Source organism: Eleginops maclovinus, chromosome 16 (genome assembly GCF_036324505.1).
Source record: "Eleginops maclovinus isolate JMC-PN-2008 ecotype Puerto Natales chromosome 16, JC_Emac_rtc_rv5, whole genome shotgun sequence".
In the NCBI taxonomy this organism is placed as follows: Eukaryota; Metazoa; Chordata; class Actinopteri; order Perciformes; family Eleginopidae; genus Eleginops; species Eleginops maclovinus.
Window position 1 is genome coordinate 117,410 of NC_086364.1, and position 72,089 is coordinate 189,498.

The 72,089-nt window shown below is 43.7% G+C and overlaps 3 protein-coding genes across 4 annotated transcripts in view; all 3 read right to left on the reverse strand.

Moving 5' to 3' along the window:
- Positions 1 to 1,169: 1,169 nt before the first annotated feature.
- On the reverse strand, positions 1,170 to 16,068 carry lin7b (lin-7 homolog B (C. elegans)). Of its 2 annotated transcripts, XM_063904155.1 has the most exons (7): positions 15,810 to 16,064; positions 14,662 to 14,752; positions 11,640 to 11,758; positions 10,564 to 10,635; positions 3,888 to 4,097; positions 2,593 to 2,756; positions 1,170 to 1,775 (listed from the first exon to the last, which is right to left on the reverse strand). In XM_063904155.1, the coding sequence occupies exons 2-7, from the start codon at positions 14,717 to 14,719 to the stop codon at positions 1,754 to 1,756; spliced, it is 645 nt and encodes a 214-aa protein (XP_063760225.1). In that variant the 5' UTR covers positions 14,720 to 14,752; positions 15,810 to 16,064; the 3' UTR covers positions 1,170 to 1,753. The 2 variants fall into 2 exon arrangements, with proteins under 2 accessions (XP_063760225.1, XP_063760224.1); XM_063904154.1 differs by lacking the exon at positions 14,662 to 14,752 and having other exon boundaries at positions 15,810 to 16,068.
- Positions 16,069 to 17,192: 1,124 nt separating this feature from the next.
- Positions 17,193 to 26,714, reverse strand: snrnp70 (small nuclear ribonucleoprotein 70 (U1)). Its single transcript, XM_063904153.1, has 10 exons — positions 26,478 to 26,714; positions 25,970 to 26,123; positions 25,798 to 25,860; positions 24,077 to 24,131; positions 23,918 to 23,982; positions 23,742 to 23,804; positions 22,469 to 22,550; positions 19,275 to 19,376; positions 18,501 to 18,600; positions 17,193 to 18,416 (listed from the first exon to the last, which is right to left on the reverse strand). Exons 2-10 carry the CDS (start codon positions 26,114 to 26,116, stop codon positions 17,699 to 17,701), a joined length of 1,395 nt encoding a protein of 464 aa, XP_063760223.1. The 5' UTR covers positions 26,117 to 26,123; positions 26,478 to 26,714; the 3' UTR covers positions 17,193 to 17,698.
- A 41,705-nt stretch (positions 26,715 to 68,419) lies between these two features.
- scaf1 (SR-related CTD-associated factor 1) overlaps positions 68,420 to 72,089 on the reverse strand; it is an 11,922-nt gene continuing 8,252 nt past the window's right edge. Inside the window, 3 exon segments of the mRNA XM_063904782.1 lie at positions 68,420 to 68,798; positions 69,692 to 69,820; positions 71,205 to 71,507. Coding sequence (XP_063760852.1) covers positions 68,640 to 68,798; positions 69,692 to 69,820; positions 71,205 to 71,507 — 591 coding nt within the window. The 3' untranslated portion in view covers positions 68,420 to 68,639.

The window sequence follows — 72,089 nt, forward strand, 5'->3', positions numbered from 1 at the left end:
TTCCAGTTTGGTATCTAATTAAGTTCAGTTCAGTTCAGTTCAGAAAATCCACACACTCCTACCGCTCTGGCAGCGAGTTATCAATAGTCAAACCGTACGCAGTAGATCCCCTAACAGGCACGGTGAAGAAGAAGTCTGTCCTTAGAAACATAGTCCGTGGGGTTATCTCGCCATCTAGTGTCCTGATGTACACCACGGAGGAATCTTCACTCGTACACAAAACTTCAATCCGAAACAAAAAACCTGACCTGCATAAGAGTTCATATAATAAACAAATAAGACTATCAAATGAAATAAATATGGCTTCACAATTACTATGGGTCAAGATGTTACTGCTACGTTGTTTATGTCTATAGACAGAGCTAAAATGGCGTGTCCCGGTAGCTTTTATCCCACATATCTGTCTTTTACATGTAATCAAACTCAATAAAACAAAACATTTTTCATCAAATGCAATGTACATTCATGTTTGGTTTCCTTAATAAGCCGTAAAATATCACCCGGGGAGCAACGGAGGTGTCCAGTGCCTTGCTCAAGGGCACCACAGCAGGGCATAGGAGGTGAACTGGGACCTCTCCAAGTAGCAGTCCACTTTCCATATTTTTTCAAGTCTATTCGGGGACTTGAACCGGCGACCCTACGATTCCCAGTCCAAGCCCCTACTTACTGAGCCACTGCTGGACACTTACTGAGCCACTGCTGGAAGTTTCACATTTCTTGTCAGCATACTTGTTCCCAGTAAATTATTGTCAAAACCGTTTTTAAATTACTCTTAATCAAATGAATTTATGCATTTTTACTTTTTAAACATATCTATGCATTTCAATAAATTATGTATATTTATTAATGTTATATTTTAATGTGAGTTACAAGTAGACGGTGAATAGACATGTTGACAGTGGGTTGACATGAAATTAATAACTTTGGCTGTCTTATCACTAAAGAGACGGTGACACCATCTGACATGCCCCCTCTTACTGGATCTCAGTGGTTGATCGCTGTTGATCAGATAAATGTCACCATCACTGCAACTGGTACTACATTATTTCATCTTTAAATATGTTTTAACTTGCTTTTATGTTATCATGTGCCCTTATTACTGTCAAAACGCCAACTTTGAGTACTGGAGGAGGATTTCAAACATTATGCAGTAGCAAAAAATGACAGCATTTACTTTACACAGACTTTATTTCATTGATAATTATGAAAATCAATGAATACACAAATAAATTATTATAAAATAAATCTCAAAACTTTGATTTAGTGACACTTTACAGTGATTCCAGGGTTGTTGTTCTTCATGATTATAATGGGACAGGATAAATGGAAGTGAAGGCTGTGTGTCGGCTTCCACCATTTCCTCTGCTACTGAGCTCTAACTGCACACTGCTTAGAGTGCTGGGCTTCGTATTGTACATGACAAACAAAAAAAGGGGGGGGAATTTAGAACACAAGGTTGTAGTATGCCACACACTTATGAAAATGTATTATATGTAATATCATGCTGTGGTAATTTTACACTGGAAAAAATACAATTCTAGGCATGGGTTGACAACAAGCTCATTCAGCATTTCTCTTATGAGTAGGCAGAGAAGGAGAGAAGAAAATCCTAAACTGCAGCGTTGGCTTCATAAAGAAGGTACCAGGTGTTAGTAGGCTATTTTTGTATTTGCTTCTCATCTACAGTCTTGCCTCCCACTAAAACAGAAGAGTCAGGGGGTAGGACGATGAAGACGATGGAGGACTGAGTTTTCTAACCCCTGGACTCCAGAGATCTGCAGGGAGATAGAGAATAACACAGCATATTGGTAAACTACACACCAAAAAAGGACAGAAATATGACCACAACAACATTCGTTTTACTCTGAATTAGAATGTAAATGTATTGCCTGCTTGGAAGTGAGTTTGATATTGACTCATGATAATTAATTAGTACCAGGTTATTTGTCAACCTTTACCACATACTCCTTCTGCCCATCCATCGAGGGCCTGGTGCCTAATCCAGAGGGCTCTCATAAAGTTAACACACATTCCCTGCTACTTTCCACCTTAAATTCATAATCATCATCTTATGTGCAGGAAGCATTGAACACATTGTTAAGGATCTCAATGACATTTTTGACTGACATCATCACAGATCCATTTCCCATATACAGTACGTTTAAAATATATCTAGGTTGTATTTTTTGATTGTGTTTAATCAAATGTCATCATGTTGGTCTGATTTATACACAGAAAATATTTGGCATGTTTGTCTGTCCTCGCAGAGTTGCTCTCCTTGAGGTTTCCTATAAATTTCCTCATGTGCAGCAGAGTCTAAAAACAGAGAGTGTTTCATGCTTGACGGATTGAAAAACCCTTTAGACACATTTGTGACATGATCGTGGAGTATATGAATAAAAGTCACTTAATTTTCAACTAGCTGTGTAATACATGGTATAATTTGCAGGGAGCTGGTCAAAATGACAAACCTCAACCTGTATGCAACTGTGTATGTGCATCCTGTTTGTGCATGTGTTAGATGTAATGTAAAATAAACTGGATTATTAAAATATGTCTCCATCTGAAAAAATGGCGGTTGAACGGCCTCACGAGTAGCTAGTGTGCTGCTGTCGTCTGCGTGCGCTTCTCATCTTCTCAAAGCGAGCCTCCATTTCCTCCAGGACCTTGGGGGTGTAGCGGACAACCAGCTTCACTGAGCCCTGCGCCGCCTTCAGCAGCTCCACAGCCTTCTCATGGTGCTCCCCTTCAACACTCTGTAGAACACCATAACACAAGAGTCTTAGACCACATGCTGTAAGGGGTTCCAACCAGTCACCACAATGGATCCTTTGACTGATTAACAAACACTTGGAAATTTGTGTCATTGACCTAAGCTTTAGTAGACTCTTACAAGCGCAGATTTAATTATTTAGTTTGAAGCGTTGGAAACTGAACTATGGTTCAATGTTTTTATTTTGAGAACTCAAGACGTTAACTTTATGACAGGATGCGGCTTCAGCGCCTTTCTTAAGAAATCACTTTTCGAGCCACTTTACCAAGAAGAAGAGTGACAACTTATTTCAAATAAAGGTTAGCACTGGCCTGATCATCAAGGTCACAAAGGACATTTTGAAATGTGGACAGGTAGGAATCCCTAGCCATATGATCATGCCACAGCTACAAAGAGCTGTGTAACAGTGGATTTTATTTTATACACTCCCAACCTAGTGATGGACAGCTCAGATTAAACTCAGAATTAAAGATGGGTTTCAAGAAGTTTAGAGTGGGCCTGAGCTTCTTTATGTCTATATCAGGATCCCTTTATTTGGAAAGCAATAGCATGAGCATTGGCTATTCGTCCTGGGGTCCACACAGTCCAACAAACATTGTACACACTATCCACATAAACACAACAAACATAAACGCACACAACAACTAATTTCATGTAATTAATAATCAAAGTAAAGAAGTGACCACAACAGTATCATCCTTTCAACTGTCATTAGGCCAAAAAGACAGTTTAATTTTCCTTTCTGAAATAAAGGTATTGCTTTAGCAAAAGTTTGAACTGACTGTGTACCCTCTTGCACAATATGCACCATCAATGAATTCCAATGGCCATGGCTCTGTACAAAACCGTTCTCTGTATCATATTCGGTTCGGCTTTAGGAAAAACATGAACCTTGTTTTTGTTGCCAATTGCGTTTGAACTCTTTCATATCTCTCATTGAAGTACTGGACCGAATTACAAAACAGAAATCAACCTCAGGCAGAAGAATGCATTAAAACACATCTAGGGACATCTGGTGGTGTAACTTTTTCAGCTCCTCACTTAGTTTGGACAGTGTTTATTTATGATCACAGTTATAACTTGCAGTTTGGCCTAATGTACTTGTTGTTCTTACCACTCCGTTGACGGACAGTAGCTGGTCTCCTCTCTTAAGCCCTCCCTGGCGATCGGCCACCCCCCCAGGGATCACTCTGGAGATGTAGATGGGGGAGTTCTGCTCTTTGCCCCCCATGATGTTAAAGCCCAGACCTTCTTCTGTCTTGGGCAGCTCAACCACCCTTGGGTGGGCGTGGCCCTCACTGGCTGCAAAAGCTGCCACTGTGGCCTGTTCAGGAAGGCAACAATATGATATTATTGCATATTAAATATCTGTTTCATATTATAACAAATTAAATAGAGGCAGTTATGGTACCTTTATTCTCCAGTTATGTTGCAGAATGTGTCACACAAACCTGTGTCAAATGAAGATAAAGATTGCCAGCAGCACTCTGACTGGTATTTTCCTAATCTTAAATTCAGTTTTCTGTATTTTGGTGTACAGGGGGCACGGTTCACCATCAAATGAGGCGCTGCAAAGTGGGCTGTTGGTTTTCTACTGAACACAAATACAACACCACATTCTTGTTTTTGCTTCCATTTTTCATGAGCTGAAATCAAACATTCAAGACCTATTCCTCTCAAATATTCTTCACAAATTTGTCTAAATCTGTATGAGCACTTCTCCTTTGCTGAGATAATCCCTCCACCTCACAGGTGTGGCATATTTAGATGCTGATTAGACAGCCTGATTATTGTACAGCTGTGCCTTAAGGCTGTTCACCAAAAAAGGCCACTCTAAATTGTCCAGTTTTATTTTGAAAATAGACATGTATTACTGTAGGAACAGGGGGGTCAGAAAACCAGTCAGTATCTGGTGACCACCATTTGCCTCACATAGTGCAACACATCTCCTTCACACATAGTTGATCAGGTTGTGGATTGTGGCCAGTGTTGGGAAGGACCCTTTCAAAACGTATTCCATTACAGAATACAGAATACATGCCCGAAAATGTAATCTGTAACGTATTCCGTTACATTACCCAATCTGAGTAACGTATTCTGAGTACTTGGATTACTTCCACATCGAATTGCATTTTATAAGTGTAGGAATGCGACCACCAAATCTTGCTTACTAAACAGACCTATTCTGGTGTGTTCTTCTATTTCAATTGGCTAAATATGTTAGGCCCAAGTCTGCATAATACAAAAATCTAATCGCAGTCTAAGCTAACACAAGCTAATTTTAGCTAACGTTAGCTAGCAGGTCAAACAAGGCTAGTCAGAGTCTTTCAACGGCTCCGAGGCTAGTAAATCAGCACATAGGATACAGATACTGATACAACTATAAAATAGCAAGGTGAATGTGGCAGCGGGGTGTGGTAAGGGCGCCGGCTGCTGGAGTGGTAGGAGTGGCTCAGCCGGAGGCCAGACAGCTGATCGGGATCAGGTAATCAGGCACTGATTAAAGTCATGGTCGTAACCTGGTTCTGTTCTGTTGCAGTAGACGGGGGCCTGAGTGAGGACTGTTTCCCCTCGCCCACAGGAAGAGAGCCACTAACCGCCAGTACCATTGCGAAAGTACTGTTCCGTAATAAAGATTTCATTGTGTTTCAAAGTACCGTGTGGTCCTTCCATCATTGGGAACGTAGATGTGAGCCCGAACGCTTACAGTGGCGCCTGAACAGGGACCTGATGGAAGGCCAGAACCCCCCAAACCCGCTGGGGCAGGCTCTCCAGAGCCTCGCGGCACTGCAGGAGAGCCTCACTGTGCTGTCGCTGGAGACGGCTGGTGCTCTCCTGCAGTGCCGCGAGGCTCTGGAGAGCGGCGACCCAGCGTGCTTTCCTGCGGTAGCGGCAGCAGTGTCCTTCCGGGACCAACCCCACCCGGCCGCCGGTGATTGGCCTAAAAAAGATGACGGCAGACGACAACCCGTAGGCTTACCTGGGTATCTTTGAGGGCACCGCCGCGACGTGTGGGTGGCCGGAGGACGAGTGGGCCGTGAGGCTGCTCCCAATGCTCTCCGGGGGAGCACAGCTAGCTGCGCACAGCCTGCCGGCGACCTCTCGCTACAACTATGGCCAGCTAAGGAGGGCAATCATGGACCGTATGGGCAGTACGCCAGAGGGGCAACGCCGCCGGTTCCGAGCCCTTCCCTTGGAGGATGGCGGCCGGCCCTTTGCCTACGCACAGCAGCTCGTTGATGCGGCGAGGCGATGGCTCAGACCAGAAGAACATTCCGTGGAGGAGGTCTTGGGGCAGGTGGCGCTGGAGCAATTTGTCGCCGGCCTGCCATCCTCTACCGCGAACTGGGTCCAGTGCCACCAACCCGCCAGCCTGGAAGCAGCCGTGGTCCTGGAGGAGGAGCACCTCTCGCTGCCCCGACGAAGCCTGAAGGAGGAGCCCGATCCCCGACCGGCCCAGCGTGCCGACCCAATCCGGCCCCGAGGAGGAAGTTTCCCCTCATCAACAGACCCGGATTAACGCCTCTCCTCTTCCCATCTGTCCTCAGGGTCCAGTCTACACGTCTGGTCATCCAGCACCACAGGGGGCTCCTCAAACGCCAGGGCAGCATCGCTGGCAGTGCGGGCAGCCCGGCCACTTCCGACGCGAGTGCCCACTCATGGAGGTCGGACAGCTGGTTCGGGGTTGCAGGATCGCCAGTGTCCTCCCCCGGGCCCAAGGGGACGTACTGTATACCGGTATGTATACAGGGGGGTACACACCAGGCTCTGATGGACACGGGCTGTAATCAGACGATGATCCACCAGCGCTTGGTTCGGCCTGGGGCATTGATTGAAGCATCGTGGGTGAAGGTGAGGTGTGTGCATGGGGATATTCACCAGTACCCGGAGGTGACACTGGAAATTTCCTTTGAGGGCAAAAAGCATAGAGTCAGGGCTGGAGTTAGTACTCGCCTTACGCCCTGATTTTGGGAACGGATTGGCCGGGGTTTGCTAAACTGGCGGGAGCTATGGGGGTGCATTCATGGACGGCAGGGAAATGTGAGTTGTGTGCTGTATTTAGTGGAGAGTCGGAGGCTGCTGCTGACGACGTCGAGGGGGAATCTAACACAAAGGGGGCCGGGGAGGGCTCTCTGGTTCCGCCGGTGGGTCCAGTGGAGGATTTCCCACTCGAGCAGTCAAGGGATGAGACCCTCCGGCACGACCAGGTGATGAGTATTGATGGCTCCCAGCTACACCCAAATGCAGCACTCACACACCCACACTTTACTGTGATTAGGGACAGGCTGTACCGTGTGAGCCGTTACACACCCAATTGTTGGTGCCAAGAAGCCGCCGGGAAATGGTTTTCCAGGCGGCTCATTACAACCCCATGTCAGGTCATCTAGGGTACGACAAAACACTACACCGGATCATGGCCCGATTTTATTGGCCGGGCATTCGCGCGAATGTGAAGCGGTGGTGTGCATCCTGCCGCGGATATCAGCTGGTTAACCCGCCAGCCACCCCAAAAGCGCTGTTGCGCCCACTGCCATTAATGTAGGTGCCGTTTGAGAGAGTTGGTATGGACCTCATCGGTCTATTATACCGGAGTGCACGGGGATATGGCTTTGTATTAGTCCTGGTGGATTATGCAACACGATATCCCGAGGCAGTGCCATTGCACATTATCTCTGCAAAGAGCGCAAGCACTGTTTCATATAATCTCCCGAGTCGGGATCCCGAAAGAGATCCTGACTGACCAAGGCACATCGTTTATCTCACGTACACTACGCAAGCTCTATGAACTGTTGGGCGTCCATTAGTGTTTACCATCCCCAGACTGACGGTCTGGTGGAGCGGTTTAACAAAACACTAAAGAACAGGGTTCGTAAGTTCGTTCACGAGGATAGTCGCAATTGGGATAAGTGGTTAGACCCTCTGTTGTTTGCAGTGCGGGAGGTGCCCCAGTCCTCCACGGGATTTTCTCCCTTTGAACTATTATTTGGCAGGAAGCCCAGGGGTGTCTTGGACCTTGTTAAGGAAAACTGGGAGGAGGGTCCAAGCACCAGTAAAAACAAAATTCAGTACGTCATGGACCTGCGAGCAAAACTCCATTCACTGGGGCAGATATCACGGGGGAATTTGCTCCAGGCTCAGGAACATCAGCAGCGCCTGTACAACAGAGGGTCGAGACTGAGACAATTCTCACCGGGAGATAAAGTGCTTATGTTACTCCCATCATCCAGCTCAAAACTACTCGCCAACTGGCAAGGGCCCTTCGGGGTCACACGACGTGTAGGGGACATAGATTGTGAGGTGGTGCGCCCTGACAGGGGTGGAGCAACACAGATTTACCACCTTAACCTCCTTAAAGCGTGGAGGGAGGTGGCGTCTGCTTCTCTGGCCACCACGGTGATCGAGAGAGATGAGTTGGGACCGGAGGTAATCACGAACAACAGATTGGCCCCGGTCTGTTGTGATGACCATCTCTCACCGGGTCAGAGAGCAGACGTTGCATCGTTGCATAGGCAGTTTGCCAATGTGTTCTCCCCTCTGCCAGGACGCACCTCCCTCATTCAACACCACATAGAAACGCCCTCGGGCGTGACTGTTTGCTCACGACCCTATCGGCTGCCTGAACACAAAAGGAAAATTGTTCAGGCGGAGCTTCAGGCCATGCTCGAAATGGGAGTAATAGAAGAGTCCACCAGTGACTGGTGTTGCCCCGTCTTGCTGGTACGGAAGTCCGACAGGTCAATCCGCTTCTGTGTGGACTACTGCAGGGTTAACTAGGTGTCCAAATTCGATGCTTATCCAATGCCCCGGGTCGACCAACTCCTGGATTTGCTGGGCACGGCTCGCTTTTTCACGACACTGGATTTAACCAAGGGCTATTGGCAGATTCCCCTGTTGCAAGAGTCTAAGAAAAATACGGCCTTCTCCACTCCATGTGGTTTGTACCAATTTGTCACGCTTCCTTTCGGGTTGTTCGGGGCCCCAGCCACCTTTCAGCGGCTCATGGACCGGGTCCTGCGTCCCCACTCTGCATATGCTGCTGCCTACTTGGACGATGTTATCATTCACAGTGAGATGTGGGAGCAACATATGCAGCAGGTGGGGGCAGTGCTCGAGTCCCTGAGGCAGGCCGGGCTCACGGCCAACCCGAAGAAGTGTGCGGTTGGGCGGAGGGAGGTACAGTATCTGGGGTACCACTTGGGCGGCGGGCAGGTGCGGCCAAAGGTAGAAAAAAACGCCGCCATTTCCGCCTGACCGGTGCCCAATACGAACAAAGAGGTCAGGAGGTTCATGGGGCTGGCCGGCTACTACAGGCGGTTCATTCCGTCCGTTTCTGAGCTGACCAGTCCCCTGACCGACCTGACCCGAAGGGGTGCTTCAGATCCGGTCCAGTGGATGGAGCGGTGCCAGCTGGCGTTTGAGAGGGTGAAGAAAGCCCTCTGTGGAAAGCCACTGCTGTACACACCTAACTTCTCTCTCCCCTTTGTTGTGCAGACCGACGCCTCGAACAGTGGGGTGGGGGTCGTTTTGTCCCAGGAGGTGGAGGGGGTCGACCGTCCTGTACTGTATATCAACCATAAGCTCGCTCAGCGGGAGGTGGAGTACAGTACGGTGGAAAAGGAGTGCCTCGCCATACGGTGGGCAGTCGGCGCCTACGAGGCAAAGGGCCGCGTTCCTCCTGCTGGTCTCAGGGCGCACTCCACCAGGGGCATTTCGGCCTCAATAGCGCTTCTGAGGGGCGTTTCAGTGGAGGACATCTGTCTAGCTGCGTCTTGGTCTTCCACTTCGACCTTTGTGCAGTCCTACCTCAGGGATATGACTGCTGATTCTGTGTCTCATTCGGTGCTTTGGGCACCGTTTGGGGGGGCCTCCTCTGGAGCAGACTGAGGTTCGTTTTTTTGGTGCCGTCAGAGCTTCTGACGTGGTTGCAATTTAGGTGTGAGACCCCCAGGCAGGTGGTGCTCGACCGGTGCATTGCTGTGGAATTTTTTTCTTATTCCTGGTTGGGTTCAGGGTTGTTTCGAGCTCAGCTGGGAGTACATCTCATCCTTACGACCTTCACTTCAGGTTTTAACCAATAGCAAAGCCCGTTAGAGGGCGGACCACATACGAAATAGAAATAGTAGTTACCTGGATGTAACTCCAGTTCTATGAGTATGTGCGGAGTCCTCTAACTACAAACCCAGCTGATCCCGGTTGTTGTTGCTGAGTGTCAAGGGAAACGAGCAACGCAGTTACCGGGGTTTTATAGGGGTGGATGATTGGGCGGCGAGTACAGTCAATCTTTCTCAGGTGCCGAGGTGGAGCCTCGAGAGGGTAAACCAATACCAAAACCCGTTAGAAGGTTCCGCACATACTCATAGAACTGGAGTTACATCCAGGTAACTACTATATTCCATAGCACCCCCAAAGGTGTTATACCTCCCTGGTTAAACAGCACCACCAAGAAATAAAGCAACAATGCAGAAAAGCAGAACCAAAATGGGAGAAAGACCGCATTACAGTATCATTTGAAATTTTGAAACAACAAATGGCAATTTATCTCAAAGCTGTAAAACAACTTTTGATTCCATAATGAAACCTCCCTCAAACCTACAGGTTGAACCCTCTGCCAGTAATTGTGAACAATTTGTACCTTTTTTTTACTCACCATTTTGGCCTTTGTGCTATCTAGACAACCAAAATACCGGTGCGCTATGAGACTCTGTGAGGCCTTATGTGTCTATGATGTTATATTTTGTGTAATATTGAAGTTATTCATAACTAAGAGGTTATTGGTTTGAATGTAATACCTTGGCAGTTGCCTGTGCTCGCACCTCTGGTCCTCCAACAATGTCCAGAGTGTCATAGAGCTGCTCATATACCTATATAGAGGGGCAACAAGCAGATTACAGAGGAGTCAGACCAACATATGAATTTAGTAAAGAGAAATACACCGGATAAACAGGTGGCAAACATCCAAGACCAAAAAGTTGGCAGATTTCCCAGAATTCCTTAAATGCATCCGAAGGAGCGAGGAGCGATTGCTTGTGTGTGTGTGTGTGTGTGTGTGTGTGTGTGTGTGTGTGTGTGTGTGTGTGTGTGTGTGTGTGTCCATTTTTATGGATGTAAATAGAACTTTCTGCCCATATTCCACTTCACTTTGTAGCAACACACAGGCAGTAAGGAAATCCTAAGAATATTGAGTCTTAAAAGTATTGTTTGATTCTGAAACAGCAAGGCCAGATTTCCCCCTCAGTCACATCAACGTGCACCTGGCTGCTTTTGTAGACTGCATTATTGTCATATTAAGCCATGTTGTGAATTCAATTCAAAGTAAATATATCAATTGTCATAAACATCATTATGCTCTGGCAGAGATAATAAAATACAGCTGTATAACAATACCAAGTCAACTGATGCTGATGCCACTGTGCCTCCTGTCATATTTAATTGATTGAAAAGTGACGGCTCAGAGGAAACTTTTCATTAAATGCATGTTGCCTTGACTCCTCTCTCCTTAAGTCACTTCATCTCTTCTTGTGCTCATATCTCTCCTGAGATGGACACAGAGGAGAGGGGTGCTGTTGAATAGTGAAAAGAACGCTACTCATGTCTTTTCCTAAAAACTTTTGCTTACCATCACTGAAGCAATGGGGTTCACAAAAGATGTGAACGGTTCATCGGGACTAAGGAAAACAAAGCGTGCTGCCAAGAATCCAACTGTACCTACACTGGGCCACGTGATGACACACTGTAGATATGCATATTGCCTAGTGTCAATTCATCAGGAAGGAAATACTACGTGTAAGATATGTAAAGAAATGGGTTGGACCAGTCCAATATTTTGGCCCCAGAATTCGCCTCACTAACCGCTGTACATCCTCACCTCTCTGATGGCTGCACAGAATTTGCTCTGCAGGACTCTCTGGAGGGCCTGCAGTTTGGGAGGAGGCAGTTCTCCACTCCGCTGCAGACGGTCCAGCAGCTCGATCACCCTGCACACATCTAACAGACAAAACACACAAGCTTATATTAACTACACCTGCAGCGATATTACAGGTTTCTCTGTCCAGTGGTCCTGGCTAAATTTTGCTAAAGCTATTATCTCTCTCTGCTCAGTATATATCCTCAAACACTGTGAAACATAAGTGTATTGTATGTAATTTAGTAATAATAATAATAAATCACATTTAAATAGAGCTTTTTACGGTACTCAAAGACGCTTTACATATTGCCAGAACTATTCAAACAGATAATTTATTAATTTATACTAGGGTTCAAAACAAAAACAGAGGTTAAAACAAGAAGAAGATGGTAGGAGTTAGGTGGTGAAGGCTAGTGCAAAAAGGTGTGTTTTTAGTGCAGATTTGAAAGAAGAGAGGGTTGGGGAGACTTTGAGGTGGGAGGGAAGCGAATTCCATAGGGAGGGGGCAGCAACTGAGAAGGCCTGATCACCCCAGGTCCGGCGCTTTGTCCGGGGGACTTGCAGTAGGTTGGCAGAGACGGACCTGAGGGATCAGGAGGGGACATGGTGATGGAAGAGGTCAGCAAGGTAGGGGGGCTAAGTTGTTGAGGGCCTTGTAGGTGGTGAGTAAGATTTTGAAGTTGATTCGGTGTTTCATTGGAAGCCAATGAAGTTCACGGAGGACAGGTGTGATGTGTTCTCTGGAGCGAGTAGCGGTGAAGAGGCGTGCAGCAGAGTTTTCGACATATTGGAGTTTATTGTAAGTAAGAAACCGAAGTTAAACAGAAGCATACCGATTACTGTAAATTTAGCAACATGTTGGAACAGTCTTTATTATTTATGGCAGCAGATCTTATTTACAACGTCTGAATAACAAAAGTACCAGCTGCTGGAAGACTGTCTCCATGTTTCACAGACTTTTAGATCTTTTACTTTCACAGTTTTTGCCAAATTTGTGTAGATTTTTTTTTAACCAAGCTGCATATTATCTGTTTGAAAACTTTTTGAAATGCTGCAGGCAGCATTGAATAATTCATGCTGATCCTGTTAACACTGTTATAAAGTTTGACTGTGAGCCAGATACACGTGTCACGCTTAAATTATTATTTACTACCTGTAACTAGGGAATACAGTTAGTACATTCAGTCAGGATGTTAAACAGAACAGGAGTCTATTAATCCATTACATAAGCATTACCTGTTAAAAAAAATGTCATCATGAAAAGTATCTAGGAAAGAAATTGTTATACAGTGGGGCAAAAAGTATTTAGTCAGCCAGCAATTGTGCAAGTTCTTCCATTTAAAAAGATGAGAGAGGCCTGTAATTTTTATCATAGGTATACCTCAACTATGAGAGACAAAATGAGAAAAAAAAAATCCAGAAAATCACATTGTAGGATTTTTAAAGAATTTATTTTCTAATGATTGTGGAAAATAAGTATTTGGTCAATAACAAAAGTTCATCTCAATACTTTGTTATATACCCTTTGTTGGCAATGACAGAGGTCAAACGTTTTCTGTAAGTCTTCACAAGGTTTTCACACACTGTTGCTGGTATTTTGGCCCATTCCTCCATGCAGATCTCCTCTAAAGCAGTGATGTTTTGGGGCTGTCGCTGGGCAACACGGACTTTCAACTCCCTCCAAAGATTTTCTATGGGGTTGAGATCTGCAGACAGGCTAGGCCACTCCAGGACCTTGAAATGCTTCTTACGAAGCCACTCCTTCGTTGCCCTGGCGGTGTGTTTGGGATCATTGTCATGCTGAAAGACCCAGCCACGCTTCATCTTCAGTGCCCTTGCTGATGGAAGGAGGTTTTCACTCAAAATCTCACGATACATGGCCCCATTCATTCTTTCCTTTACACGGATCAGTCGTCCTGGTCCCTTTGCAGAAAAACAGCCCCAAAGCATGATGTTTCCACCCCCATGCTTCACAGTAGGTATGGTGTTCTTTGGAGGCAACTCTGCATTCTTTCTCCTCCAAACACGACAAGTTGAGTTTTTACCAAAAAGTTCTATTTTGGTTTCATCTGACCATATGACATTCTACCAATCCTCTTCTGGATCATCCAAATGCCCTCTAGCAAACTTCAGATGGGCCTGGACATGTACTGGCTTAAGCAGGGGGACCTCTGTTACTTTGGTCCCAGTTCTCTGCAGGTCATTCACTAGGTCCCCCCGTGTGGTTCTGGGATTTTTGTTCACTGTTCTTGTGATCATTTTGACCCCACAGGGTGAGATCTTGCGTGGAGCCCCAGATCGAGGGAGACTAGCAGTGGTCTTGTATGTCTTCCATTTTCTAATAATTGCTCCCACAGTTGATTTCTTCACACCAAGCTGCTTACCTATTGCAGATTCAGTTTTCCCAGCCTGGTTTAGGTCTACAACTTTGTCTCTGGTCTCCTTTGACAGCTCTTTGGTCTTGGCCATAGTGGAGTTTGGAGTATGACTGTTTGAGGTTGTGGACAGGTGTCTTTTATACTGATAGCGAGTTCAAAAAGGTGCCATTAATACAGGTAACGAGTGGAGGACAGAGGAGCCTCTTAAAGAAGAAGTTACAGGTCTGTGAGAGCCAGAAATCTTGCTTGTTTGTAGGTGACCAAATACTTATTTTACCGAGGAATTTACCAATTAATTCATTAAAAATCCTACAATGTGATTTCCTGGATTGTTTCCCCCATTCTGTCTCTCATAGTTGAAGTGTACCTATGATGAAAATTACAGGCATCTCTCATCTTTTTAAATGGGAGAACTTGCACAATTGGTGGCTGACTAAATATTTTTTTGCCCCACTGTATTAACGGAACAACAATACATTCTAAAGGTTTGTTACCAAAAATTACCAAAAATGTTAAAATGCTAAGGATTCATTCATTCGCCACTATTCTCAACAGGGACACTATTTTTATTTGCAGAGCTGGCTGATCAGACGATCCAGCTGTACCAGCATCATCAAAAACGGACGTCGCTTCACGTGACTCTCCGAGGAAGGGACGTCCCATTGCTATTTCCTTGCTTCCTCTTTCTTCGCGTTCCTGCAGACAGATATTAAATCCGCCACTTTTAATTGTATTGTGTTCATAATCAAAATGAATTGGAGATCATCATCAAAATGTTTCCAATAAATTAATAAACACATTCTTTTTCCCTTTGTTGTTCAGATATGATACATTGATTGAAACAATATATATAAACTATAAACTGAGGAGTGATTCCCTTGAGTTTAATGTCTTCACTCCGCTGTTAAACTGCTCTCAGGTTAAGAGGTATCAGATCAGAGCGTGCGCTGCAGCGTCCAATCAGTGAGCGATACACAGTAAGGGAGCGGGGCGAGTGGCTGAGGATTTCACCGGAGGATGGTCTGGTGGTTCCTCGGTTATCGCTCCTCGCTCCTCGATCCTCTGTCCTCCGGCACAAATAAACGCCATGGGACGCTCCTTAAAATGGCGCAGAAATCAACTTCCGGTGAGGCCGAGGAGCGAGGAAATGACAAATAAGAGAAGTGAGGTCTACCCTTTGTGTCCCTGATCAAGACACTTCACCCCAAATTGCTCCGAGGGGATTGTCCACAGTAATGCGTAAATCGCTTTGGATAAAAGCGTCTCACAAGTAACATGTAATGTTATTCTGTTGACCACACCTTAATCTGGCTGCATCTGCGTCATGGCTCCAAATGTGCACGCACTACCAAGCATGATACAGTCAAGGCAATTCAACACCGTGCTGACTATAACAGTTAGCCTCGGCCTACTGTCAGAAACAAGCACGATCTTACTTCGTCAAACGATAGCAAACTGGGCTATGAAGCATGGTTGGTTGTCATTAATGAACTGGCAGTCTGAACGGATATTGCAGTTCATTACAAGAAAAAGTGCGAGTGCCCGAGATATGATGGTGCTTCAAACCTGTGTAGGAATAAACGCGACATATACACTCATGTGAAATACTTGATAACAAGGAAATAACGCATTCATGTGTGTTATATTCATTTTAGTCCAAGAACTAACTGCACCACTGCCATCTTTTGAATAGGCTGCGGTGTTGTTATTATATACAGTTCTGTTAGATAGCCCAATGTAGAATGCACTTTACCTCTCTCCAGGCAAAGCGGCTCTGTCATGGCCGCCATGTCTGCTTCCTTAGCAGGGTGATAGTAAGAGGACATCATTCTGGTCTCCTCCGCTCCAGGCTACCTGTGTAACACTCCGTAATTAAGCAGAAACTGGTTCTCAGCTATGCGTGTTCCATCTTTGACGAAAGCCTGTGAGGGTCAGTGTCTAGGTGAGGCTCGGCGGTCCTGATGCAGCAGCTCCCCCACCGCTGTGCTCACTGCGGGCTGTATAATGAGCGCCTCAGCATCTTCCTGAAGAACCAGAGGCGCGCTTCAACAGCGCGCATTCAAATCCGAGGCAATACATCTATTTTATCTACACATCTCCACACATCATGTCAAATAATACATTTAAAAAAGATTAATCCTCAGGATGCTTTATCTATGTGATATTGCATTTTACAAGCGTCTCATGTAGACTATTTTTGAATATCTGAACATTTTCATTATAAAGTGCAGTATTCAGACCTGTTTTGTGTACAACACAGTCAATCATTTCCATGAACACAAAATGAGGACTTGATGTATTTATGTACAAGCTGCAGCTCTCGGGGGTGGATCACCACTTCACCTCCTGGATCCTGGACTACCTCACCAACCGTTACGGCTGCTGACAGGAAGCGACTGAACAGACTGATAAGGAAGGCCAGCTCTATCCTGGGGAGTCCTCGGGACACTGTGGAGGTGGTGGGAGACAGGAGAATGGCAGCCAAGCTGTTCTCCCTGCTTGACAATGTGTCCCACCCCTTCCAGGACACCCTGTCCGCACTGTGCAGCTCCTTCAGACAGGCTGCTGCACCCGCGGTGTCTCACGGAGAGATACCACAGGTCCTTCCTTCCTGCAGCCGTCAGACTTCACAACCAGCATGGCCCCTGGTAGACCCCCCATTCATACAACAAAAAACTGACTAGTTGTGCATAACAATTTATGTGCAATTAATAAACATAAATATGTCATTATTTGCAATATTTACCTGGCTGCTGTATCTCCGTCAGAATGTGTATTTTGTAAATTGTGTTTTTCTTTATCTTAATATTTTTTTAATGCATATTTTCTTTTGTAAAGCTGTCTTTGGCTCTGTTGCTGCTGTAACAAATTTAAATTTCCCCTATGTGGGACGAAAAAAGGGATTCGGATTTGGAATAGTGGACTCCATATGCGGAAGCAACATTATTGATGCTGGTAAAATCAATTGTGAACATGTTATTCTATGTCCAGCTTTCTTTTATACGGCATTTAGATAATTGAAATGGTTACCTTAAAGATTGAAAAAAGCAGTTAACTCACAGTAAGGAGGAGTTCTGGCTTTAAGCCACACCTTTATTAAAATGACTATGCAAATCTAACATACAAGCAACAGACATAATTTAAAAAAAACTTTATTCCAGAATGAATAAACAGAACAGCCCTCAATTGTCACAGCGTACTACATTTCCTTCAATATCACAAACATTGAGGAGACATGCGTCACTTCATTTCAAATGAGCATACAATCTACCTGCTTAATGATTCAGAAATAAAAGACAACACAATCTACCCACCTAAAAAGAATAGCTTGTGTTTTTACATTTTATCCCAAGCCAAGTGAAAAGAAAAAACTTACCAGCTTGCAGCCAAGGCAATCTGATAACATTAAGTGGCACGGATTAGTTGAGCAAAGCAGGAGAGCTGCAACCACAGTGAGATCACTCAGTGAAGTGATTAAACTGTGCATGCAACAACAGGAACATTTCAACAGATTCTGAATGATGGGAGGGGAGGTGGCTAGATGCCTTGATCTGAATTGGCCCTGACATCCTTTAGGGTTATGGCCAATTTAGAGTATATTATGAGAAAACTTATGAGGGGGAGCCTGCTGGAAGGGCCATCTCAGTACTCCTCTCCTTGGGCCTCCATCTTGTAGCCATTCTCACTGGAACCATAGCCATCTCCGGACGGCACTGACTGCTGGTCAATCATCCCGTCCTGACTGTACTCATCCATGTGTGGAGGCGCTCCTGCCTCATCCTCATTGCCCATTTCATCCTGGGGTAGCACATCGTCTCGTAGGGTGCCGTGGCGCTCCTCTCTGCGTTCCCCTCTATCTCTCTCCCCACGCTCCCTCTTGTGCTCCCTGTCTTTGTCGCGGTCTCCCCTACGTCTGTCTCTGTCTCTGTGGCTGCGCCTGCGGTCTCTTTCCCTTTCTTTACGCTCCTCCGTGCCCTCCCCCACTTCACCTTCATGTTCCTCCAACATCCGCTCCCCACCCTCAGGAGCCCCGTCCGCTTGGCTGACCTCCTCCCCTTCCAGCCCTTTTCCCCTCTCCCTGTCTCTCTTACGATCTCGGCTCCTGCTCCTTCTCTTCCGTTCTCGACTCCTCTCCCTACTCCTGCTGTCTGCCCCCCCTGCTGCGCCACGTTCCTTCTCTCGCTCTCGACGCCGGCCACTACCAATGCTTTCCTCCCCTGCTCCAACTGGTCTTTCTCTCTCTCTTTCTCGAGAACGCGTACGCCGACGGCGTTCGCGGGAACGTGAGCGTCTACGTTCTCTGTCCTTGTCTCGGTCACGCTCCCGGCTGCGCTCCCTCCGCTCCCCACGGTCCCGATCACTAAGAGCAGGTGAAATCAAAGACGGTTTTACAAAACAGCGATCAATTTTATACTACAAACAGATCTTTCCTGATAGTACTTACCCGCCAATAGGGCGATCATCATAACGTGATGCATCATCTCGGCCAGAGTGCTTGATGTTGACATCGGCTCCACCTCTCCTAGTGCCACCCAACCCACCACCTAGTTACAGGAAGAAAAGGAAGAAATATAGTCAACATGGACCATAGCATCAAGCATCACACTGGGCTTTGACAGTATGAAAACACCCAATGTGTGCCATACAACATTTGAAACATCCTAGTGGAGGAGCTGACTTGCCATTAGATTTGACAAACCTAAATCTCAAAATTAACAAACTAATCAAAATGGGCATGTCCATCAAAGCGGGTTGGAAAGAGCGACCGGACAGGAAGCAGGTATGGGGAGGTTGATGTTACGCTGCCGCTCTACACTTTTTGTGCCTGAGAAGAGCCTGGGAATAATATCTATGCGGTAGGCGTCTTGAGGTTAATAAAGGCCATCATTGAGACTTAATCAGTAACTTCATAGTGTACAGTACGTATATATAAACAAATACCAGATGAAAGAATGAACCACAGCACACCAGCTCAGATGACAGTACTGACACGCTTTGTTTTACAGGAGTTCACCATTTGTACAATCACATTTCAGTTAATAAAATAAATAACCATTTAAAAAAGTTATGAATTTAGGCCCCTCGGCTCGGGCTATCAATACAGTTGCAGAAACCCTGCTCTACATATTGTCTTGATTCGGTTGAGGGTGTTAGATTGAGGTGAAATGGAAACCCGTTTCGCACAAGGCTCTGAAGCTGAACATGACAAACATCTGACCTAGCCTGCGGGGGTGCCATCCTTTGACAGTGCGTCCTCGTTCCACATCCACCAACACCCGCCTACCGTCAATCTTCTTCCCATCTGCGTGTTTGTAGGCGGCTGGAGAAGTAGAATGGAGAGAGGGAAGGCAGAGGTGAGAAATGAACATGACCATCAATGTGGCCAAGGAAACAAACAGTGCATTATCATACTGACCAGGAGCAGGCGAGGCCGAGATGGCTGCTCTCTGGGTAAAAGCCGAAGGAAATGGGAGCAGACTTCCTTCCACCCGATGAGTGACTTCTATGTTACGCTTTTAACTGCATCGTTTAAATACCCAGCTCTATTTTGATCAATGATAGTAGTAATCCTACGGATTACCTTAAATACTGTTATTAATGCAACTGAACATATTGGTGAGCAGCAGTGACTTTTTTTACAGGTTCAATTTCTTTGAAAAACCACACATTACTATCATTTCAGTAAAGGATGGTGGTCATTGTGAGCCGATAAAAGAATGCTACTAGTCAGGGAAACCGAATGCATCTTAAACTTTAAGCTGTAGGATTTGTTTTATTTAAAACATTGGTATGGTAGTAGAATATTCTGTGATAACCGCTTTGATCTCTGCAGATATTTTACAAGCTTCATGGGTGATCAACATTGATGAAGGAGGGGGTCTTCGACATTTGGAAGATTTCCAACCTTGTGTACATTTAGAGCTAGTACCCTCCTCGTTCCATTATACCACACAACTGACAAGATCCAGGTGGCTCATCCTGGCTGCTACCCTGGTCTGAAGTAGTGATGTTCCCCAAGGGGAAAACTGAACATCCAAGAGCAGGGCCTTACCAACACCCATCAGTAATCATTAACAGTCCGAGGGCCTTACCAAATCCTCAAATACACATTCTGAGGGCCTTACCAAATTCCCTCACTCATACAGAGGTCTTACCATGCTCTCTCACTAAGGGGCCTTTTAAAGTCTCTGCCCCAGTCTTAGGGCCTTACCAAACTCCCCCAGCACCAGAATACACATACCATTACCAGACCTCTATCAGGGGCCTTACCAGAACCCCCTCCCCCTCCCCCCTTTATGGGTTCACTTAGGATGACATCATTCATCCAATGATAGGGCCTTACCAAACCCCCACCAGTCCTAGCAAAACTGAAAAAAACAACATTGTTTTTTGTAAATCTACAAATTCAATGAAGTCTTGTTCACTGACATGTTTTAAAGTGTTGTGAAATACCAATAATCCAGTGTCTCAACCTATTTACTGACATGAAACTGCAGGAACAATTTCTTTAAAATGTTTGACTTGACTGTTGTTATGAGTTCATGTGTAAGGCTACATCACTAGTGTCCTACCTGTATGTAGTGAAGACATGTATGCAAAGCCCATTTAGCAGAGTTATAAAAAGAATTCCCCTCATCTACCATTTCTATTAAAGCCAGCTCAGTCCCGTTGTTTGGACAGTATTGCACATCAACCCCGGTTGGATTCTATATTTAATTAATGAAATTGGTTAGTGGATTTGCTGGACACAGAACATTATGCTGCCATAAATTGGCAGATGGGGGAATAAAGTCACAGAATAATGTATAAATTGTGACAAAGTATGGATTGACATGCACAGGATAAGAAATGTAACTGTGTTGCAAAGGTCCATGTGCCTGTACACAGTGCCAAACTGACAAAGGTTGATTATACTTTTTTCAGAATTATCAGTAGGCAGTAAATACAGCTTACATAGTTACAGAGTAGTAAGGAACCTACCACATGTGTTTGTCTTTAGAGGAATAAACTCATGATAATCATTTTACTGATGTGGCTACCCTGCTGGATTAAATTACAACTGACTCCACAAGAATGTGCAACGATTTACAGCTGTGTAACATTTTATTTGGATTTCATAAACCCTTTGCCCCTGCATACAGTTCAATTGCTGCTATTGAGAAACACAGACCCTAAGTAACATGAGGTGGCTTTGACAAAAAAGGCAAAATCATTGGGTAACATTAAAAAAACTAGTGGTCAGGGGTGCGTTCAATGGTCAAAGCCTAACATCCAAGTAGTAGTTATTGCAGTAAAAGCCCTTTAAGGCTTGCAAAGTAAGACGCTTTACCCATTGAACGTAGCTCCTCTTTCCTATGTAGGAGATGGAGGGTGGAAAGAAATCTTACCCATCATACAAACCCATTATACCAACCATATACTGAGCTGTGGTAGTAGGGTGTAGATGTATCATAACCATCATCATCTGCCAGCCAGCTCTGGCCAATAGCCATCACAGATTGGCGGCTGCAGTGGCAATGAGAACAACACACAGTTAATATACTGTTTAGCCCCACATCCCCCTCAGTTCACCCCGTTGTGACGACATGATGCTGTGAACTCTGGTCTTGAAAAGGCGATTTGATACCTTAGAATGGTGTTATTTGGTTAGATTGCACCATTAACTTCTCTAATGAGACAGTACTGCTTATTCACTATGGCATCACCACCAGTTAAAAATCTACCCTAATTCAGTAAATTGAACCAATCTCACATGACCAGGATTGAAGACTACCAATAAAAACCTTTGCCAAAACAAGCCCTAAAAAAGATAGGATTCCAACAGCCCTTAACACATTTCTGGCAAACAAGCCATTGAATGCTTGGTAACCAGTATGACATTGTGCTTACCATCACAGTCCCACCAGGAAAGATGATCTTCCACAGAGCTAGCACGCTTAACAGTTTAAGACAGTGTGCCCTTTGACAGGCCAGAGGTTCAGGTTCACAGATGAAAGACAGTTCTATCGCTTGATCCTCCCTCTTTTCCCAGGATGCCCCACTGAATGAAGTGGTTCCCCTCCTCAACCAAACTATTAGTCAACCAATGACACGCATCAAACACAGACACACACAACACACAACCACCACTCTGGTTTCAACATGCAAATGGTAGAAGATAAATCTGTTAAAAGTACTCTGATTATTTGGATTCAATAAACCATCATTTTGGTTTAATTAGGTGGTAGTCATCCTTGTAAAGATTAAGGTACAATATCAACACTGCAGGATCATTCCTTCGGATATCAATATAGTGAAAAGGAGAGGGGGTTCAACTGAAGAGCCCGCCTGCATGTCAGACATCAGCCTTCATAAACCTGTGATCACAATTCAGAATGGTTTTAGCGGAGAACTCTAAATGTTGGTACTCACAGTGCATGTCTCGTTCATGCTCATACTCGATGAATGCATAGCCCCTAGGCTTCCCCGTCTTCTTGTTGTAGACTATGTAAATCTGAAACAAACAGGAATGGAGATATTAGTTGGCTGTGGAATTCATCTTTACACAAACAGATCTATTAAAGTCACAAACTTTGGTTTGAATCCAACCAAGTCTGAAACTTAATAGTAAAATATAGACCTCTTTAATGTGCCATCCATAAACATCTTTTTGTAAATACTTGTGCCCTTGAATCTCTTGTTCTGATGGCGATTAGGCAATTCAATTGTTCGAGTTTGTCTTGGGCTGTCGGTTGTGTTTACTCGAATAATTCTATCTCAATCACGCTGGCGAGGAGGCAGGGCTTAAGCCCACGTACATACTACAGTAGATACCAACAACAACAAAATGCACCGTGATTTAAATACACATTTCTAATGATGCCAAAATAACATCATAATGTTACCAGTTAGTTCCAACCTTTGACAATTGAGCCTGAACTGCAGGCGAAATCACTTCAAATGTGTGTTTTCTGAATGGAGGGCAGATCGATCAGGCTAAGCTAACGGTGTAGCTGCTCCGTCCACACTCACAACATACAGACATAAATTAAGAAGCGACTGTATTCGCATGCCATAGACATTCTGTGGTTTGTACATTCAGAACTAATTGAAGTTTCTGAACAGATATGAGGAGCAGTGAGCTCTGTGTGCTAAGAGCTGCTGTTTTGTTTTCTGATGCAATGTCAGGAGGAGATCCTCAACGTCAATCGCACCACAAGTGCAAACTCGCCTCTCTGCCATGACACGTAATCCGACGCAGGAAAAAATAATATTGTGTCCGTTGTGAACGTACCGTACCTTATGGCTCAGAGTTTTTGTGCACAACATAGTGTTTAAATGTGATTAACATTTTCAGCTAACTGACAATGCACAACTGAATCTATTAAACTGCATATTCAAACAAATTAAGAAGTGTACACAAGGACCGTTTCATATCTTTTGTTGCTTAGGTATTGTTAAACACAACAATGACAAAAACTAAGGGAACTGGTGTTTATTTAGCCAAAAAAAAAAACATATCGGACATTTACACTAAAGGATTTTAACGTCTTGGCTTGCGGTACAGTACTGGTAAGAAGATTTTATGGCTACTACATTAATACTTAAGATTAAATAATCAGTTGGTGACATTAAAGTTAGGTTTGTACACTTTCTGTAAAAATAAAACAGGTCTAAAGATGTGAGAAATGAAAGCTGAACATACCCGCTTGATGGGACCATAGACCTCAAACTCGCGGCGAAGCTTTGACTCTGTAGTATCATAGTTCTACAGCAGAAACAGAATACCATTAGACATAAATAAATCCAAAAAATAATCACATTTCCTTTGTCTACAGACCAAACTTCAAAAGACAAATTCATTTGTTTCAACATACTCACCACTCGTGCAACAAACAAAGTCTTGAAGGCATCCCCTTGTGCATTGGGGTCATTATGTGGGTCCCCTGATAGAACGCAAATAGTAAAATGATATTAGTTCACGACAAGTAACCATACACAGTGAAAAAGCATGAATTGTAGGCCACTAGGAAAACTTACAAAGCTTGAGTTCTGTCTCCACCACTGTTTGTCTCCTCTCAATCTTCTCTCGTCTCTGCAAAACAAAACATTTGCAGGAAATGGTAAATCTTCAACAACGGTACAGACACCCATGTTTCAGAAACAATCGTCTAAAAAGCAGCTGTAAACTGAAAATGTGCAGTAGAATCATGCATGAATCAGCTTATGTCAGTCAGTAGACAATAAATTATAAAATACTTTGCATTCTATACTAACTTGTGTGACTGGAACACTGTCTTTATTACAACTGGACATTGCTAGTCTTTACTAGTACTCCTGTTGTATCACAGAATCCATAAAGGGAGCAATCTTGGGATAGAAGGATCATTTTGCCTAATGGCATCAGCTTTAATAATTATAAAAAAGTCTACACAGCGACCCAGTGAGAAGAACAGACAGGTAAATATATGATGTGGATATACAATTAGATCAAATGTTTGATGTTAGCCATTGGTATCAGAAGAGTCGGTGCATTCAGGCTCCATTTATTAGTATGCATTTTTGGAGAAAATATATAAGGTTATAACAAATTGTCAAAGATAAAAATATATAAGCATATATATAAAAATATACAGTGTCTATCAAAAGTATTCATCCCCCTTGAAACTGCAGATTTGCCTGGATTACAACTGAAACATTGCCATCTTGTTTTGTTAAGTATTTTAGTTTGACTTCAAAATGTGTTATTTTAGAGTGATTAGAGTATTATGTTGTGAAAAATGAAGAACTGAAATATGTTGTTTGTACACATATTCAACCCCTGAGCTTTGGAAGCTAAATGTTGATTACAACTGGAAAATATGTATTTAAGCGCACATAACACCCTTCAGTGTAATGATTATTGCGCGGACTGAAACTTAAGGAATGTGTACAAATGTACTACTATCAACTATAGTGATATTCAAGCACGTCTGGAGTTTGCAGGAAAGCATTAGAGTTCCCCAGAAGCGAGGAGGTTGTTTTGGTCTGATGAGACAGATCAGTGTTTCCCATACATAGACCAGTGCGTGGCGGGCCGCCACAGAATCAACGCCACAAATTGATAGCATTTTGGTTTTTTTCAACGCGATTTTAAATTATAACTGTCGTTCCGTTCATTCAACTCTAGTGCTCCAGGCCTGAGAGTTTTAGACGTAATCTCAAAAAAGAATGTAGGCTAGGCTACTAAACAAAAACGGAATAATACCCTATACAGGATTTCCCACACATAGACTTTACTTGGGCGGGCCGCCCAGGTATATTAAACGGCCACCAAAGTATATTTCGCGACCCATTTAGTTTTTTTAATCCGTCCACGAGCATGACGCCATCCGGGGTCGATTAACTAGTGGACAATGATCTCCTCGCTCACTCCTCCTGTACCTGCTCGCTCTGCTATTGTGTAGGGTCTGCTAACAAGCCACAAAACCGAAAGGGAGACCTTACGAGACAAAGAGTCTGGTTTTAGACAGATGATGTTAGTATAGCAACTGAAGCTAATCTGACCATCTTGGCTATTTGCTGTTATGATATTGTGGCATAAGCCGTTTTCTACAGGCCTATTTTCTTCATGATTTTAATTGTGTAGCCCATGAACCAATTCCACCTGATAGCTTCTACACAAAAAACATCAGGAAGGCGTATGAGGCAGTGTGCTGCTCTTCAAACCGTGAAAAAACAGATGGTCATTAAAAGTGAGGTGTCATCAATCCATTGCTCACCTTTCTCTCCAGACGCTCATCCCGGGTCTCTGCCCTTGTAGGTGGGGGGGCATCTCTAGGATCCTGGTCACATACGGATTTAACAAATAATATAAGAATGGGATAGTTGTCTAGAAAAAGAAAATGTACATAAATCAAAGCATACAGATATACCACAATAATAACTACTGACCTCGAAATGCCTGATGAACGGTGCGATGCCGCTGTAAGGCTGGTTGTGATGCTTCTCATGAGGCAGCTTCTCCAACTGAGGCAGGAAAGGGATCGGGTCCCGCGGGGCAAAGAGAGCCAGCAGATTCGGGGGTAAAAACTGCGTCATCTTTCACCTAAGAATAACAGATAAAACCATACATTTGCCGAACATGAACTTTACCATGACACTACCAGTAAATTGCAGGCCCACACCACGAACGGGAGCTCACATACAACACACACATGTGGCAATTGTTGTTTTCACGACTTCCCTAGCATCAGATACCAGTGAGTACGTTTTTATCACTAAACCAAACATCATTCTTTATACACAAATATCGTGCTTATTCTATAGAGAAATTATACAACAATAGTTTCCCTCCGGTTATCATCGCTGCAGCACTGAGACCGTAGTGAATCCATTCAACCGAGCATTCAAGCTAAGCTTGCTAACAATGCTAACAAGGAGCCTCGAGCTTTATTCTTACCCTCTCTCCTCCAATATCTTCACAGAGATCACACCATTAACCAGGGGTTCCAGCGAGCGGTGCAAGCAGGGCCTACCGAGACACGTTACTTAAGCAAATCGATTGACCAACAACACGTTAAAGGTGGTCCGCTGAACGTGCACAGGCCGCGCAGCGACAAACAGTTGAATGTGTGCGTTGTTTGGTTGTGGCTGTTTCTTGAAAAATAAAATGGCGGGATGCCGTAAATCGATTAGAACTGACGTAAACCACACAGCCAGCGAAACAACACGTCCCATATGCACCACATCTAGAATCAACTCCCGACCAAATGTATCACCTTAACCTAAAATAAAAGCATCACTATTAAAAACATAAGGAGGCAACCAAAAACAAATTTATGTTACCCCGCCCTTATGTATATGTACCTACCCCAAATGCCAACGTTTTATGTATTACGTATGATGTTAATATCTTTTTTTGAATAAATATGATTTTGAAAAAATATTAATTCTTAAGTGTTAAAGATGTTAAAGATCTCCTCTTATACTATATTTGAGCAATATATTGTAGGGCAATATCTATTAAAAAAAAACTTGTCTGTGAAGTGTTTTGCTCAAAATACCAAACAGATTGTAGCATGCCTCATCCCCCTCTATTTCAGCCCTGTTCCTGAAGTGCTGATTCTGTGACGAGCTTTAAATTTGAGCTGAGCTGAAGCTGGCCACGCCCCTTTACAGCGTCATGCAGCTCTCTCTCCTCTGTGAAAATGTTTCTTCTGGGAGAAGATACTAGGCTAAACACTGCTGTGATTAAACGCCATATTATGTTCAAAACCACATCAAGCATTATTTCTGAAACCCTTATTTTCTCAGTGTTTACCACTAGAACAGTGACATCCTGCTGAACACACACACACACACACACACACACACACACACACACACACACACACACACACACACACACACACACACACACACACACACACACACACACACACAGAGCTGCTGCAGAGGGGATTCAGCTCACGACTGTAAATGGGGGGCGATAGGTTGGGACGTGTCACGTGGGTGGGACGTTGCCAGGATTTCAATGTAAAGCCAGCCCACATTTCCGATATGACATTATATCGGCAGCAAATCTGGATCAGCTCATTTGTACCCCCATTTTTAGAGATGTGGGTAAGGAGGGAAAGAGAGAGGGTTGTATTTTTTGATACTTTGTGAGTCTCCTTACACACCGGGGACACATATTTATGTATAAAAGACATCAAAAAGTGCATATGTCATATTAGAGGACCTTTCACCTGTTTTTAGTAGCAGTTAAAATGTTTTCAATTGAGAGATTTTGGACTGATCAATTGTTTCGAGGTATCAAAATATTAATTTCATCTTCCCAGAAAGAGCTGACTGTTCTGTCAACTAAAATGATGTACCATTTAATTTGTCTTTGTTTTATCAAACCACGTGTATTAGTTTAACCAACAGGACCCTTTTCGTTTGTGAAATGATTTAAGTACTATACCGTCTGTATTACAGTGAAGTTATTTAATATAGTTGTTGTATGTCTTTTTGCAGGTGCACCTGCAGCTGGTTCCTGTGCACCAATGTCCCCTACGGCAGATAGAGACCAATAACATTTTTCAAGCTCGAATGACAGCAACTATTGGCCTGTACCTATAGTTGGTGATGAATTATTTAGCTGTAAATATCTTTCTAACAGAATAAACTCTACTCCTATATTTCAGTGTTACTCAGAGGACTGTATACTTTACTTTTAGTAGTAATCCAACATTTAAATAATGCACACCTTATTTTTATTAGGGGAACCTTCCTTTTACTTGTGTGCTTTTACAACTGGATGCAGAACTTTTACTTAGCAACGTGTTTCTACACTTTTGAATAACTAGTTATATGTAAAAGATCAGAGTTTTTCTTCCAGCAGTGCCTTTGTTAACAGCAGCATCTGAAAGTTTTAGTTATTATTCAAGGAGTGGAACATGATGGGCTCCTTCAACCTGACATTGACACAATTTGAAAAAATAAGCCTGAAGAAAGATTTCCATTAAAAATCACCACCTCTATAGACAATTAAGTATTATAGGGGAAATGTAAATTCTGCATTTGACCCCTCCTAGTGTTAGGAGCAGTTGGCTGCCATACAGTTTATACAGTGAAGGAAATAAGTATTTGATCCCCTGCCGATTTTGTAAGTTTGTCCACTTAAAAAAAAGTCTATACTTTTAATGGTGGGTTTATTTTAACAGTGAGAGACAGAATATCAAAAAGAAAAATCCAGAAATGCACATAAAAAAAAGATATAAATTGATTTGCGTTTAATGGTGGGAAATAAATATTTGATCCCCTTGCAACCAACAACAATTCTGGTTCATACGGGACGGTTAAATAAGTCCTCTCGCTTTAAGAAAGTACTCCTAATATCAACTCTTTACCTGGATAAAAGACACCTGTCCACAGTCAATAAATCAGATTTCAACCTCTCCACCGAGGGCCAGACCATCCACAGGTCTTGTGATCATGGTGGAACTAATGTCTAAGGACATCAGGGACAAGATTGTAGACCAGCACAAGACTGGAATAGAAGACAAGACGACCAGCAAGCAGCTTGGTGAGAGAGACAACTGGTTTGATTATTAGCAAATGGAAGAACCAAAAAATGACCATCAATTGCCCTCAATCTGGGGCTCCACGATCTAAGATCTGGTCTCTTGGGGCATCAATGATCATGAGAAAGGTGAGGGATCAGCCAAGAACTACACAGGAGGGACTAATGATCTGATCAAAATCCCTCCTGAGATGGGAACAAACCTGGTGACCATCTACAAGAAGCATCTGCCCTCTGTGCTGTCCAACAAGGCTTTCTCCACCAAGAACTAAGGCATGTCAAGGGGATCAAATACTTATTTCCCACCATTAAACGCAAATGAATTTATATCTTTTTTTAATGTACATTTCCTTCACTGTTAAAATAAACCTACCATTAAAAGTATAGACTGTTCATTTTTTTGGAAGTGGGTAAACTCACAAAATTGGCAATACTTATTTCTTTGACTGTATATAATATATAATACAAATGTAAAGTGTCTTTGATCACCTAAAAAAAATATTATTTATTGTTATTATTATTATATGTACAGCACCCGGGGAGCAGTGTAGGGAACGGTGCCTTGCTCAGGGACACCTCATGGCACTGAGTGTATGGCACTCTCAAATCTTTCCAGGACAAGGAAAGATTGCCTGCCAATAGCTTTGCTGATATCCTTGCTGATAGGTTAGAGATTAAGAATGGTGAATCAGCTTAGAAACAGAAAGCGCTCAACCACAGCTTGTCACACAAAATCAGACTGATTCAACAAGCTGAAACTAGCTATATTAAATGTCAGGTCTTTAGCAGGAAAGACATGTTTAATCAATGATTTTATCATCAAGCATAATCTGGATTTTATGTTTTTGACTGAAACTTGGATAGACACCCCCCCAGGCAAGAAGTCAGGCAAGAATGCATAAGAAAGGGGGTGGAGTTGCTATTTTGTTTAACGATTCCCTTCAATGCAAGCAGACCTCTTATGGAACCTTCCCATCTTTTAAATATGTGGCCCTTCAGCTGAAATGCTCCTCTTGAGCCATGTTCCTAAACATCTATAGACCACCCAAATAGTGTGCATGCTTTTTTGATAACTTTGCTGAACTGCTGTCTATAATGTGTATTGACTTTGACCGTCTAGTCATACTTGGTGATTTTAACATCCATGTTGACAACCCCGAAGACAGAGGGGCTAAAGAACTGTTCTGTGTTCTTGATAACTATGGACTGACTCAGCATGTAATGATTCCGAGGCACAACAAGGGGCACACTCTATACTTAATCATCTCAAAGGGTCTGAACATCTCTAAGGTTGTGGTGAGTGATTTTGCACTCTGGTTTTTTTTTTTGTTTTTTTTGAGAACTCCATTTCTTTTCACACAAATGTTCAAAAAGATGTAACCACAAAAGGCATTTATCTGAAAACACAAGGGAAATGTTTGGTCAGAATTTTTCTCCCACTCTCACGCCCTCGCAAACATCTCCGTTAAATGAGCTAGTCGATCATTTTAATTCAAAAAACAAAAATGTTATAGATGCCATTTCTCCCACTAAGGTAAAGGAAGTGTGTGGCCAGAAAATATCTCCATGGAGAAAGGCCATGAGCGTGAGAACAGAAAAAAGAGAGTCTTGAAAAGCTGAACGCAGGTGGAGAAAACAGATCTCACCCTGTACAGTATGTATGCTGTTACCTGTAAAAAAAAAATTTCAAACTTGAATACAAAAGTGCAATGGTGCAGGAGTTATTCAATTATCCACTCCCATGTTTTGGTTGAAATACTAAATAAATTCAACAAAAATAAATACAATTTTCTTTGCCAACATAATCCTTTCACCTGACAGGTGTTGCTGATTAAACAGCATGATTTGTACATGTTTGCCTTGGGCTGGTCACAATAATAAGCCACTCTAAAATGTGCAGTTTTTTCTGGCCAAAAACGTCCCGCCAGAGGGTACCATCCGGCCTGCTGGATGACTTTGCAAAGTGTAAAAATGACAAAGAATACAGTTACTGCAATCCTCAATAAAAGTAACTTATTTTTCAAATTTGCAGAGTGGTTGCATATAACACTGTGAAGCAGGCACACTGTTCTTGCTGGAGCTGCACGTAAAATAAATCTGAAGCTGGGGTGTTCCCTAAAGGGCAAGTTTACCTTGTCATCATTTAAAATGTATTCAACGTGTTCTTTTTCTGTGAACATTGTTGAGGTTTCCATATTGGGTTATGTAATTAAAACGAAAGTTAATATCATCAAATATAATTTAGTATAATCCACAATGTAAAATGCATTATATTTCATAAAGTCCTTTTCTTATATACTAAATGTACACTGGTTGTTAAACTGACATGGAAGAGTGTAAGGTCTGTTATATTTTATGACTATAGGTGTAACTAACTAGCAGAGGGAAGCCCCCCCTACTCTAACAGCAACCTGTAAACAGGAGGCCATTGTTTCAAGACCCTTTTGGGATATAACTGGTTATGGTATGTCTGGACATATCCAGTTTCACACCCGGAAGCAAGGACACTCCCCAACATATATGGGTATGTTGATGTGTACTTCCTTCTGTGTCTGTTGGTCTGATATAAAAGCAGCAGCTGAGAGAGGAACAACGGTCTTAGGGGTCTGAAATGGGAATCTCTCCCTAGATCTTATTAAGCTACTGCAAAAGAGAGGAAATTCCTTTGAAGAAATGCAGACATGCAGGGAGTTTTTAACTTAGGGGTCTTTACAGGGAAGTTCACCCTACTTTTGTATTCTTTATAATGTTGTGCTTTTACGGAAGTTCACCCTATGTTTTATTCTTTAATCGGAATCTCTCCCTAGTTGTATTTACCCACTGTCAAAGAGAGGAAATTCCTCAGAATACATGAAGGGAGTATTAACAGAAAAGAAAAGAAAAAAAGTACAATTCCTAACTGGGAATCTCTCCCTAGATAGTGTTTACCCACTGTGATTATGAGGAACAACTCGGAAGACATGAAGGGAGTTTCAACAAAAAGGAAAAATGTCTACCGGTGAATTAGTGATGGTATTAGAAATGTTTGCAGGGGGGTAATAATGTAATGGTTGTCACAATGTAACTAGAAAATGTAAAAGATCCTGTAAAATTGTGGACCATTTCTTCAAATAAAACCTACACTTTTGGATTGAGACAACCTAAAAGGATTCAGCGATGTCCTCTCCTGCTTTAAGGGAAGATTGCACAACTGCCACACTCACACTTAGGTAGGGTCCCCCCTCATTACAGATACCAGAATCTTACGGGATCTCTTTAATGGATTTAGTGAGTCGTCTGCCTTAAAGCAGCAGTTGATTGAACCTGGTTCTGCAGGAGTTTGTAGAGATTAAGACCTTGCGTATCCAGTTGGATACGAGCTGCTGGCTGTACACTTGCATAGTCTCAATAGCTTCTGATAGCTCAATTACTAAGTCTGGTTAATTATTCAGAGAAAAAATAATACAGACCCGACGATCTCCACAAAATTACACTCTCGCTCCCTCATTACCCAAAATGTCTTAGTCAAAAAGGAGAAAAGTGGACACAGAGTGTATACTTTTCCACGAAAAATTGACAGTTTCCATTTTTCATAGTGGTGACTTGCAAACTTGTGTGTCCAGTTCGTTCACAGCAGGTTCGGTGCTCAAAGAACATAATATTTGGCACGAATAATAGACTCATCATGGCAAAAAATACAACTACAAGAGAGAAGAATTATGCTTCTTCAGAAGAGGGTCTGATGAAGCATCTTTGAATGCATCTTATTACTAGAATAGCTTTACCATCAACGCCAAACTGTGAGGGTGAGTTGGTGAAAACGTGCATGCTGAAGGCTGCAGAACTCATGTGCCCTGAGAATCAACAGGCCTAGCTAACATAGGGTTGTTGAGAAACAGTGTTGAGGACAGGATTGCAGGTCTTTTTGCAGATTATTGATGACAAATGAAGCACAAAGACAAGTCACTTGTTGCATTTATGACTGCAATTAATGAGAGCACAGACATTTCATTTTTCTTTCTTGCTGAAGGGCCCCTCGGCAGTGACCAGGAGGTGAACTGGCAACCAGTCCACATTTAGTATTAATTTGGAACTGACGACCCTTCAGTTATAAAGCCATTGGACTGTATGTGTGGCATACAGTCGTATTATGCAGGTTTGTTCAGTAGTTCAAAGTTAGTAGTAGGAGTTGATATTCAGTTGTGTATTGCTTGTGGTTAGGGAAACAACTTGTTGTGTTCCTAACCAACCTAACCACCAATTATTATGTTCATAGCCAATATTGCTAAGATGTTTTGGGAGATTACCAGCAGGCGTCAGCATTGTCACACCCATAGTGCATTTATGATGAGAGTGTGCCGTCAAGTCTCGCAAGAGCAAGGAGAAGAAGGACAGTGTCAGTACAAAGAGAAATGTGATTCGAACTGAATGGCGAGTGTAGACATGAAGGTCAGAAATCTTAAAATAAATAAATGTGTAGCACCAGAGTGAACCTGCGTGAGAGTATCATTCTGTGCCAGCTACATAAGTGGACCCTAAACTAAAATTAGTTGGACACCCCTGGTGTGAAGTGTGATGCATTTTGGATGAGGTAGAATCTATCAATAAAATGTATTACCTTTTTATTTTTATCATTTGTTGGAGCCATTCATTGCTTGGTAATATGAATTAATTATACATATATTAGTGTTATTGTAGTTCTGTATAAAGTTACTTGATGATAACAGAGTCAAGTCCATCCTCCGCTTCTCCATCACCATCTGGCGTGCTGCAGATACGCAAGCACAAGGGTTGGCTGCAGCGTATCATCGCTCTGCAGAGAGGGTTATCGGCTTCAGCCTGTCCTCCTTCCACCACCTGCATGCCTCCAGGACCCTGAGGCAGGCCGACCCCTCCCACCCTGGACACAAACTGTTTACCCCGCTTCCCTCTGGCAGGAGGCTGTGCTCCATTAGGACCAGAACCTCTCGCCACCTGAACAATTTCTTCCCCTCTGCTACCGGCCTCATCAACAAGGCCTGGGACCCCCAGTGACTGGCACTTTATCCCCCCCACAAACATGATGCATTACATTAATGCACATAATGTGGACAACATCTCTTTCTTTTTTCTTTCTGACACAGAAGAAAGGGCAGAAGGTGTCTTGGTGGTCGCAAACAATGTGTTGTGATGGATGAGAGCTGCTTCCATCATCAGCGGAAGGTTTGTTATCTTCCCAGTTTGTTTTAAATGTGATCAACTTAAAGACACCACTATTATGTGCTAACCCAATAACCAACAGTCTGTCAGATGCACATTTGTCACCCAAGTCCGCACATGGAGATCACACACAAACAAGAGCACAACCATGCGCGTCGCCACAATAGTATTGGGGGGGGACACGTCCCCCCCACCCTTGAAAAAAAGTCGTTTGGACCCCCCCACATTTGCCATCAAAAATATGAGTGCATGACTGCTCTACTAGTCCAGCGTTCTTTCCATTGCTTCACAAACAAATTCGTTCCACTTTATCAGTAGGGGATTACCCATATCAACAGAAATCCACTCCGCGTTTGTTTTTTTAACACACAGCAGCAGCAGCAGCAGCATCACGCGCGCGGCACGCTGCGTGATGCCCATACAGTGGGGCAAAAAAGTATTTAGTCAGCCACCAATTGTGCAAGTTCTCCCATTTAAAAAGATGAGAGAGGCCTGTAATTTTCATCATAGGTATACCTCAACTATGAGAGACAGAATGAGAAAAAAAATCCAGGAAATCACATTGTAGGATTTTTAAAGAATTAATTGGTAAATTCCTCTGTAAAATAAGTATTTGGTCACCTACAAACAAGCAAGATTTCTGGCTCTCACAGACCTGTAACTTCTTCTTTAAGAGGCTCCTTTGTCCTCCACTCGTTACCTGTATTAATGGCACCTTTTTGAACTCGTTATCAGTATAAAAGACACCTGTCCACAACCTCAAACAGCCATACTCCAAACTCCACTATGGCCAAGACCAAAGAGCTGTCAAAGGAGACCAGAGACAAAATTGTAGACCTGCACCAGGCTGGGAAAACAGAATCTGCAATAGGTAAGCAGCTTGGTGTGAAGAAATCAACTGTGGGAGCAATTATTAGAAAATGGAAGACATACAAGACCACTGCTAATCTCCCTCGATCTGGGGCTCCACGCAAGATCTCACCCCGTGGGGTCAAAATGATCACAAGAACGGTGAGCAAAAATTCCAGAACCACACGGGGGGACCTAGTGAATGACCTGCAGAGAGCTGGGACCAAAGTAACAGAGGCTACCATCAGTAACACACTACGCCGCCAGGGACTTAAATCCTGCAGTTCCAGACGTGTCCCCCTGCTTAAGCCAGTACATGTCCAGGCCCGTCTGAAGTTTGCTAGAGGGCATTTGGATGATCCAGAAGAGGATTGGGAGAATGTCATATGGTCAGATGAAACCAAAATAGAACTTTTTGGTAAAAACTCAACTCGTCGTATTTGGAGGAGAAAGAATGCAGAGTTGCATCCAAAGAACACCATACCTACTGTGAAGCATGGGGGTGGAAACATTATGCTTTGGGGCTGTTTTTCTGCTAAGGGACCAGGACGACTGATCCGTGTAAAGGAAAGAATGAATGGGGCCATGTATCGTGAGATTTTGAGTGAAAACCTCCTTCCATCAGCAAGGGCACTGAAGATGAAGCGTGGCTGGGTCTTTCAGCATGACAATGATCCCAAACACACCGCCAGGGCAACGAAGGAGTGGCTTCGTAAGAAGCATTTCAAGGTCCTGGAGTGGCCTAGCCAGTCTCCAGATCTCAACCCCATAGAAAATCTTTGGAGGGAGTTGAAAGTCTGTGTTGCCCAGCGACAGCCCCAAAACATCACTGCTTTAGAGGAGATCTGCATGGAGGAATGGGCCAAAATACCAGCAACAGTGTGTGAAAACCTTGTGAAGACTTACAGAAAACGTTTGACCTCTGTCATTGCCAACAAAGGGTATATAACAAAGTATTGAGATGAACTTTTGTTATTGACCAAATACTTATTTTCCACAATCATTTGAAAATAAATAAATAAAAAATCAGACAATGTGATTTCCTGGATTTTTTTTCTCAGTTTGTCTCTCATAGTTGAGGTATACCTATGATAAAAATTACAGGCCTCTCTCATCTTTTTAAATGGGAGAACTTGCACAATTGGTGGCTGACTAAATACTTTTTTGCCCCACTGTATTCAAAACATTCACTGTTTAGAATCGGATCACGAGATGGGCATACGGAAAGTAAGTCTGAGTTTTCACTTGAGTGGCCAAACAGCTAAATTGCATTCTTCCATGGTCAAACACAGCCAGCTTTTCTAATAAGAATGTTAGCACCCTTATGAGACATTCTCTGTCTATATTAGCAATATAATTAGCATACTAGCTAGCAATATTAGCAATATAATTAGCATACTAGCTAGTCAGTCACAAAGATCCTTCAGCGCAGCTCCCACCCACCCCCTCAGCTATATGTATATATATATATATACTTTGTTCAGCTAGCCTACTAAAGCTTAGAGCAGAGGATGATGTTCTAAAGCGTTGGCTCAGTAAGCCCTGTAACCATTACACAAGTGCAGAATGAGATGCTAAATATTATGGGCAACTCCGTTGTGCGAAAAATATCAAAGGAAATACATGAGGTGTCCACACTCATGTACTCCATCATAATTGATGGAGTACAAGATTTGTCTGGGAATGAACAAGAGGCCATATGCCTACGCTATGTAGATAGTGATTTGCTCCCTCATGAGGACTTTGTAGGCCTCTATTGTCTCCTCAACAACAGGGAAAGAGTTGGCTCGGATGGCAACTGATGTCCTCCTCCGATTGAACCTGCCCTTATCATGCCTTCGCGGGCAGAGCTATGATGGGGCAGCCAATATGTCAGGTGGAGCCAAAGGCGTTCAGGCAGTCGTAAAGGAAACACAGCCTCTTGCTCTCTACGTTCATTGTGGTCCTCATTGCATTAATCTGGTGACTCAGACAGCCTGTAGCACAAGCACTATTGTGTCTGATGCGCTGGATTTAGTCCACAAACTTGGCAACCTGTACCATCTATCTGGGAAATATAAGACAATATTTAAGGAGGTTGCCCAGTCTGAAGAAGGGAGTTTCAGAACTCTGAGGCCCCTCTGCCCCACACGATGGCTCATGAGGGTGGTAGCTATCCAGGCAGTTGTAGATCAATATGAAAAGATTTTGGTCAGTCTTGAGGAAATGGCATCTGGTTCCTCTGACACTTGCATAACTGCAAGGGGGCTTCTGGAGAGGTTTCAGAAGGGGCACATTTTGCTCAGCCTGATTATGGCCCTTGAAGTTCTAAAAGAACTTGAATGTCTCAACCGCTTCCTTCAGAGCAAGACAGTGAGTGTCTCAGGGATGCTGGCTGCGGTTGATTGTGTGAAAATTTCAAGTAAAGAGATCTGATGAAACATTTCATCGTATATATACCCAAGCCTGTGATATGATCCAGGAGTTGGACATTGAGGCTATCCAGACTCCTCATATCCGGAAACCCCCAAAGCGCTTCACAGGAAATGTACCTGCATTTAGACCTACTTCCCCTGAGGAGTTCTACAGAATAGAATTCTTTAAAATGTTGGATGTAGTTGAGGTCCAGTTGACAAAGCGCTTTGACCAGAGCAGCTTCCAAACACTCAACATACTGGAAAGGGTGTTAATAACTGGAAAGGTGGAGGATGTGGATGTGGTCAGTTCTTACCCATAACTACACCAGCATTCTTTGGAGGTACAGCTGGCAATGTTCAAACTTCAGTATCCCTGCAGCACGGTCAGTGAAGTGGTGGATACCCTGAGAGCTATGCTGCCAGAGGTTCGAGGTTTGTTCACTCAAGTAGAAGTGTTGGTCAGGCTTCTTCTTGTTGTGCCATGCTCCTCAGCAGAAGCTGAGAGAAGTTTTAGTGCCTTGAGAAGGCTTAAGACGTGGCTGCGCTCTTCAATGTCTCAAAAGCGCTTGAACAATGTGGCTGTTTGCCACATCCACCAGGAGCATCTTGACAAACTTGACTTAGGGGAGATTTGCCAGTCATTTGTGTCTGCAAATGACAAAAGAGGTCACACTTTTGGAGCCTTTGTATGATCTCTTACTTTTGTTCTAACTGTAAAAATCCTGCTGTAGGCATGATACAGATAATAGGGGAGAAATATGATTATAGGAGAAGATATAGAACATTTAATGAAAGGACAAAAAAAAGGGAAATCAACAATTTTGGGGAAAGGATGGAGACAGTAAAAGCAAGTCTTTAACAGGTTGTAAGGTTGTATTGAGTTATAGTTTTATGTTCTGCAGGGCACTGAAGTTTGATTGTAATAGGCTCTGAGTAGCCTAGGTACGCATTTTATGTTTCCTCATAACTTTTTTTTCAAGAGATTTTTTGTTGCATGACATTAAAATAGGGCTATATGTTGCCTCAAATTTACCTCATTCTTTTCTAATTCACTCTTTGATTTTTTAAATCCTCATATTTTGCTCTCATTAAAAGAAAATAAAGTGCCAAAAAAGTTGTCAGTGTCAGTCCTCTGTGTATTACACCAAAACATAATAGTAGTCAGTAATTGCAGACCATGCCGGCTCCAAGGAAAAACAATGAAAGAGGGAGATCATTTTGAATGTAAAATGCACCAGAATGTGGGAAATTGAATCTACTTCTTTCAAAATTTTATGACCCCCCGCAAAAATGTGTCCCCCCCACATTCAAAAAACTGCTGACGCCCTTGAGCACAACAACTTAGAAATCCATTTTTTATTTGTCACCCTTTTCAATATAATATAGGTCAACAGTTTTATTTGAGTATTTGTGTCGGGGAGAAGGCACTGTACTGAGTTCCAATGTTCGGCAGGTATAGAGTGGGCTTTCTTGTAAGACAATTAATCCTGAAATTATGTTATACAATGCACCTAATAAACAAGTATGGCATTTTGAAACATGATGTGTGTTAGGGAATATTTTGTGTAAGCTTGGAAATCTTTAGGTCATTTGTAACTCTTCTCTCTGTCCTCCTCTGACCTGGCTCTACGGCTTTGCAGGTGCTGTTATCTTTATTAAGGAGGGGCAGCCTGGGCTTTCAAAGCCTTGTTGTTCCCACAGTGGGTACAAGCTCATGCTGACCTAAGATTGGCTTTATTGTTTAGGGACAGCTAGCGCCAGTTTATCTGGACACAGATGCTCTGGTAAACACCTTATTTGTGACCTAGATGACAGTTTAAATTAAACATATTGTCTGAGCTTGTTTAGTCTGGCATTTGAAGAATGTTGATTATCCATTTGGAACTAGTTAAAACCTCTTCCTATTGTCGAGATCTTCAGAATTGGTTTGGCAACCGCTGTGGCAAATCGTGTCTACAGTAAATGTCTTGTCAATTCTCCGGCCGTAACTCCGAATAAACCCAACAGTGTTTTGCCATCAAGTTCCTGCTCTCCAGTGTCTCTCTCAGTTTCGTCTCCATTGCTTCAGAAGTTTCCACCACAATATGCAACAATTTTGACTGTGCATTCTGTTGTTAACTAAGATGATGTTATGATTTATTTTTGCATGTGGACGCTTTGGACATACCTGGAGAAGGAAGAAATGGGTCTAAGGAATGATGGGAGTTAAAGACAAGAGGCGGAGACCAGTGTTGAAACTAGTGGAGAAACGATCCAGATGCCACCTTGTCCCTCTGATTTGACGGCATTTTAAGTCAGGAAGTAACATTATTAGTGATGAGTGGAGGGCATACAGGAGAGTGCTGAGTAACATGGGGTACAACCACTACACTATAAACCACAGCAATAATAATAATAATAATAAAAAATTATAAATAATATAAAATAATAACAAGATGGATGGATGGATAATAATAATAATAATAATAATAATAATAATAATAATAATAATAATAATAATAATAAATTGTATTTATAAAGCACCTTTCATTGCTTGAAAGCAATCTCAAAGTACTACAATGGTATTAAAAAAAAACAACAAAAATGAAACAAACACAAGTTTAATGAAAGGCTTTTTAGGTCCTTCTTGAAGGAGTCAGTGGCCTGTGAAGCCCTCTGGTGGTCTGGGAGGGAATTCCACAGGCGGGGAGCAGCTGCACAGAAAGCCCGATCCCCCATTGTGCGGAGTTTGGTCCTGGGGGCGAAGCAGATGGTTGGTTGTGGAGCGGAGTTTGGGTGTGGTGGTTTGTGGACACAGTAGTTCCTGAAGGATTTTGAAGTCTGTGGTGATGCATGGGTAATTGAGTCTGTCTTTGAAGTGATGAAGTTATTGCACTGTTCTTCTGTGGTGTCAGTGTGAGAGAGAGTTTTGGCTTGAGGAGATGATTATTAGTGGAGAAAAGCTGCTTGGAGTTTCCAAGATTGTTATTGATGATGTCAGAGTCTGAGTGTTTGAGTAGGACTTTTCATGATCCTGCTAATCTGTGAACAGTGAGTCCAGATTGTCTGAGATGCCACTCGAGTAAACGCCGAGCTGTCTTCATGTTGCTCTGAAGTGATCCAGGGGGCCGAGCGTGAGAAGGTGACTGTTCATGTTTTCAGTGGGGCGTGGAGATCCAGGACACTACAGCAGGTGGTTTGTGAACCCCCAAACTGGCAGTCATACCCAAAATATAGAAAGAGCTTGGTCGACCGTCAAAGGACATGCCTGAGAGGAAACCGTACAGAGAGTTTGTTGGAGGAACACCTCAAAGTTTGTCAATGGTCATCTTGGCATGGCTCGGGTCACTCTGATGGACAGCTTGGATGCTTCTTCAAGGATATACACAAAGCCTTTGAGTACCATTATTTCTTACCAAGGCTTTCATTTATGTCTGAGAAAAGCTTTTATGTGTAAATATGTGTAGAAGTCATACTAAACAGTCATTATTTTGAGTCCTGATTTTCTTCATGTGTGAATAAAATGTTTTGCTTGGTTCTGTTGGATCTTACTTTGCATTTCATGTGAAAAATGTGTATTAGGTAAGTGTGAATGTTAGTAACTCATTCATAAATGGACATGTATATTAAACTTTAAAACAACGCACCCTTTCAGTAGTTATAAATGTTAGTGACTCATCAATAGATGTGATGTGTTTCACACTTTACAATAAGGCTCCCTTTTGGCAGTTATACATGTTAGTAACTCATTCATAAATGGTCATAAGAGATGGCCAGAAACATCGAGATGAAAGGGGGAGAATTGACTCAGTGAACAACCGATACCAAGGATGTTGACTGATGAAGAAGACGAAGTAAGCTAAGTAGCCAATATAAGGCTTAGCAGTACAGATAAATGTGGGCTCACTATTTGGCAAGAAACTGGTCACAGTTGCCCGGTTTATCTCTAGTCTTACAAAAGCTTATTAATGATTTAGAAAGTGTTCCAAACTAATTAATTAATTAATAACAAACTATTCTTAAACCCTTTATAAGGGTATTCTTATTATAAAGTGGTACCAAAAACAGTTTAAAGAACGGTTAATTACTTGAAGGAAGCGCAGTATAAAAGGCCTTTAGCAATTATAAATATATATAAATAAGGGTTCATGCAAAATAATAACACTAGTCATTATAATAAGATTATAAACATAGGCCTACACTTAAGTCAATTAACATCTTAGTTATCTGTTTACATGCTCTGCAGGGTTTTATTGTTTAAGTAACAGTGGGATTTTAACTTTTTGAGAAACATTGGAATGTTCTTATTGTAGAGGAAAAGAAAAGGCCAGAGAACAGAGGCCGTACAAAGGTAATGTGTGAAAATATGGTTTTTGGATGTGAGGATTTAAATTTATGGGAGAAAATTGTTTCTTAAAATAGTTAGGTTTCAAGGTTTCAAGGTTTTATTTGTCATATGCACAGCATATACAACGTATATGTTGGCAATGAAAATCTTATGTCGCGTGCTCCTCCAACAACTCAACATACATGGTGCAAATAAGATAAATAAAATAGTGCAAAAAGAGAGAAGAATATTTACAATATCAACATAAAGATTTGAGGATGTGAAATATATACATATGTGGAATACACTGAGAGTATTTAAACACTTTACACTGTTGAATGAGGAGGTATGGACAGATGCATATATTATGTATAGCAGATGTATATGGCAGATATGTATAATATATAGATATGTGTACTATAAACAGATATGTATGGCAGATGTGTATAATATATATATATATATGTATGTGTGTACTATAAAAAGATCTGAGTAGACATTCACACAGCTCAGGAGTTCAGTAGTCTTATAGCCTGTGGTATAAAACTGTCTCTGAGTCTGGTGGTCTTGGTCCGGATGCTGCGGTACCGTCTGCCAGACGGCAGCAGACAGAACAGATTGTTGCTGGGGTGATTGGGGTCCTTTAATATCCTACCGGCCTTCTTCCTACACCGCTGGGTGTAGAGGTCCTCCATGGATGGCAGCTCCGTCCTGGTGATGTGCTGAGCAGTTTTCACCACCCTCTGTAGAGTCTTACGGTTGAGGGCGGTGCAACTGCCATACCAGGCGGTGATGCAGCCAGTCAGGATACTCTCGATGGTGCACCTGTAGAAGTTGCAGAGTATCCTGGAGTCCATGTTGAACTTCCGCAGCCTGCGGAGGAAGAAGAGCCGCTGTCGAGCCGTCTTGGATATGACCCTGGTGTGATGTGTCCATGTCAGGTCCTCACTGATGTTTACCCCGAGGAACCTGAAGCTGCTGACTCTCTCCACAGGAGTCCCGTCGATGGTGATGGGTGTGTGTGCCTCTCTCTGCCTCTTCCTGTAGTCCACAATCAGCTCCTTTGTTTTGCTGACGTTGAGATGGAGGTTGTTGTCCTGGCACCAAGATGTCAGGGCTCTGACCTCCTCTCTGTACGCCGTCTCGTCGCCGTCTGTGATCAGGCCGATGACGGTCGTGTCGTCAGCAAACTTGATGATGGTGTTGGAGCTGTGTGTGGCCACGCAGTCGTGCGTGAACAGGGAGTAGAGGAGAGGGCTGAGCACACAACCCTGAGGGGCTCCGGTGTTGAGGGTCAAGGTGGAGGATGTGATGTTCCCCATCCGCACTGCCTGGGATCTGCCCGTCAGGAAGCTCATGATCCAGTCACAGTGGGCGCTGTTGAGCCCAAGGTCCCTGAGCTTAATGATGAGCTTGGAGGGCACAATGGTGTTGAATGCTGAACTGTAGTCAATGAACAGCATTCTCACATAAGTGTTCCTCTGGTCCAGGTGGGAGAGGGCAGTGTGGAGGGTGAGGGAGATGGCATCATCCGTGGACCTGTTTGCTCTGTAGGCAAACTGCAGGGGGTCCAGTGAGTCAGGGAGGGAGGAGGTGATAACAGTTTTGACTAACCGCTCAAAGCACTTCATGATGATGGAGGTGAGTGCAACTGGGCGGTAGTCATTGAGGCAGATGGGTTTTGTCTTTTTGGGGACAGGGACAATGATGGACTCTTTAAAACATGTGGGGACTACAGACTGGAGCAGTGACCTATTGAAAATGTCTGTGAACACATCTGCCAGCTGAACTGCACACACCTTGAGAGCACGGCCAGGGATGCCATCAGGTCCAGGAGCCCTGTGTGCGTTGATCCTTTTCAGAGATCTACACACATCTGCACTGGTTAAAACCAGTGAGCAGGGATCCTGGGCCTTCTGTGCCTCCACAGCCGGGGGCTTCTCAAAGCGTGCATAAAATGTGTTCAGTTCATCTGGGAGAGATGCAGACACTTCCTCAGCACCACTCGTTGTCCTTTTGTAGTCTGTTATTGTTTTTAGTCCAGACCACATATTTCTGGCGTTGGAGCCCTTGTAGTTCGACTCCACCTTGTCCCTGTATTGTCTTTTCGCACTGCTAATAGCTCTCCGGAGTATCTCGCCGTTTATCCAGGGCTTCTCATTTGGGAATGTCCGTACAGTAATCCGCGGCACGACGTCATCGATGCATTTGCCGATGTAGCAAATGACCGCGTCAGTGTGTGTGTTTATATCGTCCTCCTCAAACACACACCACTCCGTGATGCCAAAGCAGTGGCGGAGAGCAGAGTCAGACTGCTCGGACCAACGCTGCACTGTCCTTGTCACAGGTCGGTCCCTCTTCAGTCTCTGCCGGTAAACGGGGAGCAGAAGAAGAGATATGTGGTCTGACTTGCCGAAGGGGGGGCGGGGGAGGGCTTTATATCCATGCCGGAAAGGAGTGTAAACATGGTCCAGTGTATTTCCACCGCGCGTGGGGCAGCTGACGTGCTGATAGTATTTCGGCAGGACTTTCTTCATGTTGGCTCTGTTAAAATCCCCGGCCACAATAAATGCGGCCTCTGGCCGAGAAGTCTCTGTCCTGTCGATAATCCCATACAGCTCCTCCAGCGCTGTGTTGTTGTCAGCGTGCGGCGGAACATACACTGCTGTTAGAACAACAGATGTGAACTCCCTCGGCAGATAAAAAGGCCGGCATCCGATCATGATGTGCTCTAGGCTGAGAGAACAGTCCGAAGAAATGATCTCCACATCTGAGCACAAGTTGTTGTTAATCATGAAGCACACACCTCCTCCCTTGCTCTTCCCTGAGTTTATTGTCCGGTCCTGGCGATGAATGGAGAATCCGTGTGGAGCAATGGCGGCGTCCGGTATCGTGTGGTCGAGCCAAGTCTCCGTGAAAACCAAAACATTACAGGTCTTAATGTCCCGTTGAAATGCCACCCTGCTACGGAGTCGTCCAGCTTATTATCCAGGGATTGGACATTTGCCAGAAGTAAACTCGGTAGAGGAGGCCTGTTTTCACGTTTCCTCAGCCTGACCAGGACCCCGGCCCGGGAACCTCGTGGTCTCTTCCTCCTGCGCTCCACAGGTAGAGCTCCAGCAGGTAAACACGGAGACTCTCCGTTGTTTGCAGGTTGTCGTGGATTATTGCTGTCCACCAGCGACCTGATGTGTAAAAGTTGTTCTCTATCATATTGGATGATAGGGCTCGCTTGGGCGGTTTGCATGTTGCAAAAAAAGTTAAAAACAACCAACAAAGTAAAACAATAAAAACACTAAGATGTGGAGTTGTTGAGGAGCTCCAGACACGGCAGCCATCCTCGGCGCCATCTTGCTCACATTTCACGTTAATTTGAGTAAATATATTACAAGGGTTTAAATAAGTTTTAGAAGGGGTTTTGTTCTGTAATTAGGAGACATTCATTTAGTTGTTTACAGTAGATGGCATTTAACATGCAAGACAGACTTAAGAAAGTGGATTTATTTAACCAGTGTGTTGAGTCTCTAAAGGCAAAGTGTGCTGCAACCTTGACTGTCCTTCTGCATTCTGGTGGCAGAGCCCCTTACCCTCCTGAGCAAAAAAAAAGGACCAGGCTCACACAGAAGACCTCACCTTCACCATCTAACAGACAGAACCAAAGTTGAATGGATCCAGAACTGCATCCATCTGCATCTCCACCTGCGTCAGTCAGAACCACACAGCAAGCTGGCTGACAGAGCTCTACTTATCACCAGTCCCTCTGATAAGAGCACAGAGATCCAGAGCCATAAGTGTTGGCTAAGAGCACAGATGGTGTTGGGCAACAATGTGGCGCGTGAAAGCAGGTTCCGCCCTCCATGAAAGACATCCAGAGACGGTGATTGAGCAGACTAAAGCTGAAATGTAAAGCAGTACAAGGAGAGAAGCTTGATGTGGACTGAAGGTTCAACTGGGCCAATGAAAATCATAGACTGTCAATAACCAGAAGCAGAGGAAGGGGGCGATATGGTCAACAGGTAGAATGTGAGGAGGTCGGGGTCATCAAGCTAGAGAAGCAGAGGAGGCAGAAAAGGGAGCTGGAAATGAGTGAGTTTGTAAAAACACATTCACTAACACACGCATACAGTGGGGCAAAAAAGTATTTAGTCAGCCACCAATTGTGCAAGTTCTCCCATTTAAAAAGATGAGAGAGGCCTGTAATTTTCATCATGGGTATACCTCAACTATGAGAGACAGAATGAGAAAAAAAATCCAGGAAATCACATTGTCTGATTTTTTATGAATTAATTGATAAATTCCTCGGTAAAATAAGTATTTGGTCACCTACAAACAAGCACGATTTCTGGCTCTCACAGACCTGTAACTTCTTCTTTAAGAGGCTCCTCTGTCCTCCACTCGTTACCTGTATTAATGGCACCTTTTTGAACTCGTTATCAGTATAAAAGACACCTGTCCACATCCTCAAACAGTCATACTCCAAACTCCACTATGGCCAAGACCAAAGAGCTGTCAAAGGAGACCAGAGACTAAATTGTAGACCTGCACCAGGCTGGGAAAACTGAATCTGCAATAGGTAAGCAGCTTGGTGTGAAGAAATCAACTGTGGGAGCAATTATTAGAAAATGGAAGACATACAAGACCACTGCTAATCTCCCTCGATCTGGGGCTCCACGCAAGATCTCACCCCGTGGGGTCAAAATGATCACAAGAACGGTGAGCAAAAATCCCAGAACCACACGGGGGGACCTAGTGAATGACCTGCAGAGAGCTGGGACCAAAGTAACAGAGGCTACCATCAGTAACACACTACGCCGCCAGGGACTTAAATCCTGCAGTTCCAGACGTGTCCCCCTGCTTAAGCCAGTACATGTCCAGGCCCGTCTGAAGTTTGCTAGAGGGCATTTGGATGATCCAGAAGAGGATTGGGAGAATGTCATATGGTCAGATGAAACCAAAATAGAAGTTTTTGGTAAAAACTCAAGTCGTCGTGTTTGGAGGAGAAAGAATGCAGAGTTGCATCCAAAGAACACCATACCTACTGTGAAGCATGGGGGTGGAGACATCATGCTTTGGGGCTGTTTTTCTGCAAAGGGACCAGGACGACTCATCCGTGTAAAGGAAAGAATGAATGGGGCCATGTATCGTGAGATTTTGAGTGAAAACTTCCTTCCATCAGCAAGGGCACTGAAGATGAAGCGTGGCTGGGTCTTTCAGCATGACAATGATCCCAAACACACCGCCAGGGCAACGAAGGAGTGGCTTCGTAAGAAGCATTTCAAGGTCCTGGAGTGGCCTAGCCAGTCTCCAGATCTCAACCCCATAGAAAATCTTTGGAGGGAGTTGAAAGTCCGTGTTGCCCAGCGACAGCCCCAAAACATCACTGCTTTAGAGGAGATCTGCATGGAGGAATGGGCCAAAATACCAGCAACAGTGTGTGAAAACCTTGTGAAGACTTACAGAAAACGTTTGACCTCTGTCATTGCCAACAAAAGGTATATAACAAAGTATTGAGATGAACTTTTGTTAGTGACCAAATACTTATTTTCCACAATCATTAGAAAATTAATTCATTAAAAATCCTACAATGTGATTTTCTGGATTTTCTTTTCTCATTCTGTCTCTCATAGTTGAGGTATACCTATGATAAAAATTACAGGCCTCTCTCATCTTTTTAAATGGGAGAACTTGCACAATTGGTGGCTGAATAAATACTTTTTTGCCCCACTGTATAAGTGGATCAAATTTAAAGAATTTGAATTGGCTTTTTGACTAAATAAAATGAAATATAAAAAATGTTTTATTCCACATAATTAAGCGATTGTTAAATGATAAACAACAAAAAAGGAAGTTATTAAAGTAAATAAGTAAATAGGCCTGAGACAGACTCTAGGAAAGGATGGAAATTACAGAGATAAGAAAGATCCGCTACACCTTGCAACTGCGTCAGGAGTAATCAGGGATAACATATCCTGGAAGGCCTCGTTCTTCAGTCGGACGGCTTCCCTGACCACCAGTGTCCACCAGGAGGATCGAGGGTTACCGCCCCTTGAGGCACCTAAGACCTTGAGACCACAGCTCCCCGCCGCAGCTTCGGCGATAGAGGCTTTGAACACCGCCCACTCTGGTTCAATGTCCCCAGCCTCCACAGGGATGCCTGAAAAGCTCCGCTGGAGGTGTGAGTTGAAGGCCTCCTGGACTTGGGATTCCTCCAGACGTTCCCAGTTCACCTACACTACACATTTGGGCTTACCAGGTCTGTCCAAAACATGCGGCCTCAGGTAATGATACCGTAACCAAATCGATCTTGGACCCTCTGCTTTCACTGCCACCCTTCTGGCAGCGCACCCGACCCCATCGCTGTTTCCCTTAGGTGGTGGGCCCGCGGGACGGGGAAGCAAAGATGTTGCCCAAATTGCTTTTTCGGGCTCTGTGGCAAGCCCGGCCACCAGAAGCTCGCTGACGAGTCCTCCATCTAGGCCTGGCTCCAGAAGGGGACCCCTGACTTCCTACGGGCCGGGTATCCTTGCTTTCAAGTTTGTTTTTCATGAGGTCTTTTGAACCAATCTTAGTCAGTTTTAACAGAAGAGTTATATATGCTTCAGTAAGGGAGTCAGGCAGATTGCCCTGTGACAATGCATGGTTAAACATATCTAACATTAGGGGGCATAACTGATCTGAGAATTTTTTATAAAAGTCAATTGGGAAGCCATCTGGCCCCGCCGATTTTCCATTCTGCTTAGAATGGCAGTTCTAACTCCTCCCAGTTCCATTGGTTGATCTAAACACTCCCTCTGATAAGAGGATAGGGTGGGGGCTTCAAAGGTTTAAAAAAAGTTCTGAAACAGTGATATGTCCCTCAGTGACTCTGATTTATACAAATCAAAATAGAAGTCTTTAAACGTCTCATTTATTTTTAGGGGGTCCGTTGTGATTTCCCCTGTTGCATCTTCAACTTGTGATATAATTTGCGATGCTGACTTAGATTTAAGTTGATGTGCTAAAAGACACCCTGACTTCTCCCCATGTTCATAATATGACCCACGCGATCTCATAATAAGTTGTTCTGTATCAGAGGTAGAGATTAATTTAAACTGAGTTTGTAACAATATTCTTTCCTTATGAAGTGATGGGCTTAGAGAGGTGGAATACTTACTATCCAATTCACATATAGGCCTAGCATCAATTAACTGCTGTTTTCGTCTCATTGTGGGACAGCATTTTCTCCTTACCTTTCGTAAAGGAAGGTCCAGTGTTTCCTCAGCTAAAGGATGTTATAAAGTAAGTTTCAGAGCTCCTTTCCTATCCTCTAGAGCAGTGGTCTCCAACCTTTTTAAGCCCAAGATCCCTGACCTCCACCTTGGTGAGAGGCAAGATCTACTGTACCTATTTAAGCGTTGAAAGAAAAAGACAGCCTAGATTGTACTTCCAACTTGACGCCTTTTATACAGGCTTATTGTATTTGAATTACGTGAAATGCTTTGGTCCAACGTTCAAATGTATGCAACAAAGAAAACACTGTAACTACCATATCAAATTGGCGATAGCTTCACATCAACACATCAACTTCAATTCTAAATTATTCAATTTCATTTCAACACAAAAAGAAAAGGAATGTGGAATTTTCCACATATGAGGACAGTATTTTGTTTATGGTAGACAAGCAGATCATATCAAGTGTAATTCTTATCCACCGAAGCTTCAAGTCACATTAATATCAGCATTTTAGAAAATAAACTGAAACGCTAACAAAATTCTCAATGCAATTAGGCCAAGTACAGCTTTATGTCCAACACAAAAAATAAAGGTGTGGCTTATTTTCTTTTGTATGAGGTAATTATAATTATTATTCTTTTTTTTGTTCATAGAAGGCACACACACACAAAGCATCGGCAAGATGGCGCCGAGGATGGCTGCCGTGTCTCGAGCTCCTCAACAACTCCACATCTTAGTATTTTTATTGTTTTACTTTGTTGGTTGTTTTTAACTTTTTTTGCAACATGCAAACCGCCCAAGCGAGCCCTATCATCCAATATGATAGAGAACAACTTTTACACATCAGGTCGCTGGTGGACAGCAATAATCCACGACGACCTGCAAACAATGGAGAGTCTCTGTGTTTACCTGCTGGAGCTCTACTTGTGGAGTGCAGGAGGAAGAGACCACGAGGTTCCCGGGCCGGGGTCCTGGTCAGGCTGAGGAAACATGAAAACAGGCCTCCTCTACCGAGTTTACTTCTGGCAAATGTCCAATCCCTGGATAATAACGTGGACGAATTCCGTAGCAGGATGGCATTTCAACGGGACCCCTCGTTGCCGGACATCGCCATTGCTCCACACGGATTCTCCATTCATCACCAGGACCGGACAATAAACTCAGGGAAGAGCAAGGGAGGAGGTGTGTGCTTCTTGATTAACAACAAGTGGTGCTCAGATGTGGACATACTTTCTTCGGGCTGTTCTCCCAGCCTAGAGCACATCATGATCGGATGCCGGCCTTTTTATCTCCCGAGGGAGTTCACATCTGTTGTTCTAACAGCAGTGTATGTTCCGCCGCACGCTGACAACAACACAGCGCTGGAGGAGCTGTATGGGATTATCGACAGGACAGAGACTTCACGGCCAGAGGCCGCATTTATTGTGGCCGGGGATTTTAACAGAGCCAACATGAAGAAAGTCCTGCCGAAATACTATCAGCACGTCAGCTGCCCCACGCACGGTGGAAATACACTTGACCATGTTTACACTCCTTTCCGGCATGGATATAAAGCCCTCCCCGCCCCCCCTTCGGCAAGTCAGACCACCAGAGGCGGCTGGCCCATAGGGGGCGCTGGGGCTCTGCCCCACCAGCTGTTGAGGGGAAAAAATATTTTTTGCATATTTTTTTTTAAATCAATGTCAGTTTTACTTAATAGTGTGTGTGCCTACATGCAATTTAAATCATTTAAACAACATTTCCACCAACTAACACTCATTAAACAGTGAATTTCCACTGACAGACAGTGTATCATTCTCTCATGGGGCGATCGGCAAAGTGCCCCTGACCGGCAGCTAAACAGCCAATCCGGTTATGGTTGCTAGGGGGAAATTATGAATAATTGGCCTATCAACGTCGCCAAATTTAACGCCGGTGGGGCGCTGGAAATTTAGCCCCAACTGCTACGTAAAATGCGTGAAGGTTTAGGATTGCTGTAGCTACATAAGGAGCCAGCGATAGTTTTTTTTCGTAGTGCGACTCCCAGACTCTGTCCTACGCTACCTGGGGAAAAAATACGCGCGACGACGAAGAGAGATGATGGCGATGTAATATGTAATAATATTATAGTATATAATTGTAATATAGTTGTGGAGAATGCTTTGTTGTTTCTCTCAGGCTGTGACATGCAATGACAACTGTATGGCACTGATGCTGTTTTCTCCAAGTAAATGCATTTTTCCTTGAGAGAGGGTATTAAAATAATCTGTTTATGTAAAAAAATTGAAAATAACTTGGTTCTAAATTCTTTGTATATGTTACATTTTAATAGGAAAGTTCTGTTTCATTCTCTCTTCTCAACCCACACTCACTCATTCACTCACTCACTGTTGATTTGTATAGATTCAGCTGAAATCATACCCTTGTTGTTAATTTATCCCTTGATTGTATTGTATAGTATTTGATAGCATAAAGTCTAATATAGCTGTAAATTGTTACTTTTTCTGTGAAGCTGGAAACTGTGAAATTAAATTATTATTGTGGAACTGTAGTCATTTTTCGACTGTTCATTTGAATGCTTATGCTAGATTAGGCAGGGAAATCTGTTGGCACACTAGCCCCACCAATATTTTTTTTCACCAGCCGCCACTGCAGACCACATATCTCTTCTTATGCTCCCCGTTTACCGGCAGAGACTGAAGAGGGACCGACCTGTGACAAGGACAGTGCAGCGTTGGTCCGAGCAGTCTGACTCTGCTCTCTGCCACTGCTTTGGCATCACGGAGTGGTGTGTGTTTGAGGAGGATGATATAAACACACACACTGACGCGGTCATTTGCTACATCGGCAAATGCATCGATGACGTCGTGCCGCGGATTACTGTACGGACATTCCCAAATGAGAAGCCCTGGATAAACGGCGAGGTCCGAGCTAAACTTAAAGCACGGGCCATCGCGCACAGCGGCGGTGATTTGGATGAGTACAGGAGTTCCAGGTATGCACTCCGGAGAGCTATTAGCTGTGCGAAAAGACAATACAGGGACAAGGTGAAGTCGAACTACAAGGGCTCCAACGCCAGAAATATGTGGTCTGGACTAAAAACAATAACAGACTACAAAAGGACAACGATTGGTGCTGAGGAAGTGTCTGCATCTCTCCCAGATGAACTGAACACATTTTATGCACGCTTTGAGAAGCCCCCGGCTGTGGAGGCACAGAAGGCCCAGGATCCCTGCTCACTGGTTTTAACCAGTGCAGATGTGTGTAGATCTCTGAAAAGGATCAACGCACACAGGACTCCTGGACCTGATGGCATCCCTGGCCGTGCTCTCAAGGTGTGTGCAGTTCAGCTGGCAGATGTGTTCACAGACATTTTCAATAGGTCACTGCTCCAGTCTGTAGTCCCCACATGTTTTAAAGAGTCTATCATTGTCCCTGTCCCCAAAAAGACAAATCCCATCAGCCTCAATGACTACCGCCCAGTTGCACTCACCTCCATCATCATGAAGTGCTTTGAGCGGATAGTCAAAACTTTTATCACCTCCTCCCTCCCTGACTCACTGGACCCCCTGCAGTTTGCCTACAGAGCAAACAGGTCCACGGATGATGCCATCTCCCTCACCCTCCACACTGCCCTCTCCCACCTGGACCAGAGGAACACTTATGTGAGAATGCTGTTCATTGACTACAGTTCAGCATTCAACACCATTGTGCCCTCCAAGCTCATCATTAAGCTCAGGGACCTTGGGCTCAACAGCGCCCTCTGTGACTGGATCATGAGCTTCCTAACGGGCAGTGCGGATGGGGAACATCACATCGTCCACCTTGACCCTCAACACCGGAGCCCCTCAGGGTTGTGTGCTCAGCCCTCTCCTCTACTCCCTGTTCACGCACGACTGCGTGGCCACACACAGCTCCAACACCATCATCAAGTTTGCTGACGACACGACCGTCCTCGGCCTGATCACAGACCGCGACGAGATGGCGTACAGAGAGGAGGTCAGAGCCCTGACATCTTGGTGCCAGGACAACAACCTCCATCTCAACGTCAGCAAAACAAAGGAGCTGATTGTGGACTACAGGAAGAGGCAGAGAGAGGCACACACACCCATCACCATCGACGGGACTCCTGTGGAGAGAGTCAGCAGCTTCAGGTTCCTCTGGGTAAACATCAGTGAGGACCTGACATGGACACATCACACCAGGGTCATATCCAAGACAGCTCGACAGCGGCTCTTCTTCCTCCGCAGGCTGCGGAAGTTCAACATGGACTCCAGGATACTCTGCAACTTCTATAGCTGCACCATTGAGAGTATCCTGACTGGCTGCATCACCGCCTGGTATGGCAGTTGCACCGCCCTCAACCGTAAGACTCTACAGAGGGTGGTGAAAACTGCTCAGCACATCACCAGGACGGAGCTGCCATCCATGGAGGACCTCTACACCCAGCGGTGTAGGAAGAAGGCCGGTAGGATATTAAAGGACCCCCATCACCCCAGCAACAATCTGTTCTGTCTGCTGCCGTCTGGCAGACGGTACCGCAGCATCTGGACCAAGACCACCAGACTCAGAGACAGTTTTATACCACAGGCTATAAGACTGCTGAACTCCTGAGCTCTGTGAATGTCTACTCACATCTGTTTATAATACACACATACATATATATATATATATATATATTATACACATCTGCCATACATATCTGTTTATAGTACACACATATATATATTATACACATCTGCCATACATATCTGTTTATAGTACACACATCTATATATTATATCTGCCATATACATCTGTTATACGTAATATATGCATCTGTCCATACCTCCTCATTCAACAGTGTAAAGTGTTTAAATACTCTCAATGTATTCCACATATGTATATATTTCACATCCTCAAATCTTTATTGTTGTTATTGTAAATATTCTTCTCTCTTTTTGCACTATTTTATTTATCTTATTTGCACCATGTATGTTGAGTTGCTGGAGGAGCATGGGACATAAGATTTTCATTGCTAACATATACGTTGTATATGCTGTGCATATGACCAATAAAACCTTGAAACACACTAGCAGTGAGCAGATCACACACAGTGTTATGCTTGTCAACTCAAGCTTCATGAAAGTTACATCACATCGGCATTTTATAAAAATATATCTCAATAAAATGTATTATTATTATTATTATTATTATTATTATTATTATTATTATTATTATTATTATTATTATTATTAATAAAATAGAACTGTAATTGTGTTTTAACAACATTCTCAGTCAGTGTTTTAAGCTCAGTGCAGTTATGTACCATCTTATGCATCATCACTTTTCACATTGCCATCAGATGTCAAAACTGGCATGTTACTCACCCAAGTTAGTGAGATGGTTGTGACTAAATACTGTCTGTGAGTGCTTTGTAGTTTGGCTCACAGCTACAGACAGCTAGTCTGAGACAGTCTGTGAGGTGTCCGTCAGTAAGGCGGCTCCTGTACTTTGATTGAATTATTTTCATCTGTGAAAACGCCATTTCACAGAGGTAAGTGGATCCAAACTAGGCACTCTTTCTTTGTGCACATGAGGTGAGGAGGGGAAACTTCTCCCTGCTGACCATTCCCCAAAAGGTACTGTCCTGTGATCTTACTTTTAGCTCAATGTCATTTTGCAGAGCAAATACCTGCTGAAATTTGGCAGCTACCTGTTCCACATCAATGGTCAGGAATGGGTTTAAGACGAATGCAGCAACATCTTCCATAACATCTAATTCACCAAAACGCCGACTGAACTCTACTGCCGCTTTGTCCAGGTGAACACAGTAGCCTACTGCTCAGGGTGAACAGCGTCCTTGTCACCGATGGCCTGTGACATTTTCTCCAGGTTGGGAAAGTGTGTCAGCACTCCAGTTTTTTTCTTTTTTCTCTTTTTCTTTTTGTATTTTATGTTTGGTTTTTGGTTCCGCTCTTGTGTGGTCCTGTTTTTCTTATCATTTACATTTGTATTGTGTTATACTTTTGTATTGTGTCTGTCCCCTAGGAAAAGGTGGCATCAGGGTGTGGGATTCCATTTAGGGGATAGAGAGGGTGTATTGGGGGGGGGGGGGGGGTGAGCACTGTTTCATATTTTCATGTGTCTTCACATTGTGTACACTTTGCATGGTTGGTACTCAATAAAACATATTTGAAAAAAAACCCAGGTCCAGCAGTCACTGATCATCTGACAGCTCCTCATGCTCTTCGTTCCTTGTCTCCAGAAAAGTCTTTATCTCGGGCAGCAAATCAACAAATCGCGGCAGCACTTTGCCGTGACTCAACCACCGGACATCAGCGTGGAGGAGTAGGTCTCCGTATGCGGCATCAAGCTCATCCAATAACGCCTTGAATAAGCGGTGTTGAAGCGCTTTTGCTGTAATCAAGGTGATCAGTTTGACGACCGGAGTCATAACTTGAGAAAAGCTCACGACTTTCCCTGCCAAGGCCTGCTGGTGAATGACAACAGTGGTAATTCACGAAGTCAGGAAAATCATGGTCATTACGGCACAGCGCAATAAATCCAGTGTGCACACCGCGCATCGCTGGGGCTCCATCAGTGGTAATTGCCACCAGTTTGTGAATCAGGGTGTCATTATCGCAGACATATTTTTTAAACGCGTTGTAAATATCCTCACCTCTCGTTCTATTCTTTAAGTGCAAAAGAATGAGGAGATCCTCTTTTGTTGTAGAGTCCAGGAACGCCATCCTGATAAATACAACAAGCTGAGCTGTGTCCATTACATCCAGGGATTCATCAAACTGTAGTGAAACATATCCACAGTATAACAAGTCTTTTAACAGTTGTAGATCCACGTCCCCTGACATTTCCTCGACCCTCCTCGCCACTGTATTGGGGCCAAGCTGGACACTGCGGAGCGCGGTTTTGATGTCGTCTTTGTTTTTGAAGCCGTTGAAAACCGTCTCTGCAGTGATGGCCATTGCCTCCTTGAATAAATCGCCCTCTGTAAAAGGCTTCTTTGTGATGAACCTAAAAAGTGACTAATACGATAATGCTTCAGTCGCAGCCTTATTTTGAGCAGCAGGTTTTGTGAAAAGCGACTGCTGGGCCTTCAACCCCGCTTTCAGCTCAGCAACTTTCCTAGCTCGGATTGAGCTCTTGGTGGGGAAACTGTCTTTGAATTTGTCGTGGTTAGTGTTGTGGTGCCGCTCCAGATTTCCTCTTTTAGACAGCGTGGCACAGCATATAAACGCACTTGTCTTTCTATTATTTTCGGGATCGACAGGGAATGTTTCAAAGATCTACGTGTCGATCGCGACCGGAACAATAAACATTTCCTTTCTAATCCCTTTTATTTTAAATGAAAAAACTATAATTTATTAGTTTTTGATAGAAACTGTAGCCTAGGATATATGCGCGCCAACTCGTTTCATTCATTCTTTCAAATATGATTAACTGGCTGAAATCAGGGAAACTGTCAAGTGGAACGTCTCATGACAAAGTAAGTTATATGGCGATAAAACAAAGCTTTGTTGAGGTTTTTTTTTTTGCATTTTTTTGGGGCGTGCGTCAACCCGGTTTGGACGTAGAAGGGGGTGCACCGCAAAAAAAGTTTGGGAACCGCTGCTCTAGAGAATTCAAACAGCTCTTATCATGGCGGCCACTGAGGTACTTCCGGGTCATTTTGCTCTGTTAGGAACCTTCCTAAGATATATTGACCATACCCCAGATAACAGCCAGGTCCAAAACAGGCTGTGCAACAATAAGTTCATCATATTGTTTGGTGGACGCAGTTTGAAGATAACAAAGAGCTGCACCATGTGGAGCAAGAAATAATCAATATATTGAAACGGCACATTAAAAGATAATTCACTGTTTCTGGATGGACCATATTTGTCCAATTTTGGTAGTACTACCGGATGTTGTTTTTAGCCTCAGATAGCATGTAGCTAATATTGTTTTGTATATATGAGTAGAGGGAGAAGGACGCGTGGAGTTACATACTAAACACACCGCCTCTACAAACACTGGTTATCTATTGAGTTTGTCTTTCCCAAACGAAGAGCTGCAACTTCAATTTCTTGTTTCTCTTTTATTCTGTTGGAGTTTGGTTGAGAAAGGGGGGCCTCCTTCTTCCTCCCTGTCATCTGTATGTGGGGGAGCTGAAACGCAGACAGGGGTCTGCAGAGGACGTGAAAACCTGGCCAGGATACGATAGGGACTGAGGATTGCTGACTACAGAGGGTGCAGCATCAATCCAGTCTGAATCCAGGCCAGTACAGTTCTTGTCCACAGCTCTTTTATACCTGTTTTTTGACTATGTTCAAGTATGTTCATTTATAGTTACCATCACTGATATGCCTTTGGTGTACTTTCATATATTTTATTATATGAGTATTTAAACACTTCTAAACCGAATTGGGGTTAATAAATTGCAGGATTTGCATTCACGAGTATACCTGCTGTAGTTGGTTTGGAATAAGGCTTGGCAACAGACAGAGTACACGCATTTGAAATATTTATTAGGGTGTTAGGTTTTGGAGCTTGACCCTGTTGGGAGCGCATGGGCGTGGATTATTGGTTGTCGGTTCGGACTGTAGTACCAGTGCCTTTGTTGTGGTGGCTTTATTTTAATGGAAATAAGCTGTTCAGTCCCGGGCATTCTTTTATATCTTTTTCCATTGAAATACTACACTACAATCGAGCAATGAATTGAGTGCACAGCACCTAACATTGATTTGATTGATTGATTTGATTGATTGATTTGACTGATTGATTGATTGGTTTGATTGATTAATTAATTAGTTCACTGCTTGATTTGGTAGATTGATTGATTGATTGATTGATTGATTGATTGATTGGTTTAATCGAGTGGATGATTTATGGAAAAATTGATAATAAAATAAATAAAAAGAGAGGGAGAAGTGATTTAAATAGCTTTAAGTAGTTTAGAAGTTTCAGGAATAGGGCTTAATTTAGGATTTGGGAACGTAAAACACTTGTCAAAATGAAGAAATAGAACATTAAAACTACCAATCCAAATGTAATTACTCCTGGTGATGCAGTACAGAAGAATAATCCTTTAATTAAGGGTATTGAAAAGGAGGAGAATGAGGTTGATTCATCTGTGACAGCTCAGGAGGTTAGTCTAGATCTGGAAGAGGAGTTTGTTGATTTTGATAGGTTAGGCCTACTAGGAGATAGGACTGATCAATATCATGTAGTACAAAAGAGAGACATGACATGGAATGCATATGGATTCGATTCTTCAGTGTTACAAATTAAAGATAAGTGGGCAAGTAGGAACTTATGGTTCCAGCAGTTGACTCATTCCATAAGATCGGTTAGAGGATTTAATTGTCCCTGTGTGGTGAGAGTTCCTCCACCAGGCACATGGCTTTCGATTATAGAGACAGTGCCTCAACCTTTAACTGCTAAATGTCAATCTTATGCCTTATCATGGTTGTTGTATAAGCAGCAATCAGAAGCAGATACGGTGATGGCATTGTTACGGAATTTATTTTGGCCCAGATCAGATTGTTTTTGGTTAAGAGATTTACCTTACATGGATCTGCTTGCTCAGCCGGAAAATAGGTTAACAACGGTCCCTGAGGCAATGGAGGTGAACTCTGTGAGGGCCAGCGCCTGTTTTTGTTCAAACAAAAATCATGATGGACCAGGTATGTTTATGGGAATATCTGACTGCGATGAGTATTGGATGACCTTGGAGAGGCGTGACCGTACGGTTAACAATGGACAATATGAGGTGAAATTCTATGTCCCACACCGCGAACAGCATAGAACGGTGCTGGTGAAGGATCAGCTTTTGCCTGGTTATGTGACTATAGGAAATTTCAAAGACCTTTGGTGGGTCTGCGGCGAGAAGGCATATTTCTACCGTACGGGTGGACAGGATGTTGTTACATGGCAACATTGAAACTTCCATATGAGATCTTTTCTATGCAAAAGGAGGGAACACATGATAGGAATCAATCTAATAGTCTCTCCGACGGTAGAAGGAAAAGGGAGTTGGCACAATTTCATAATTTGGAATCCTACCATTGGAGGATCAGTATAGGAGAAAAATGGGGTATAGGTCTACTTCCATGGTATGGAGTGACATTATTGGCGGACCACATTGATAATATCACTTATACCTTGCAGGGGTTTGCTAATGAAACCATAAGGGGGTTTGACTTCTTATCCAATACTCAAAAGAGCCATAGGTTGACATTGTTAAAGATATTTATTTTTCAGTTTTTTATGGAATTAGTTAGTAAGAGCAAGTTGCCTCTCTTCAAACTCGTCTCCATTACAACCGATGGGGCTCCAGCAATGATTGGACGTACTGCTGGGTTCATTGGATTGTGCAAACAGTCTGAATTTTTCCCGGATTTCCTGAATTACCATTGTATAATTCACCAGCAAGGGTTGTGCGGGAAGATTTTAAATATGAAAGACCTGATGGATGTGGCTAACAAGATTGCCTGTTCTGTTCGGGCAAGGAGTCTGCAGAGGCGATTATTCTGTGCGCAACTGGAGGAGACCGGTGCAGAACACACAGATCTGCTGCTGCACACAGACGTAAGGTGGCTCAGCAGAGGTACATTTCTGGAAGGAATTGTTGCCCAAAATTAAAGAATTTCTGAAACCTCACACTAAATAATGACATTGAGCTCAAATCAAGAGCTACACCTGACACAAATGTCCAATTCTTTAATCTAATGCAGAAAGAGAGGTACCCCAAACTCAGACAAACTACAAAGAATTTGACTGCACTTTTTGTGTTTTCACATATGAAAATCATTAAGTCTAAATACAGATGCACCATGACTGATGACCACCTTGCGGCCTGCTTACGGCGGGCACGCAGCTCCTACTATGAGAGGCTAGCTTCCTCCTCTTAGTGCCAGAAGTCCCACTAAGGTAGAGAACCACTTTTCCAACTTGAATTAAGCATTGTATTAATTGGGTTGTATGTGTGGTGTATTAAATCTGTTCATACAGTTAGTTAAATGGTTCATATATAGTTAGGCACTCTCGGAGGTCATAGAGAATGCAGAGAAGAGGTTGTTTAGAAAGTCCCGTCTGTGGTGCCATATGGAGGTTGCATAACAACCTTTGGAATAGGTCAGAGGGCCTCCAAGGATGAGTAAGAAAACTACATGTGTGACAAACGTATATCTCACCTTATTTGGGTACACATAAGACATGGTGGACAAACGTATATCTCACCTTATTTGGGTACACATAAGACATGGTGGACAAACGTATAGCTCACCTTATTTGGGTACACATTGGTATAGAACATCGCCTTTGGTCACACACACACACACACCTTTTCTCCTATAAATTGCATGCACAAAGAGAGTTCGGGGGGACTTCCACAATTGGCTCTGGGAACCTCGTATTGCCCGTGTTGGTGTATGATACTATGCCGTTGTAATAAACCTTATTATATACAAGCTGGTGCCTCTGGAGACTTCTTTGTCATCTTCACAAACATCGCTACAAGATATATCACATATGTTGTTGTGTTGTTACGGGCCAGTCCTAGGCCTACTTGTGCTTTTTCTTTGCACGACGTACATTTACTTCAATAAATGTATTATTGTAACAGGGTCAATTATAGCGGTAATATGTCATGTAATATTTAGTAATATTTAGTGTCATAATTACCCAAAATCTGTGTTTTAACCTGACATGAGGAACTAGTGAGACTCAATTTATGTACCCCTACGTCCACTTTTGGGGGTTACCCTCCTATAAAGGTTGTTTCCCACGCTACCTCTGCCCTTTTGCTGTTGTACTACATGGGAGAGGTAAGCGACATTGTGGTTGTAGTAACTTACGCTGTTAAGCTAGGTTTATGGAATTTGTTTTACAGCTTTGACTTGCTGTGTAATATTCTAACATATTCCTGTGTTGTTTGATTTGCGTAGAGGCTTGAAGTACACAAGTGTGATTGACGAAAGGATTTTGTTGTTCCCCTTTTCGCCGTCAGGTATGTTTTCCATGTTTTAATGTACCAGGCCCTTTTGCTGTTGTACTACATGGGAGAGAGGCTTGAAGTACACAAGTGTGATTGACGAAAGGATTTTGTTGTTCCCCTTTTCGCCGTCAGAAATAAACTGAGATCGCCTCCAAAGACATTAATGGCCTGCAGCGTATTAATCAACACACAACGCAGAGAATACGAAAGTCCACCGGTTACATTATTATTGTTAAAACTTGAGATTGTGTTATTATATAGGTGCACAATTAATTGTGGCTACGCTATGGCTTTCGATATGGCTTGGTAGATCTCGACAAACTATCAACTTTAAATTTAGATTTTGGTTCAAAAAAGGTTGGGCACCCCTGCCCTACGTAGTATCTGAGTGCCAGACGCACAGATGTAACCCCCCTCCCTCCAAGTCACGAGTCATGAATCCGTAGGGATCAGGGGTGTAGTGGGCGTTGGACGCGGGGGTACGCCGTCCACCCACTTCTCCCGACGTGATATATAAAAAAATAATAAATATAAAATAGCTTAGGCTACAACTAAAAAAAAAATTAAAAAAAATAGCTTACAACTCAAATGTCAATCCGGAGATATTGGCAATGGTGAGAACAACCTACATAGGCTACATAAGACATCCCCAGTATCTGTCCGTGACCTATATTGGCTACGACATAAACATAACATGAACATTCGATAATCGTCATCAACCTGAGACTTAAAACAAGACAACAAAAAAAAACAACGAGAACGTGGATGTGATGTGTAGCCTATTTTGATTTCAGTGTGGTTAGTGTAGTTATTAAAATGTCAAATCGACAGAAAAGTATTGATTTTTATTTTCGGAAAGATGTCAGCAATGAAATTCAGGAGCCAGAGACGTTGACTGAGCCACAAGCCAGCACCACCACCGAAGTTCCCACATCTTCTGCTAATGCTAGCGCGGAGGTGGTGGGGAGCTCCCATATTTCTATGGGGAGCTCCGACAGCTCACCGTTCGCGATCTGGACTGAGGAGATGTGGAAGAGAAAAAAGGAGGCCTATCCCTGGATCGACGCAAAGGACGGGAAACTGGGCTGCAAAGTGTGCACGTCCATTAGTGATCTATCTGTATTCAAAGCCCAAGGTTCGCGAATGGGAGATGAATGGCGGTCCTACAGTATCACCCATAGTGGAACAGAGCAGAGCACAATGTTAACCTCTCTTCGAAAAAAAATTCTGAGGCACCTCCAGTCAAGTGGTCACGTTGCTGCTCAACGGATTCAAGCTAGAGCAAAAAGAGAGACAATCCATAAAGTTTGTGATAGAATGAATGCATCCTTCACGAAGGCTACTAGTGCCGTGTTCCGAACCGTCTACCACATAGCACAGAAAAATAGGCCATTTTCTGACCATTATGGACTGATGGAGTTACAAAGCCAGAATGGGATTGACACGGGCATTGGCTTGCACTCCCGTTACAGTGCATCACAAATTACAGATCACATTGCTTCCCAAATGCGTAAAAAAGCCTGTCAACGCATTCAGGAAATAGAAGGCAAAATATCAGTCCTGATCGACGAATCAACGACCCTAGGGTGCAAAACTACATTGATCGTCTATCTCAAATGTGAGACAGACAAGTTATACGACCCACACTTTATGTTCCTGGATTTAATCGAACTTCCTAACCAAACAGCGGACACAATTCTGCAAACTCTACTCAAATGCCTCCATGCTCATGGTTTTGATGACGCATATCTAAAGAAGCACTTAATAGCTTTTGCAAGTGATGGAGCCAGCGTAATGTTGGGGCGAAAATCTGGTGTGGCCAAACGAATGACTGAACGCTATCCCAATATTTTGACGTGGCATTGTCTAAATCATAGACTAGAGCTCGCAGTTAACGACACTGTGTCTGACGTTAATGGTGTAAACCATTTTCAGGCATTCATGGACAAATTATACACTGTGTACAGTAGATCACCCCAAAATAAAAAAGAGCTGGCAGAGTGTGCTGAAATATTGGAACAACAAGTGGGGAAAATCGGCCGTGTGTTAAGTACAAGATGGGTGGCTAGTTCTTTCCGCACAGTGTCTGCCGTTTGGGATCATTTTGAATCGTTATGTGCTCACTTTACCAATGCAATGACAGATGAGAAGCGATCGGCCTCTGATAGGCTGTCATATAGAGGTCTGTTGAAGCGGCTGACTTCAAAGCAGTTTTTGCTGGATTTAGCACTTATGAATGACACGCTGCATGAGTTAGCTCTACTGTCAGAATGTTTGCAAAAACGCACTGCATCGGTGCCCTACGCAGACAAACTGATTAAACGTAGCATTCGGTTCATTGATGCAATGGGAGAACGACCTGGGACAAAAGTCCTTGCTGCTGAAATCGCTATCTCAGCAGGCAGATTTGGCTCCGTTGAGCTAACAGACAATGCAAAAATTGTTTCCATAAACCGGCAACAGTTTCTTAGAAGTCTAAGCAACAATTTAAGCCGTCGGATGTTCACAACTGCAGCATCCGGACCGGCAAATGCCCAAGCTGAGTCGGACTATACCCAGTTGATTTCGCAACTTAAAGTTCTGGAGCGCGAGAACTGGCCGCCTGCGCAAGATATGCCGCCTGGTTTTGGAGAGGAGGAAATAGCGGCACTCTGCAAACGCTTCAGACTTCATATTGCGAGTGCAATCAACGGGTTTAGGGATTTAATCGAGAGCTCTGGGGATGACAGTCACACACCTGATCTTAGGCCTTTAATGAACTGCACGAAAGTCATCCCATGCAGCACTGCAGAGTGCGAAAGGGGATTCAGCCAAATTAATCTTATTATCACCCCAATCCGCACAAGATTACTGATCGAAAGGGTATCTGCTTTGATGTTCATCAAGCTACATGGACCACCGATGACACAGTGGGATCCGACAAGCTACGTGACCACTTGGTTGCGATGCCATCGCTCGGCTGAAGACAGGAGAACAAGACCTGCAACCGAATCTCGCAGTGAGCCTCCTGACCCAGTGTGGCGATTTCTTTGACGGTACCAAGCGCTTTCATGTAAGTACTGAATTTTAAATAAAAACAAACAATAATCTATATGACACCTGTGTGTATTTCTGCATGTTAAGCTGAATATATGTATGGCTTTTTGGGTGGGAGTGTGTGTGTGTGTGTGTGTGTGTGTGTGTGTGTGTGTGTGTGTGTGTGTTTGGGGGGTGACGTCACAAATAGCGTACCCTCACTTAAAAAATCCCCACTACACCACTGGTAGGGATTCCCCGATTATTTCCCCTGGTCCCGTGGCACACAATCTGCCTGTGTCAGGCTGTGTGTATAGTGTCATTAACTTTTTCGGACTTTCATATTTAGTTACATTGTGATAATCCGATTTTCTGAGGCAGCAGCACAGAGTGCTCCACATGGTGCAGCTCTGTGTTATCTTAAAAATGCGTCCACCAAACAATATGATGAACTTGTCTGCACCCCCCCCCAACAAAAAACAAAATCTTACTCGGTGTGAAATGTTTTTTTTAGCTGTTCTGTCGGCATTTCCTGCGATCGTCATCAGGTAGTCAGTCTAAATGAATATTCATACGGGGTGTTTCTTTGACTATTTATAGGCAAATATGGGCGTTACGTGAAGTCCACAAAAGCTGCGCTGCATTTCGAGTTGATTGTGATTTATAAAGGGAAACTGGCGTAGGGCGTGTGTGCGCAGTGTTTTATAAATCAGAATATTTTTGTGTGTATTTACTTGCTTTGTCCTATATACGCCACCTTCCAACTTGAATCCTACGCAAAGCATAATAAATAAGGCCCCTGGAGAGCAACACTGGAGCCCCCCAAGGAACTGTGCTGTCACTATTCCGGTATGCCTTCGACTTCTGCTACAACTCTGGTTCATGTCACCTACAGAAGTTCTCCGATGACTCCTCCATCATCAGCTGCATCACAGATGACAAGCTCTGTAGTTAGTTAATACCTTCAGTTACTTTACAGATTTGGATTAATGATGTGAAATATAATCAGCCCTCTCCGAGAACCAGCATCTTATCGTGGTGGAAAGGTTGGTGTGCCCCGATGAACCTGGGGGCTGTGTTGTCTGGAACCTTGTGTTCCTGGTAGTGGTGGTTTGTTACTGGACTTCTGTGTTAGTCATGGATTGGCCATAACAAACACCATGTTCGAACATAAGGATGCTCATAAGTGTACGTCGTACCAGAGCACCCTAGGCAGAAGGTCCATGATCGATTTTGTTATCATATCATCGGACCTGCGGCCGCATGTTTTGGACACTCAGGTGAAGAGAGGGGCGGAGTTCTCAACTGATCACCATCTGGTGGTGAGTTTGGTCGAGTGGCGGGGGAAGCCTCTGGACAGACCTGGTAAGCCCAAACGTGTAGTGCGGGTGAACTGGGAACGTCTGGAGGAGTCCCAAGTCCAGGAGGCCTTCAACTCACACCTCCGGTGGAGCTTTTCAGGCATCCCTGTGGAGGCTGGGGACATTGAACCAGAGTGGGCGGTGTTCAAAGCCTCCATTGCCTAAGCTGCGGCGGGGAGCTGTGGTCTCAAGGTTTTAGGTGCCTCAAGGGGCGGTAACCCTCGAACCTCCTGGTGGACACCGGTGGTCAGGGAAGCCGTCCGACTGAAGAAGGAGGCCTTCCGGGATATGTTATCCCTGGGTACTCCTGACTCAGTTGCAAGGTATCGACGGGCCCGAAGGGCAGCAGCCTCAGCCGTGGCCGAGGCAAAGCAGCGGGTGTGGGAGAAGTTTGGAGAAGCCATGGAGAAGGACTTTCGGTCGGCAGCGAAGTTGTTCTGGAAAACCGTCCGACACCTCAGGAGGGGGAAGCAGGGAACCATCCAAGCTGTGTACAGTAAGGATGGGATGCTGTTGACCTCAACTGATAGTGTGTTAGGGCGGTGGAAGGAACACTTTGAGGAACTCCTGAATCCGACAACTCCGCCCTCTATGTTAGAGGCGGAGCTGGAGTATGAAGGGGGATCAATTCCAATCTCACGGGGGGAAGTCACTGAGGTAGTTAAACAGCTCCACAGTGGCAAAGCCCCGGGGGTGGATGAGATCCGCCCAGAAATGCTGAAGGCTCTGGGTGTTGAGGGACTGTCATGGTTGACACGTCTCATCAATATTGCGTGGAAGTCGGAAACAGTACCGAAGGAGTGGCAGACCGGGGTGGTGGTTCCTCTTTTTAAAAAGGGGGATCAGAGGGTGTGTGCCAATTACAGAGGCATCACATTACTCAGCCTCCCCGGGAAAGTTTACTCTAACGTGCTGGAAAGGAGGGTCCGGCCGATTGTCGAACCTCAGATTGAAGAGGAACAATGCGGTTTTCGTCCTGGTCGTGGAACGACGGACCAGCTTTTCACTCTCGCAAGTATGCTGGAGGGGGCCTGGGAGTACGCTCATCCGGTCTACATGTGCTTTGTGGATTTGGAGAAGGCCCAGGAGATACTGTGGGAGGTGCTGCGGGGGTATGGGGTGAGGGGGTCTCTACTCAGGGCCATCCAATCTCTGTACTCTCAAAGCGAGAGCTGTTTCCGGGTCCTCGGTAGCACGTCGGACCGATTTCCGGTGAGGGTTGGCCTCCGCCAGGGCTGCGCTTTGTCACCAATCCTGTTTGTGATATTCATGGACAGGATTTCGAGGCGTGGTCGTGGGGGAAGGGGGTCTGCAGTTTGGTGGGCTAAGGATTGCACCACTGCTTTTTGCAGATGATGTGGTCCTAATGGCTTCATCGGTCTGTGACCTTCAGCACTCACTGGATCGGTTCGCGGCCGAGTGTGAAGCGGCTGGGATGAGGATCAGCACCTCCAAATCTGAGGCCATAGTTCTCAGCAGGAAACCGATGGACTGTTCACTCCAGGTAGGGAATGAAGCCTTACCCCAAGTGAAGGAGTTCAAGTATCTCGGGGTCTTGTTCTCGAGTGAGGGAACAATGGAGCGTGAGATGGGCCGGAGAATCGGAGCAGCGGGAGCAGTACTGCAGTCGCTTTACCGCACCGTTGTGACGAAAAGGGAGCCGAGCCAGAAGGCAAAGCTCTCTGTCTACCGGGCCATCTTCGTTCCTACCCTCACCTATGGTCATGAAGGATGGGTCATGACCATAGAACGAGATCGCGGATACAAGCGGCCGAAATTGGATTTCTCCGCAGGGTGGCTGGCATCTCCCTTAGGGATAAGGTGAGAAGTTCAGTCATCCGGGAGGGACTCGGAGTAGAACCGCTGCTCCTTCGCGTTGAAAGGAGCCAGTTGAGGTGGTTCGGGCACCTCGTGAGGATGCCACCTGGGCGCCTCCCTAGGGAGGTGTTCCAGGCACGTCCAGCTGGGAAGAGACCCAGGGGTAGACCTAGGACCAGGTGGAGGGATTATATCTCTTCACTGGCCTGGGAGCGTCTTGGAATCCCCCAGTCGGTGCTGGTTGATTTGGCCAGGGAAAGGAAAGTTTGGGGCTCTCTGCTGGAGCTGTTACCTCTGCGACCCTGACGGAAAAGCGGGAGAAGATGGATGGATGGAATATAATCAGCCCTTAAATCAAACTTTAGTTCACAAGCTACCCAGCAGTATACAAAGCCATTCAAACTAGCTGCACCTTTACCAGCTCTGAGAACACTTTAATGATCAATAATTATAAAACATATCAGAGATATTATTCTGAAATGGACCAATCAAACAATGACTACTTTTACTGTCGCTACTTTAAGTACATTTTGGGTAACAGAAAGCTCATCGGGACATTTTGATATGGGATTTAACAATGAAAGCTCTTTTTAATGTCTTATCAAATAAAAAATGTAACTCATTCACAGAAAGAATGAAATAACTGATTTAAGAGTGATTTACTTTTCTCACTGTGTCTGTACTTATACCTGTTGATGCTCTGCTGCATACAGCCTCTTCCAATGAATATAGTTTAGCTTATCGACATGATCCATCTGTAACTGTGCTACTTTAATTTCAGCAACACAGAACAAGACTTTCTATTCTATTTACAAAGTAAATTAGAGTGCTTTTATGTTCCTGAGGACATGTAAAGCAAATACAAAAAATAGACTATTTGAATAAGGTACTGTTTTTTTAAAACAACTGTATTTTAGAAAGAGATTTAGCAACATTATATTAACCTCAGTAACACATGCACACACAATAGACAGCAGAGGCGTTGTATCTGAACCGGTATACTGTTTGCAAAGACAGACAGAGGTAGATACAGGGGAAATGTGGTGTAGTGTTCTTACAATATTCTACAACACAGTTTGGTAAGTCTAACTGGGTAGAAATCTCATCTGGGTTTTAGATTTGATACACAGTGATGGGGGGAGACAAAGAGGTATGAAAACCTTATCAAATGCTGTTGAACAAAGCCCTGCGATTAGTGCTACCAGTGCAAAGTTTCTCATGGACAGAGGCAACTAAATAAAATGTGAGCTTCACAAAGGCAGAATTTATTGCAAAGTTGGTGTACTGGGCTGTATCAGATCACAGAGGCGTACATGATAGGATGTACATCCCGAACATTGCATACATGTTACATTTTCTATGAAAGACATATTTACAGTGAGAACATAGAGATAAAAAGCATGGATAAGTTGGCTATGACGACGATAAAGAGAAGGAGACGGCGGTGAGGGTCAGAGTCTTGTATCAGGCAGAGGAATGCATTGCTCCAGGCTCCCTGTCCTCTCTCTCTTCCTCATCCATTTTGCGTCCATGTTTCCGGAAGTATTTGTAGCGCTGGACGTACAGCTTCACAAGGTTGCTGACTTTGACCGGGTTGATCTCCCCAGTGCGGCTGTGGCAAATCTGAGACATTGACAGTGTCATTAACAACCTGTTTTAAATCAGTCATACGTTTGTCTTTGGTTGATGTAGCTTCATTGTAGGAACACTGCTAATGTTTTTAATAGTGCTGTCCAACAATTACAATGTTTACAATTAATCACAAGATTTTCTCCCATTAATCGCATTGTTATGCGCAAAATTCAAAAGTAGTGTATTGCGCACTTTTATTTTAAAAGTACTGCTATATGAACAAGAATGCACTAACATTTAGTGAGCAAATACTTTAAACAAATAAGGTGCTTTTTAACAGCAGTATAACATATTTCTTGCAAATCTCAACTTCAACGTTAATTCATGTATTCAAATCAAATATAAAACCACAGCTGTTTGCCACTGCCAGGTCTTCAACGTTTATCCAATTTGTTATAAAGCTACTCAGCGTCCAGAGGATAGAAAATCCCACTCTGCAGAATAACTTTGGTTCTATCAGCGTCTGGGAGAGATGTAAAGTATCCCTGTCAGAGCGTGGTACCCTTCTCCCTGTTTCTGCCCCCCCCCCACCTAGTTCATTCTGTTTCGGGTCATGTGAGCGCTGCAGCAGTCTAAGGCCCACCCCAAATGCTCTCATTGGTTGGGACGCGTGATGACACCCATCCTAAGTCAATACTGATCAAAATCCCCCCTCCTGTGACCCATGGTTTGTCTCTGTATTCAGAGCCAGTGAGAAAAGGACTTTCAAAATAATAATATTAATAAAAGAAACGGGATGAAATAATTGTTGGTGTGAATTAATAACGCCAGCCCTAGTGTTTAAGCATTCCTTAAAGCTCAATTTAGTTTTTGTTTTATATATGTGTGTGTGTGTGTGTGTGTGTGTGTGTGTGTGTGTGTGTGTGTGTGGTGGGGGGGCTGACCTTATGCACTGCTTTCCTGAGGATGTCTTTGTAGTCGTCCTTGTTGATGTCTTTGCGCTGATAGTACGGTTTGATGGCCAGCTTCACTTCCTCCACGGCCCGCTCCTGGGTATGCAGCTTCTTCAGGTACTGGGCAATTAAGGCAAATGTTAAATGAATGCTATTATCATACAACAATTTAAAATATTGCTTAACAAACACAAAAACAAGTGCTATTTAGGATTAAAACAAAAATGCCTCAAACTACACAAGTTGCAGTTAAATCCTTGTCTAGCCAAGATGTCTTCACTTGGCATTTATTTAATTAGCTTCAATGTAATACGTTCATATTACCAGATGAATTTTTATGCTATGGCCCAAAATGTGGTTGTTGAGGTCCCATTGATCTTGACTCTTGATTACTCAAATCTAATCAAATCATTCTTCAGTCCAAATTGAAGCTTTGTTTCCTTCACACTCAGGTCAACAGGTATGATTGAAACATCGGAGCCATGCTCGCATTCTCTGTGGCTGTTATCATCTTAAACTTTGCTTACTTTATTGATCTTGGGTGCACTTCAACTTCCAATGACTTAATCAGTCAAATAGTTGAGTACCAGCTACGTCACTTCCTGGCGAAATTACGGTCCCGCCCACTTTTTGGGGAAAGCATTCACTTTTATTTGAATAGGGGTCAATAGAGATTCCAAATTTTTAGACAATCACATGAAAAATTGAGATACCGCGCTTTTTAATTTTTTTATCAGTAAGAAGCCCAATTATGATGGTCACACGGGCAAATGTCAATGGAGATCGATGATCTGTGTCGATTTATAGTTTAATTTAAATCGATAGGGAAATGATGTCAGCTCAGTATGCTGGGGGACATATTATCAGGCAGCAGGCTTACACTGATCTGTGATTTCTGAATTACATTCTTTCTTTTACTCTCCTTTTCCTGTAGAGGGAGTAAAGGAACTGTAGGCAAGGATTTATTTGTTGTTGGAGGTGCAATATATAACTCAGCAGCTTTAAGACATGAAGACACTTTTATTTTCCTCTTTGCTCTGATGCATTATTTCCCCCACGAATGTGGGCGGGGCCATAATTTCGCTATTGATTTAAACTAAACTATAAATCGAAACCGATCATCATCTCTAATGACATTTTTTAACAGTTTGCCTGTCTGACCAGGAGCTAATTGGGCTTCTTGTATATTAAAAACGGCGCGGTTATCTTCATTTGTTTGACGTGATTGCCGAAAACTTGAGAATCTGTATTTACCAACATTCAAATGAAAGCGAATGTTTTCCCCCAAAAGTGGGCGTAATTTTGCCAGGAAGTGACGTAGGTGTTACTCTGATCTATACTTGAATGTGAGAATAGTTGCAGTAGCAGCTTTTGTAATGAATGTATGTTTTAAGAGGTCTGAAACATGTTTAAATGATGTAAGTAAAGCAACAAGATGAGCCTGACACCACTGACACAGCTGAACAGAGCACAGCAGAGCATATCAAATCCTGATCAGCATTACCTTATCAGGGTCTTTACTCTCAGGGTCCCAGCCAGTGTCTCCAGAGCTCCCAGTGAGGCTGGACCGCCCCCCAGGCATGATGGAGGGCGGGGTCTGTGCACATCCACCACCAATAGAGGGGTGAAGGAGTGAGGGGGGAGTTTTGGTGCAGCCTACCAATGGAATGGAGCTGTGGAGGATGAACTGGGCTGGGCTCGGACCAGAAGGGGGGGGCAGAGAGGGAGGTGGGGGGATCTGTGAGGATGAAGCTGAGGAGGGAGGAGCCAGCTGCTGGGCCTGGCTCTGATTGGCCTGTGAGAGGATCTGCAGGACGAAAAAGCAATGGCTCAGTAGACCTGATTTCTACACAAATATTTAGGCTGTCTCTCTGTCACTGTCCAGACAGAGAGAGAGGGTCTGAGAACGCAAATATTTATCCTCTTTATCAACTTAAGGCAACCAGAATGTATATTCAGTAAAATAAGACATTACTATGCAAGCGAGAGCTTTCTGCAGCCCCACTCAACTCTTTGCTTTACTAACATAAGGTTGGTCCAGTCTGCATAACACTAAACAAACAGGTGGAAGAGGCTTTAGGCCAAAAGACTGAACATATTAGAATAGAATAAAGACAGGTAACATTAAGAGGCTTATATGCAAATGTGAATGTCAATCAATTTTGTAAATGTTTTATTCCATCTGCTTTTTTTTATTCCAGAACTGGTCCCTTAAGTGGTGTTATACCAAAATAGAAAAACATTTTCTCCCAAAGGACACAGGTTTGCATCCTGAAAACTGCACAACTGACATGTTAATGATAGTCATTCGTTTGATTGGATTATGAATCATCTTGAAGTGATGGAGATTGAACACTGGAAAACAGGTCAATTAAAGACGTGTGTTTAG

Bases quoted from the DNA above. Each gene is read 5' to 3' on its own strand.
- lin7b (XM_063904154.1), bottom strand. From the start codon at position 15,885: ATGATGTCCTCTTACTATCACCCTGCTAAGGAAGCAGACATGGCGGCC. The intron at 11,759-15,809 runs GTAAAGTGCATT...TTTGTCTGTTAG, and splicing joins GCCGCTTTGCCTGGAGAGAG to ATGTGTGCAGGGTGATCGAG. The intron at 4,098-10,563 runs GTATTACATTCA...CTTCCTGAACAG, and splicing joins GAGCACAGGCAACTGCCAAG to GCCACAGTGGCAGCTTTTGC.
- snrnp70 (XM_063904153.1), bottom strand. From the start codon at position 26,116: ATGACGCAGTTTTTACCCCCGAATCTGCTGGCTCTCTTTGCCCCGCGG. The intron at 23,805-23,917 runs GTGAGTATGTTG...TTTCTGCTGTAG, and splicing joins CTTTGTTTGTTGCACGAGTG to AACTATGATACTACAGAGTC. The intron at 22,551-23,741 runs GTATGTTCAGCT...TGTTTGTTTCAG, and splicing joins TCTATGGTCCCATCAAGCGG to ATTTACATAGTCTACAACAA.